Source organism: Bufo bufo, chromosome 7 (assembly GCF_905171765.1).
Source record: "Bufo bufo chromosome 7, aBufBuf1.1, whole genome shotgun sequence".
Taxonomy (NCBI): domain Eukaryota; kingdom Metazoa; phylum Chordata; class Amphibia; order Anura; family Bufonidae; genus Bufo; species Bufo bufo.
In genome coordinates this window covers 233243022-233303969 of record NC_053395.1, presented here as the reverse complement: position 1 = coordinate 233303969, position 60948 = coordinate 233243022, and the positions used below count along the sequence as shown (strand labels likewise).

Below are 60948 nucleotides of genomic sequence, written 5' to 3'. Positions count from 1 at the left end.
CCCCGACCTCGTCCTGCCCAGGACTGTGAGCTCAGACCTGCCCCCCGACCTCGTCCTGCCCCGGACTGTGAGCTCAGACCTGCCCCCCGACCTCGTCCTGCCCCGGACTGTGAGCTCAGACCTGCCCCCCGACCTCGTCCTGCCCCGGACTGTGAGCTCAGACCTGCCCCCCGACCTCGTCCTGCCCCGGACTGTGAGCTCAGACCTGCCCCCCGACCTCGTCCTGCCCCGGACTGTGAGCTCAGACCTGCCCCCCGACCTCGTCCTGCCCCGGACTGTGAGCTCAGACCTGCCCCCCGACCTCGTCCTGCCCCGGACTGTGAGCTCAGACCTGCCCCCCGACCTCGTCCTGCCCCGGACTGTGAGCTCAGACCTGCACCCCGACCTCGTCCTGCCCAAGACTGTGAGCTCAGACCTGCCCCCCGACCTCGTCCTGCCCCAGACTGTGAGCTCAGACCTGCACCCCGACTTCATCCTGCCCCGGACTATGAGCTCAGACCTGCACCCCGACTTCATCCTGCCCCGGACTATGAGCTCAGACCTGACCCCGGACCTCGTCCTGCCCCTGGACTGTGAGCTCAGACCTGCCCCCCGACCTCGTCCTGCCCCGGACTGTGAGCTCAGACCTGCCCCCCGACCTCGTCCTGCCCCGGACTGTGAGCTCAGACCTGCCCCCGACCTCGTCCTGCCCCGGACTGTGAGCTCAGACCTGCCCCCCGACCTCGTCCTGCCCCGGACTGTGAGCTCAGACCTGCCCCCCGACCTCGTCCTGCCCCGGACTGTGAGCTCAGACCTGCCCCCCGACCTCGTCCTGCCCCGGACTGTGAGCTCAGACCTGCCCCCCGACCTCGTCCTGCCCCGGACTGTGAGCTCAGACCTGCCCCCGACCTCGTTCTGCCCCGGACTGTGAGCTCAGACCTGCCCCCCGACCTCGTCCTGCCCCGGACTGTGAGCTCAGACCTGCCCCCCGACCTCGTCCTGCCCCGGACTGTGAGCTCAGACCTGCCCCCCGACCTCGTCCTGCCCCGGACTGTGAGCTCAGACCTGCCCCCCGACCTCGACCTGCCCCCGACTGTGAGCTCAGACCTGCCCCCCGACCTCGTCCTGCCCCCGACTGTGAGCTCAGACCTGCCCCCGACCTCGTCCTTCCCCGGACTGTGAGCTCAGACCTGCCCCCCGACCTTGTCCTGCCCCCCGACCTTGTCCTGCCCCGGACTGTGAGCTCAGACCTGCCCCCCGACCTCGTCCTGCCCCGGACTGTGAGCTCAGACCTGCCCCCGACCTCGTCCTGCCCCGGACTGTGAGCTCAGACCTGCCCCCCGACCTCGTCCTGCCCCGGACTGTGAGCTCAGACCTGACCCCCGACCTTGTCCTGCCCCGGACTGTGAGCTCAGACCTGACCCCGGACTGTGAGCTCAGACCTGCCCCCGACCTCGTCCTGCCCCGGACTGTGAGCTCAGACCTGACCCCGGACTGTGAGCTCAGACCTGCCCCCCGACCTCGTCCTGCCCCGGACTGTGAGCTCAGACCTGACCCCGGACTGTGAGCTCAGACCTGCCCCCGACCTCGTCCTGCCCCGGACTGTGAGCTCAGACCTGACCCCGGACTGTGAGCTCAGACCTGCCCCCGACCTCGTCCTTCCCCGGACTGTGAGCTCAGACCTGCCCCCCGACCTCGTCCTGCCCCCGACTGTGAGCTCAGACCTGCCCCCGACCTCGTCCTTCCCCGGACTGTGAGCTCAGACCTGCCCCCCGACCTTGTCCTGCCCCGGACTGTGAGCTCAGACCTGCCCCCCGACCTCGTCCTGCCCCGGACTGTGAGCTCAGACCTGCCCCCCGACCTCGTCCTGCCCCGGACTGTGAGCTCAGACCTGCCCCCGACCTCGTCCTGCCCCGGACTGTGAGCTCAGACCTGCCCCCCGACCTCGTCCTGCCCCGGACTGTGAGCTCAGACCTGTCCCCCGACCTCGTCCTGCCCCGGACTGTGAGCTCAGACCTGCCCCCGACCTTGTCCTGCACAGCTGCTGTGAAACTACAACTCCCAGCAAGCAAACATGCTTGGCTGTTCTAACTCCCATAGAAGTGAATGGTGCACTCTGGGAGTTGTAGTTTCAGACACCGGAAGTGCTGATCCCTGTGTATTCTAGGAGGGCCTGAGCGCCTGGTATCACCAGAAACAGCCAATACAAGCGCCCGGCCAAGTCACATGATCTGCCCCCCCTCATTGGCAGAGCTACCAGTAAACAACATGGCGCCCTCTTCATTGTGCGTGGGTACGTGCAGCGGCTGGTGCGTGACCCGGAAGTGACGGAAGCCTTCTCGCCCTGCCCGGGAAGGCTGCGGAGGAGACATGGAGACAACGGGGGCGGTTGCTGGGAGCTCGTGACTGAAAGAACGGGAGCCGCCTGCGCCTATAGAGCCGGTCACGTGAGCAGAGCCGCTGCCCTGTGTCATGTGACCTCAAACTGAGCTCACCCGCACGCACCTGGAGACCTATTGCATATATATTCACACCCCTCAGCTGACCCTGCCCCATCCCCCCACACATACAGTGCTGCCCCCCTATAGAGAAAGTTCTCGGAGAGAGAGAGTGCTCCACTGAGACATCAGCATCTGAGAGAGTGCTCCACTGAGACATCAGCATCTGAGAGAGTGCACCACTGAGACATCAGCATCTGAGAGAGTGCTCCACTGAGACATCAGCATCTGAGAGAGTGCTCCACTGAGACATCAGCATCTGAGAGAGAGTGCTCCACTGAGACATCAGCATCTGAGAGAGAGTGCACCACTGAGACATCAGCATCTGAGAGAGAGTGCTTCACAGAGACATCAGCATCTGAGAGAGAGTGCACCACTGAGACATCAGCATCTGGGAGAGTGCTCCACTGAGACATATCAGCATCTGAGAGAGTGCTCCACTGAGACATCAGCTCCTGAGAGAGTGCACCACTGAGACATCAGCATCTGGGAGAGTGCTCCACTGAGACATCAGCATCTGAGAGAGAGTGCACCACTGAGACATCAGCATCTGGGAGAGTGCTCCACTGAGACATCAGCATCTGAGAGAGTGCTCCACTGAGACATCAGCATCTGAGAGAGTGCTCCACTTAGACATCAGCATCTGAGAGAGAGTGCTCCACTTAGACATCAGCATCTGAGAGAGAGTGCACCACTGAGACATCAGCATCTGAGAGAGTGCTCCACAGAGACATCAGCATCTGAGAGAGTGCTCCACAGAGACATCAGCATCTGGGAGAGAGTGCACCACTGAGACATCAGCATCTGGGAGAGAGTGCTTCACAGAGACATCAGCATCTGGGAGAGTGCTCCACTGAGACATCAGCATCTGGGAGAGAGTGCACCACTGAGACATCAGCATCTGGGAGAGAGTGCACCACTGAGACATCAGCATCTGGGAGAGAGTGCACCACTGAGACATCAGCATCTGGGAGAGAGTGCACCACTGAGACATCAGCATCTGGGAGAGAGTGCACCACTGAGACATCAGCATCTGGGAGAGAGTGCACCACTGAGACATCAGCATCTGAGAGAGTGCACCACTGAGACATCAGCATCTGGGAGAGAGTGCACCACTGAGACATCAGCATCTGGGAGAGAGTGCACCACTGAGACATCAGCATCTGGGAGAGAGTGCACCACTGAGACATCAGCATCTGAGAGAGTGCACCACTGAGACATCAGCATCTGAGAGAGTGCTCCACTGAGACATCAGCATCTGAGAGAGTGCTCCACTTAGACATCAGCATCTGAGAGAGAGTGCACCACTGAGACATCAGCATCTGAGAGAGTGCTCCACTGAGACATCTATTAGACCGCACATGTGAGACAAGTGACCTCAGGAGGTGATGGCTCTGGACTCCACCATGCAGGGGGACCCTCCGGCTATGAGAGTCTCTGATAGTGATGGGAAGCTGGATCTGACACCCAGCCCCCACAACCACCGTGTGGTCCCCCGGGGGTTGAGCAGCAAGGTGTGGCAGTACAGGTCAGTGCGCTGCAAGCAGGGGCCGCCCCCAGGACGCATGTATCCCCTTGGGCGGGTCTGTCCGACGGTATGAGTCCGGAGGGGGCGGTCTGTCCGACGGTATGAGTCCGGAGGGGGCGGTCTGTCCGACGGTATGAGTCCGGAGGGGGCGGTCTGTCCGACGGTATGAGTCCGGAGGGGGCGGTCTGTCCGACGGTATGAGTCCGGAGGGGGCGGTCTGTCCGACGGTATGAGTCCGGAGGGGGCGGTCTGTCCGACGGTATGAGTCCGGAGGGGGCGGTCTGTCCGACGGTATGAGTCCGGAGGGGGCGGTCTGTCCGACGGTATGAGTCCGGAGGGGGCGGTCTGTCCGACGGTATGAGTCCGGAGGGGGCGGCCTGTCTGACGGTATGAGTCCGGAGGGGGCGGCCTGTCTGACGGTATGAGTCCGGAGGGGGCGGCCTGTCTGACGGTATGAGTCCGGAGGGGGCGGCCTGTCTGACGGTATGAGTCCGGAGGGGGCGGCCTGTCTGACGGTATGAGTCCGGAGGGGGCGGCCTGTCCGTGGGCGGGAGTCCGGAGGGGGCGGCGTGTCCGTGGGCGGGAGTCCGGAGGGGGCGGCGTGTCCGTGGGCGGGAGGCCGGAGGGGGCGGCGTGTCCGTGGGCGGGAGTCCGGAGGGGGCGGCGTGTCCGTGGGCGGGAGTCCGGAGGGGGCGGCCTGTCCGTGGGCGGGAGTCCGGAGGGGGCGGCGTGTCCGTGGGCGGGAGTCCGGAGGGGGCGGCGTGTCCGTGGGCGGGAGTCCGGAGGGGGCGGCGTGTCCGTGGGCGGGAGTCCGGAGGGGGCGGCGTGTCCGTGGGCGGGAGTCCGGACGGGGCGGCCTGTCCGTGGGCGGGAGTCCGCAGGGGGCGGCCTGTCCGTGGGCGGGAGTCCGCAGGGGGCGGCCTGTCCGTGGGCGGGAGTCCGCAGGGGGCGGTCTGTCCCGCTGCAGTGTGCAGGATGATTATGTCATTTTATGTTTATCTCGGTGACTCCTCATCATTTTTCTAGACCTCTGCTTGCTCTCTGGTCTGGGCCCCTGCCGACCATGTGTCATTTATGATGCTGGGGTCTTCTCATCAGTAGGAGGGGCCTCCCTTGTAGCTCCGCCCCTCTTGTTATTGCCCAGGTCCCGGTTAACACCCATGATTTGAGGAACACAGCGGTCCAGTCACGTGGTCAGTAGTACCGCCATGTGGCCCCCATGGGTACCGCTGCAGGGCCATCACTGGTTAATACTTGACTCCTTGTGATGGGGAAGTGAATGTTGTCGGATGTGGAAAGTTCTGGAAACTTGGTATCAGCGGCTAATAGGCCGAGTTACAGGAGGAGCGTCATGCCGTGTTGTTACAGTGTATCAGCGCAGGTGAAGTGCCTCCTCTGGTGTCCGCGCTGCTGAGGTACATCAGGTTCCCCCACCGTGTCACTGGGGGGCGCTCTGCTCAGGCCGCGCCGCTCGGGGGTACGAGACTAGAGTCTAGACTGCACCTCAACGCAACAACCGCCTGAGCAGCAGATAGAACAACAGGAAGTGCAAACCAGAAAAATCCAGAACAGCTTCCCATAAGTCTGAAATATACCTTTTAATGGTCTCTTCAAACATCAGCCCAGATCCCACCGATCGAGACGACATGTAGTGAAATGCTTCATATCGCAGATCAATATACAGTTTTTATAATCTTCCACTCAGTTTGCTGAAATAGCCCGATGATGTCATTTACTTGAAGATTGCAGGGACTCCTGTGAGAGGGACGCGGTGGTGATATCGCTGGTAGAAATCCCAGGGCAGCATGGGGATGACGGATACAAACCTAGGCGTCCCTTCCTAGACCTCCACCCAGGGGCACCCCTTAATGGTAGGGGTTCCATGTCCTCGTACCTTGTCTCAATGCCCCTATAAGACCCTATTCAGGAAAGGGAGATATAAAGGAGTATTGCTGAGTACATAGAAGCGTCCCACAAGGTTACATAGAAAAGACCATTTCCCGACGCTGCGTTTCCCCAGTCGGTAAAGATCCCGACCGGCTCGTCAGGGGAAGGTTACACTTAGAGGACCTTTCATTACAATAAAACATCTAAACTAAGCATTCAGACCTGGAGCGCGGCACCCGGGGACCCCCTGCACTTACTGTTTTCCCCGGGCGCCGCTCCGTTCTCCGGTATCTTCATATGTTCGGCTGAACTGGGAGGAGCCTGCCGGCGTCTCCTCCTCCCAGGCTGTAGCGCTGGCCAATCGCAGCGCTCAGCTCATAGCCTGGGAGAAAAAACCCTCTCAGGCTGCGATTGGCCAGCGCTACAGCCTAGGAGGAGGAGACGCCGGCAGGCTCCTCCCAGTTCAGCCGAACATATGAAGATACCGGAGCCTATACCGGAGAACGGAGCGGCGCCCGGGGATAACAGTAAGTGCAGGGGGTCCCCGGGCGCCGCGCTCCAGGTCTGAATGCTTAGCTTAGATGTTTTATTGTAATGAAAGGTCCATCTCACAGTGGAGACCATCACTCGGTGCCCCTCAATCAGGACCCTCTGGGAGACTAGAGCCGGGAGGCAGGCTTCTGGGATGTCGGGGGTCTCAATCTGCCCCCCCACAGTCCCAGCTCCTGTCTATATCCTTCTCCTCCACATTATAAATGGTCTATATCAATCGTTCACCTTATCTATGTGATTAATTCACAGTAGTATATGATACACCTACATACAGTTGTAAGAAAAAGTATGTGAACCCTTTGTAATTATCTGGATTTCTGCACAAATTGGTCATAAAATGTGATCTGATCTTCATCTAAGTCACAACAATAGACAATCACAGTCGGCTTAAACTAATAACACACAAAGAGTTAAATGTCACCATGTTTTTATTGAGCACACCATGTAAACATTCACAGTGCAGGTGGAAAAAGTATGTGAACCCTTGGATTTAATAACTGGTTGAACCTCCTTTGGCAGCAATAACTTCCACCAGACGTTTCCTGTAGTTGCAGATCAGACACAACAGTCAGGAGTAATTCTTCACCATTCCTCTTTACAGAACTGTTTCAGTTCAGCAATATTCTTGGGATGTCTGGTGTGAATCGCTTTCTTGAGGTCATGTCTCAGCATCTCCATCTGGTTGAGGTCAGGACTCTGACTGGGCCACTCCAGAAGGCGGATTGTCTTCTGTTTAAGCCATTCTGTTGTTGATTTACTTCTATGCTTTGGGTCGTTGTCCTGTTGCAACACCCATCTTCTGTTGAGCTTCAGCTGGTGGACAGATGGCCTTAAGTTCTCCTGCAAAATGTCTTGATAAACTTGGGAATTCATTTTTCCTTCGATGATAGCAATCCATCCAGGCCCTGACGCAGCAAAGCAGCCCCAAACCATGATGCCCCCACCACCATACTTCACAGTTGGGATGAGGTTTTGAGGTTGGTGTGCTGTGCCTCTTTTTCTCCACACATAGTGTTGTGTGTTTCTTCCAAACAACTCCACTTTGGTGTCATCTGTCCACAGAATATTTTGCCAGTTCTGCTGTGGAACATCCAGGTGCTCTTGTGCAAACTGTAAACGTGCAGCAATGGTTTTTTGGACAGCAGTGGCTTCCTCTGTGGTGTCCTCCCATGAAATCCATTCTTGTTTAGTGTTTTACGTATCGTAGATTCGCTAACAGGGATGTTAGCATATGCCAGAGACTTCTGTAAGTCTTTAGCTGACACTCTAGGATTCTTCTTCCCCTCATTGAGCAGTCTGCGCTGTGCTCTTGCAGTCATCTTTACAGGACGGCCACTCCTAGGGAGAGTAGCAGCAGTGCTGAACTTTCTCCATTTATAGACCATTTGTCTTACCGTGGACTGATGAACAGCAAGGCTTTTGGAGATACTTTTATAACCCTTTCCAGCTTTATGCAAGTCAACAATTCTTAATCGTAGGTCTTCTGAGAGCTCTTTTGTGCGAGGCATCATTCACATCAGGCAATGCTTCTTGTGAAAAGCAAACCCAGAACTGGTGTGTGTTTTTTATAGGGCAGGGCAGCTGTAACCAACACCTCCAATCTCATCTCATTGATTGGACTCCAGTTGGCTGACACCTCACTCCAATTAGCTCTTGGAGATGTCATTAGTCTAGAGGTTCACATACTTTTTCCACCTGCACTGTGAATGTTTACATGGTGTGTTCAATAAAAACATGGTAACATTTAATTCTTTGTGTGTTATTAGGTTAAGCCGACTGTGATTGTCTATTGTTGTGACTTAGATGAAGATCAGATCACATTTTATGACCAATTTGTGCAGAAATCCATCTCCTTCCAAAGGGTTCACATACTTTTTCTTGCAACTGTATAGACATTTGAGGACTAAAAAACGCCGCTCTGGTACGTTATGTCATCATTCAGAGCCGGAAGAGTCTAGACTGCAGCAAACCCTCAGCTGTGTGAGCAGGGCTAAGTGGATTTAAACAACCAGTGTTTCCTTTCACTGACTGCAAGCAGAGATCTTAAAAATGGTGAGGCTGTTAGACGTCTACTAGATATATAATAGACGTCGGCCCTTTAAGTCCGATCCATCCTCACCTCAGCCTGTGTGTTCCGGATAATGAGCAGACAACTGGGCGCTACCATTCCTTTTGGGTTGTAGGAGCGTGTGCATGATGAGGGGTGTCAGGAAGTGTGCGGTGGAGGGTGTCGGGACGTGTGCGGGTTTTAGGGGCGTGTGCATGGTGGGGGGTGTCGGGACGTGTGCGGTGGAGGGTGTCGGGACGTGGGGGGTGTCGGGACGTTAGGTTGTAGGGGTGTGTGCATGGTGAGGGGTGTCGGGAAGTGTGCGGTGGGGGGTGTCGGGACGTGGGGGGTGTCGGGACGTTAGGTTGTAGGGGTGTGTGCATGGTGAGGGGTGAAAGGAAGTGTGCGGTGGAGGGTGTCGGGACGTAGGGTTTTAGGGGCGCGTGCATGATTGGGTGTGTCGGGACATGTGCGGTGGGGGGTGTCGGGACGTAGGGTTTTAGGGGCGCGTGCATGGTTGGGTGTGTCGGGACATGTGCGGTGGGGGGTGTCGGGACGTAGGGTTTTAGAGGCGTGTGCATGGTTGGGGGTGTCGGGACCTTAGGTTGTAGGAGCGTGTGCATGGTGAGGGGTGTCAGGAAGTGTGCGGTGGAGGGTGTCGGGACGTGTGCGGGTTTTAGGGGCGTGTGCATGGTGGGGGGTGTCGGGACGTGTGCGGTGGAGGGTGTCGGGACGTAGGGTTTTAGAGGCATGTGCCTGGTTGGGCGTATAGGGACGTCCGCTGTGGAGGGTGTTAGAATGTGTGCATGGTAGTGAGGGATGTAGGGTTTTACGGGCGTGGGGGGTGTCGGGATGTGTGCGTTGGGGGGTGTCGGGATGTGTGCGTTGTGGGGTGTCGTGACATGTGCGGTGGGGGGTGTCGGGACGTTAGGTTGTAGGGGTGTGTGCATGGTGGGGGGTGTTGCGTTGTAGGGGAGTGTAAACGGTGAGGGGTGTCAGGACGTTAGGTTGTAGCGGCGTGTGCGCGGTGGGGGTGTTGGGATGTAGGGTTTTAGGGGCGTGTGCATGGTGGAGGGGGCTCAGGGCCGTGTCTCATCTGTCCTCTGCTCTTCCCATCAGTGACCACATGGAGAACATCTGCGGCTATCTGATGAAGTACACCAACCTGGTCACCGGCTGGCAGTTCAGGTAATCCCCACAGCCTTGTGGTATCTGTGCGGAGCGCCCCCACAACACGCTGCGCAGGGTGGAGCCTGGAATATTTTTATCCCCTTCACTTAACTCGTGTATCTTACAACATACATGTAATGAGTCCATCCCACCACCGGGGGCGCTCATTCACTGCAGGGTCCTATGAGAACATACATGTAATGAGTCCATCCCACCACCGGGGGCGCTCATTCACTGCAGGGTCCTATGAGAACATACATGTAATGAGTCCATCCCTCCATCAGGGGACGCTCTGTCACTGCAGGGTCCTATGAGAACATACATGTAATGAGTCCATCCCACCACCAGGGGAGCTCTGTCACTGCAGGGTCCTATGAGAACATACATGTAATGAGTCCATCCCTCCACCAGGGGGGCTCTGTCACTGCAGGGTCCTATGAGAACATACATGTAATGAGTCCATCCCTCCACCAGGGGGGCTCTGTCACTGCAGGGTCGTATGAGAACATACATGTAATGAGTCCATCCCTCCATCAGGGGACGCTCTGTCACTGCAGGGTCCTATGAGAACATACATGTAATGAGTCCATCCCTCCACCAGGGGGCGCTCTGTCACTGCAGGGTCCTATGAGAACATACATGTAATGAGTCCATCCCTCCATCAGGGGCGCTCTGTCACTGCAGGGTCCTATGAGAACATACATGTAATGAGTCCATCCCTCCATCAGGGGGCGCTCTGTCACTGCAGGGTCCTATGAGAACATACATGTAATGAGTTCATCCCACCACCAGGGGGCGCTCGGTCACTGCAGGGTCCTATGAGAACCTACATGTAATGAGTCCATCCCACCACCGGGGGCGCTCTGTCACTGCAGGGTCCTATGAGAACATACATGTAATGAGTCCATCCCTCCATCAGGGGCGCTCTGTCACTGCAGGGTCCTATGAGAACATACATGTAATGAGTCCATCCCTCCACCAGGGGCGCTCTGTCACTACAGGGTCCTATGAGAACATACATGTAATGAGTCCATCCCACCACCGGGGGCGCTCTGTCACTGCAGGGTCCTATGAGAACATACATGTAATGAGTCCATCCCTCCATCAGGGGCGCTCTGTCACTGCAGGGTCCTATGAGAACATACATGTAATGAGTGCATCCCTCCATCAGGGGGCGCTCTGTCACTGCAGGGTCCTATGAGAACATACATGTAATGAGTCCATCCCACCACCGGTGGCGCTCTGTCACTGCAGGGTCCTATGAGAACATACATGTAATGAGTCCATCCCTCCATCAGGGGACGCTCTGTCACTGCAGGGTCCTATGAGAACATACATGTAATGAGTCCATCCCTCCATCAGGGGCGCTCTGTCACTGCAGGGTCCTATGAGAACATACATGTAATGAGTCCATCCCTCCATCAGGGGGCGCTCTGTCACTGCAGGGTCCTATGAGAACATACATGTAATGAGTCCATCCCACCACCGGTGGCGCTCTGTCACTGCAGGGTCCTATGAGAACATACATGTAATGAGTCCATCCCTCCATCAGGGGACGCTCTGTCACTGCAGGGTCCTATGAGAACATACATGTAATGAGTCCATCCCTCCATCAGGGGGCGCTCTGTCACTGCAGGGTCCTATGAGAACATACATGTAATGAGTTCATCCCACCACCAGGGGGCGCTCGGTCACTGCAGGGTCCTATGAGAACCTACATGTAATGAGTCCATCCCACCACCGGGGGCGCTCTGTCACTGCAGGGTCCTATGAGAACATACATGTAATGAGTCCATCCCTCCATCAGGGACGCTCTGTCACTGCAGGGTCCTATGAGAACATACATGTAATGAGTCCATCCCACCACCGGGGGCGCTCTGTCACTGCAGGGTCCTATGAGAACATACATGTAATGAGTCCATCCCTCCACCAGGGGCGCTCTGTCACTACAGGGTCCTATGAGAACATACATGTAATGAGTCCATCCCACCACCGGGGGCGCTCTGTCACTGCAGGGTCCTATGAGAACATACATGTAATGAGTCCATCCCACCACCAGGGGCGCTCTGTCACTGCAGGGTCCTATGAGAACATACATGTAATGAGTCCATCCCTCCACCAGGGGCGCTCTGTCACTACAGGGTCCTATGAGAACATACATGTAATGAGTCCATCCCACCACCGGGGGCGCTCTGTCACTGCAGGGTCCTATGAGAACATACATGTAATGAGTCCATCCCTCCACCAGGGGCGCTCTGTCACTACAGGGTCCTATGAGAACATACATGTAATGAGTCCATCCCACCACCGGGGGCGCTCTGTCACTGCAGGGTCCTATGAGAACATACATGTAATGAGTCCATCCCACCACCAGGGGCGCTCTGTCACTGCAGGGTCCTATGAGAACATACATGTAATGAGTCCATCCCTCCACCAGGGGCGCTCTGTCACTACAGGGTCCTATGAGAACATACATGTAATGAGTCCATCCCACCACCGGGGGCGCTCTGTCACTGCAGGGTCCTATGAGAACATACATGTAATGAGTCCATCCCTCCATCAGGGGACGCTCTGTCACTGCAGGGTCCTATGAGAACATACATGTAATGAGTCCATCCCACCATCAGGGGACGCTCTGTCACTACAGGGTCCTATGAGAACATACATGTAATGAGTCCATCCCACCATCAGGGGACGCTCTGTCACTGCAGGGTCCTATGAGAACATACATGTAATGAGTCCATCCCACCACCAGGGGGCGCTCTGTCACTGCAGGGTCCTATGAGAACATACATGTAATGAGTCCATCCCACCACCAGGGGGCGCTCTTTCACGCCACAGGATATTTTTGATGCGTTGATGGTTTTCCGCTTTTCTCAGGTTTTTCGTCCTGAACAATGAGGCGGGGCTCCTGGAATATTTCGTCAATGAGCAGTCAAAGACCCAGAAGCCGCGGGGGACGGTGCAGCTGGCGGGGGCAGTCATCTCCCCCAGCGATGAAGACTCCCACACATTCACAGTCAATGCTGCAAGTGGAGAGCTGTACAAACTGAGAGGTGAGGGGGTAACGGGGCGCGCCCTGGACGTGCCCGGCACACGGGTCGTACTGTGTTGTGCTTGTTAGTAATCTGCTCGTTATGTCTCTCCAGCTTCAGACACTAAGGAGCGCCAGCACTGGGTGAGCCGCCTGCAGATCTGCACCCAGCACCACACGGAAGCCATCGGCAAGGTGAGCGGAGAAGGAAGGAGGGTGCTGAGCTGGTGTCCCAGGGTGGGGGCCGGTGAGCTGGTGTCTCTATGGGGGGGTGAGCGGGTGTCTCCGGGGCAGTGAGCGGGTGTCTCCAGGGCAGTGAGCGGGTTTTCTCCGGGGCAGTGAGCGGGTTTTCTCCGGGGCAGTGAGCGGGTTTTCTCCGGGGCAGTGAGTGGGTGTCTCCGGGGCAGTGAGCGGGTTTTCTTGAGGGCAGTGAGCGGGTTTTCTCCGGGGCAGTGAGTGGGTGTCTCCAGGGCAGTGAGCGGGTTTTCTCCAGGGCAGTGAGCGGGTTTTCTCCGGGGCAGTGAGCGGGTGCCTCCCGGGGGTGGTGTGCCGAGGACGCTGTGGTCACTCCTGCTCTCCTCTGCAGAACAATCCTCCTCTGAAGTCTCGCAGCTTCTCTCTGGCGTCTCAGGGCAGCGGCAGCTCTCCTGGCACCCAGCGGCGCCCCAGCCAAAATGCTGCATCATTCTTCAACATCGGGCATCACCGCGCCGTGCCAACCAGCAGGAAAACCCACATGCTACAGCCCGACCACCTGGGAGAAGTGCGGGAGGTAAGTGGGAAACTTACCACTTTGAGTCGGTCTCCATCTGGGGCTGCGAGCCATGTGGAAACAGTCAGCAGTAGGATAGCTGAGGATCGGGGGTGGTCTGACTGCTGGGACGCTGACGGATCAGACGGTCGGGGCTCCGCTTCATCCGCTAGACGTGTCCCGGCGGCGCAGTGTTCTCGCCCCATCACCAGAGCTCGCTGCACTCATACATGAAACGGATGAGAACGGGACGTGTTCTACAGTCTGCGGAGCGGCCGCGCGGATGTGGACAGCACGCAGATGACATCCGTGATCCGCGTGCGCTCCGCAGTTTTTGCAGACTCATAGAAATGAATGTGATCCGCAGAAAATGTGGTGGGCGTGAGGCCTTGGATGGGAGAGCAGTGCTCAATGCCAGATGGAGGCTGCAGAAGGGATACTTGACATGTGCTACCCCTGATCGGCCTCTGCTCCGGCAGAAGTGTTTTAGAGAACGGGTTGGGAGTTGGCGGCGCGGTTGTGCCGTAGCCTGCACCGGACACCGTCTCCTGGACGTGCGGTCACGATATCTCACCTGCGGATACTTTACAAAGTGCACGGAAAATGTGAAATGTAGAAGTGATGGGAGTGATTAGGCAGGACGTGCTGAGGGATCGCGTTACCAGACGCTTCCCATACTGACCTAGAAATGTACGCGACAGCTCGCAACGTCCCATGGAGACCGCACTGAAATGGGGAAGGCATGTCCTGTCCATGGCTCTGAGTACAGAGGGTGCACGTATATGAAGATCACCCCGAAATATACGGGAGAGGCTCAGTCACCGACTAATGTCATCTCTGCCTCCCCATTCTGCTGGTCATTATTGGAAACAGTCAGCAAGCATGTACTCCCCCCTCCTCCTTAACTGAGCTCCAGTCATAGAGGCAGTTAGCTTTGTGCCCAACTACTACAATACAGACACTACAGTGAAGACACCGAACAAGCAAGGAGACTGGGAGATTTCAGCTCTGAAGCTGTAGAATAGTGAGTGCAGCTCTGGAGTATAATACATCATGTAACTCAGGATCAGTACAGGATAAGTAATGTATGTACACAGTGACTGCACCAGCAGAATAGTGAGTGCAGCTCTGGAGTATAATACAGGATGTAACTCAGGATCACTACAGGATAAGTAATGTATGTACACAGTGACTGCACCAGCAGAATAGTGAGTGCAGCTCTGGAGTATAATACAGGATGTAACTCAGGATCAGTGCAGGATAAGTAATGTATGTACACAGTGACTGCACCAGCAGAATAGTGAGTGCAGCTCTGGAGTATAATACAGGATGTAACTCAGGATCAGTACAGGATAAGTAATGTATGTACACAGTGACTGCACCAGCAGAATAGTGAGTGCAGCTCTGGAGTATAATACAGGATGTAACTCAGGATCAGTACAGGATAAGTAATGTATGTACACAGTGACTGCACCAGCAGAATAGTGAGTGCAGCTCTGGAGTATAATACAGGATGTAACTCAGGATCAGTACAGGTTAAGTAATGTATGTACACAGTGACTGCACCAGCAGAATAGTGAGTGCAGCTCTGGAGTATAATACAGGATGTAACTCAGGATCAGTACAGGATAAGTAATGTATGTACACAGTGACTGCACCAGCAGAATAGTGAGTGCAGCTCTGGAGTATAATACAGGCTATAACTGAGGATCAGTACAGGATAAGTAATGTATGTACACAGTGACTGCACCAGCAGAATAGTGAGTGCAGCTCTGGGGTATAATACAGGCTATAACTGAGGATCAGTACAGGATAAGTAATGTATGTACACAGTGACTGCACCAGCAGAATAGTGAGTGCAGCTCTGGAGTATAATACAGGATGTAACTCAGGATCAGTACAGGATAAGTAATGTATGTACACAGTGACTGCACCAGCAGAATAGTGAGTGCAGCTCTGGAGTATAATACAGGATGTAACTCAGGATCACTACAGGATAAGTAATGTATGTACACAGTGACTGCACCAGCAGAATAGTGAGTGCAGCTCTGGAGTATAATACAGGATGTAACTCAGGATCACTACAGGATAAGTAATGTATGTACACAGTGACTCCACCAGCAGACTAGTGAGTGCAGCTCTGGAGTATAATACAGGATGTAACTCAGGATCAGTACAGGATAAGTAATGTATGTGCACAGTGACTGCACCAGCAGAATAGTGAGTGCAGCTCTGGAGTATAATACAAGATGTAACTCAGGATCAGTACAGGATAAAGTAATGTATGTACACAGTGACTGCACCAGCAGAATAGTGAGTGCAGCTCTGGAGTATAATACAGGATGTAACTCAGGGTCAGTACAGGATAAGTAATGTATGTACACAGTGACTGCACCAGCAGAATAGTGAGTGCAGCTCTGGAGTATAATACAGGATGGAACTCAGGATCAGTACAGGATAAGTAATGTATGTACACAGTGACTGCACCAGCAGAATAGTGAGTGCAGCTCTGGAGTATAATACAGGATGTAACTCAGGATCAGTACAGGATAAGTAATGTATGTACACAGTGACTGCACCAGCAGAATAGTGAGTGCAGCTCTGGAGTATAATACAGGATGTAACTGAGGATCAGTACAGGATAAGTAATGTATGTACACAGTGACTCCATCAGCAGAATAATGAGTGCAGCTCTGGAGTATAATACAGGATGTAACTCAGGATCAGTACAGGATAAGTAATGTATGTACACAGTGACTGCACCAGCAGAATAGTGAGTGCAGCTCTGGAGTATAATACAGGATGTAACTCAGGGTCAGTACAGGATAAGTAATGTATGTACACAGTGACTGCACCAGCAGAATAGTGAGTGCAGCTCTGGAGTATAATACAGGATGTAACTCAGGATCAGTACAGGATAAGTAATGTATGTACACAGAGACTGCACCAGCAGAATAGTGAGTGCAGCTCTGGAGTATAATACAGGATGTAACTCAGGATCACTACAGGATAAGTAATGTATGTACACAGTGACTCCACCAGCAGAATAGTGAGTGCAGCTCTGGAGTATAATACAGGATGTAACTCAGGATCAGTACAGGATAAGTAATGTATGTACACAGTGACTGCACCAGCAGAATAGTGAGTGCAGCTCTGGAGTATAATACAGGATGTAACTGAGGATCAGTACAGGATAAGTAATGTATGTACACAGTGACTCCATCAGCAGAATAATGAGTGCAGCTCTGGAGTATAATACAGGATGTAACTCAGGATCAGTACAGGATAAGTAATGTATGTACACAGTGACTGCACCAGCAGAATAATGAGTGCAGCTCTGGAGTATAATACAGGATGTAACTCAGGATCAGTACAGGATAAGTAATGTATGTACACAGTGACTGCACCAGCAGAATAGTGAGTGCAGCTCTGGAGTATAATACAGGATGTAACTGAGGATCAGTACAGGATAAGTAATGTATGTACACAGTGACTGCACCAGCAGAATAGTGAGTGCAGCTCTGGAGTATAATACAGGATGTAACTCAGGATCAGTACAGGATAAGTAATGTATGTACACAGAGACTGCACCAGCAGAATAGTGAGTGCAGCTCTGGAGTATAATACAGGATGTAACTCAGGATCACTACAGGATAAGTAATGTATGTACACAGTGACTGCACCAGCAGAATAGTGAGTGCAGCTCTGGAGTATAATACAGGATGTAACTCAGGATCAGTGCAGGATAAGTAATGTATGTACACAGTGACTGCACCAGCAGAATAGTGAGTGCAGCTCTGGAGTATAATACAGGATGTAACTCAGGATCAGTACAGGATAAGTAATGTATGTACACAGTGACTGCACCAGCAGAATAGTGAGTGCAGCTCTGGAGTATAATACAGGATGTAACTCAGGATCAGTACAGGATAAGTAATGTATGTACACAGTGACTGCACCAGCAGAATAGTGAGTGCAGCTCTGGAGTATAATACAGGATGTAACTCAGGATCAGTACAGGATAAGTAATGTATGTACACAGTGACTGCACCAGCAGAATAGTGAGTGCAGCTCTGGAGTATAATACAGGATATAACTCAGGATCAGTGCAGGATAAGTAATGTATGTACACAGTGACTGCACCAGCAGAATAGTGAGTGCAGCTCTGGAGTATAATACAGGATGTAACTCAGGATCAGTACAGGATAAGTAATGTATGTACACAGTGACTGCACCAGCAGAATAGTGAGTGCAGCTCTGGAGTATAATACAGGCTATAACTGAGGATCAGTACAGGATAAGTAATGTATGTACACAGTGACTGCACCAGCAGAATAGTGAGTGCAGCTCTGGGGTATAATACAGGCTATAACTGAGGATCAGTACAGGATAAGTAATGTATGTACACAGTGACTGCACCAGCAGAATAGTGAGTGCAGCTCTGGAGTATAATACAGGATGTAACTCAGGATCAGTACAGGATAAGTAATGTATGTACACAGTGACTGCACCAGCAGAATAGTGAGTGCAGCTCTGGAGTATAATACAGGATGTAACTCAGGATCACTACAGGATAAGTAATGTATGTACACAGTGACTGCACCAGCAGAATAGTGAGTGCAGCTCTGGAGTATAATACAGGATGTAACTCAGGATCACTACAGGATAAGTAATGTATGTACACAGTGACTCCACCAGCAGACTAGTGAGTGCAGCTCTGGAGTATAATACAGGATGTAACTCAGGATCAGTACAGGATAAGTAATGTATGTGCACAGTGACTGCACCAGCAGAATAGTGAGTGCAGCTCTGGAGTATAATACAAGATGTAACTCAGGATCAGTACAGGATAAAGTAATGTATGTACACAGTGACTGCACCAGCAGAATAGTGAGTGCAGCTCTGGAGTATAATACAGGATGTAACTCAGGGTCAGTACAGGATAAGTAATGTATGTACACAGTGACTGCACCAGCAGAATAGTGAGTGCAGCTCTGGAGTATAATACAGGATGGAACTCAGGATCAGTACAGGATAAGTAATGTATGTACACAGTGACTGCACCAGCAGAATAGTGAGTGCAGCTCTGGAGTATAATACAGGATGTAACTCAGGATCAGTACAGGATAAGTAATGTATGTACACAGTGACTGCACCAGCAGAATAGTGAGTGCAGCTCTGGAGTATAATACAGGATGTAACTGAGGATCAGTACAGGATAAGTAATGTATGTACACAGTGACTCCATCAGCAGAATAATGAGTGCAGCTCTGGAGTATAATACAGGATGTAACTCAGGATCAGTACAGGATAAGTAATGTATGTACACAGTGACTGCACCAGCAGAATAGTGAGTGCAGCTCTGGAGTATAATACAGGATGTAACTCAGGGTCAGTACAGGATAAGTAATGTATGTACACAGTGACTGCACCAGCAGAATAGTGAGTGCAGCTCTGGAGTATAATACAGGATGTAACTCAGGATCAGTACAGGATAAGTAATGTATGTACACAGAGACTGCACCAGCAGAATAGTGAGTGCAGCTCTGGAGTATAATACAGGATGTAACTCAGGATCACTACAGGATAAGTAATGTATGTACACAGTGACTCCACCAGCAGAATAGTGAGTGCAGCTCTGGAGTATAATACAGGATGTAACTCAGGATCAGTACAGGATAAGTAATGTATGTACACAGTGACTGCACCAGCAGAATAGTGAGTGCAGCTCTGGAGTATAATACAGGATGTAACTGAGGATCAGTACAGGATAAGTAATGTATGTACACAGTGACTCCATCAGCAGAATAATGAGTGCAGCTCTGGAGTATAATACAGGATGTAACTCAGGATCAGTACAGGATAAGTAATGTATGTACACAGTGACTGCACCAGCAGAATAATGAGTGCAGCTCTGGAGTATAATACAGGATGTAACTCAGGATCAGTACAGGATAAGTAATGTATGTACACAGTGACTGCACCAGCAGAATAGTGAGTGCAGCTCTGGAGTATAATACAGGATGTAACTGAGGATCAGTACAGGATAAGTAATGTATGTACACAGTGACTGCACCAGCAGAATAGTGAGTGCAGCTCTGGAGTATAATACAGGATGTAACTCAGGATCAGTACAGGATAAGTAATGTATGTACACAGAGACTGCACCAGCAGAATAGTGAGTGCAGCTCTGGAGTATAATACAGGATGTAACTCAGGATCACTACAGGATAAGTAATGTATGTACACAGTGACTGCACCAGCAGAATAGTGAGTGCAGCTCTGGAGTATAATACAAGATGTAACTCAGGATCAGTACAGGATAAGTAATGTATGTACACAGTGATTGCACCAGCAGAATAGTGAGTGCAGCTCTGGAGTATAATACAAGATGTAACTCAGGATAAGTACAGGATAAAGTAATGTATGTACACAGTGACTGCACCAGCAGAATAGTGAGTGCAGCTCTGGAGTATAATACAAGATGTAACTTAGGATCAGTACAGGATAAGTAATGTATGTACACAGTGACTGCACCAGCAGAATAGTGAGTGCAGCTCTGGAGTATAGGACAGGTATTATAGGTATATACATTGTTTTTCTTCATGTTCTTTGCTGTCGGTGGAGCTGTAACCCCTGAGGTGCTCTCACACTGTGGTCTGGTGTGTGCAGGAGAGATATCAGCAGTCTCTTTCTTCTGTGGCTCCTCTGTAAGAGGCTCTGTCGTCAGGATCAACCCTATTAAACCATACACACTGCCTGGTGGGGCTCATCATGCTGATTAATACTACATCTTTCTTTTATCTGTTTGCTAAACAGCTTCAGAGAAATCTGTGTTTTTATTCATATGCAAATGAGAAGTTTGGGCAGCAATAGGCGGGGCTAAATAGTTTGAGCACTGCATTGTTACACCCCCCGTGTTCTGCACAGTCCCCCCTCCCCTTGATTGACAGGGCTAGACCTGCTGAGGGCAGAGCCCTGTCCAAGAGCTGTGTGCTAGCAATATCATATCACTATGATATTGTTTCTATATTTAATGTGGATAAGTGCAAGATAATGCACCTGGGGCGTAAAAACCCAAGGGCAGAATATAGAATATTTGACACAGTCCTGACCTCAGTATCTGAGGAAAGGGATTTAGGAGTAATTATTTCAGAAGACTTAAAGGTGGGAAGACAATGTAATAGAGCAGCACGAAATGCCAGCAGAATGCTTGGATGTATAGGGAGAGGTATAAGCAGTAGAAAGAGTGAAGTGCTTATGCCGCTGTACAGAACACTGGTGAGACCTCACTTGGAGTATTGTGCTCAGTACTGGAGGCCATATCTCCAGAAGGATATAGATACTCTAGAGAGAGTTCAGAGAAGAGCTACTAAACTGGTACATGGATTGCAGGATAAAACTTACCAGGAAAGGTTAAAGGACCTTAACATGTAGAGCTTGGAAGAAAGAAGAGACAGAGGGGAGATGAGAGAAACTGCTAAATACATAAAGGGAATCAACTCTGTAAAAGAGGAGAGAAGATTTAAAAGAAGAAAAACTGCTACAAGACGACATAGTTTTAAATTAGTGGGGCAAAGGTTTAAAAGTAATATAAGGAAGTATTACTTTACTGAGAGAGTAGTGGATGCATGGAATAGCCTTCCTGCAGAAGTGGTAGCTGCAAATACAGTGAAGGGGTTTAAGCATGCATGGGATAGGCATAAGGCCATCCTTCATATAAGATAGGGCCGGGGGCTATCCATAGGATTCAGTATATTGGGCAGACTAGATGGGCCAAATGGTTCTTATCTGCCGACACATTCTATGTGGATAATGTACTATAGCTTCACCACACTGAGATCTGCTCAGAAGGCTCCTCTACATATCATATCACTATGTACTATAGCTTCACCACACTGACATCTGCTCAGAAGGCTCCTCTACATATCACTGCTTTATTCACAGGCACAGTATATGATCATACAGACACCAGTAATCTGTTAGCTTATAAGTATAGAAAAAACATGCTTCTCTATGTAGTAATGCGGTAGCTTGGTGGTAAGTGCTTGAATCCTGGGAGAGACTTACTTAAACTTTTTTTCTGTTTTATTTTTTTTCCTTTCTCTCATTTAGCCCATAATAAAAGGCTATATTGTAATCCTATAATAACAAGAAGAGGCCTTACTATACTGAGGATAGTGTTTTGAGTTGTTATATATATTTTTTTTTGCTTAGAAACCTGAAACCTATCACTGGTTTATTCCCAGGCCTAATATGTGATTGTAAACCGCAATATTTATTAGCTTTTTAAACCTGAAAACATTACTCTCAATAGAAGGACATAGGGGGTAATTTATTAAACAGAAATATGCCTAAATTAGGTCCTTTGCGCCACTATCTGCGACTTTTCCCCGTTCACACCTGGCTTAAAAATGAGGGTGGGGGAGGGGATGGCCTGGGAGGTCGTCTCATTATCATTTTCTGCGCCCGTTTTAGTTGTATAAAATGGTCTAAATGTAAGACAGCAAGGAAGCTTCTTACATTTAGAAGATGCGCTGAAGTTATGGAGAGGCCGGCGCCTGTACATAACTCCAGCGGATCCACTGCCCGGCATAGGGCTTATTAAGATCGGCGTCTAAAACGCCAGTCTTAATAAATGTGCCCCATAGGCTTTTATAATGGGTTAAATGTGGGAAAAATATCTGAAGAAAAAACCTCAAAGTCTCTCCCAGGATTCAAGGCTGGGACCTCTACATGCAGAACCAAGCACTTGCCACCAAGCTATAGCTTTACCACATGGAGTAGACTGGTATTTCTATGTTTATAAGATAACACGTATGTAGATGAGCTTTCTAAACAGATGTCAGTGTGGTGAAGCTATAGTACATAGCTCATCTGCATATCATATACACTATGTACTATAGCTTCACCACACTGACATCTGTTTAGAAAGCTTATCTACATATCATATACACTTTCTAAACAGATGTCAGTGTGGTGAAGCTATAGTACATAGCTCATCTACATATCATATACACTATGTACTATAGCTTCACCACACTGACATCTGTTTAGAAAGTGTATACGATATGTAGATGTAACACAGCTCTGCAAAACATATGGGGTGTTACATAGCAGTGCTGAACGGGTTCAGCCCCTTCTGGTGCTCCAACATGCTCATTTGCATATAAATAAAACAGCAGATAGCTCCAGACAAAGTGAACGGTGTAGTATTAATCAGCATGATGAGCCCCACGGGGCAAGGTGTCTGTAGGGTTGATCCTGGGGACAGAGTCTCTCTAATTCTTCTGTGTCTGGGGCCACACACTGGTCTCTCCACCTTCTGATGTGTCCTCTCTTCAGATGATGTCGCAGGCGGAGTGTCAGCAGAGGGAGTTGATGCGCGGGATAGAAGGCCTTTCCCCCAGCGGTCAGTTCAGTTCCCTGGACCAGGACCTGCTGATGCTGAAGGCCACGTCTATGGCGACCATGAACTGCCTGAACGACTGCTTCCACATGTTATACCAACAGCACACCGCTCTGCAGAAGAGCAGCTTTCACGCTGGTGAGTGCCCCTCCCCAGAGGATCAGCGGCATCAGTGGTGTTTCTCAGCGGCTCCTCCACCACCCAGCAATCAGACTGTCAATAGGCGCCCCTTATCTCTATACTCGGAATGTATGCTGCAGTGCACATAGACCACCGGTGTCGGAGCCCCTCCCCTGCTGTACAGCCGCCTGGTGATCTGATATTTGCAGCGATCATGAATAGTTAACAGGAGCAGCGGCGCCCCGCACATGAGAATGGGGCATGTAAATAATTTATCCCGGCGCTCACAGCCGCCTGACTGTAACCAGAGCTCAGGTGACAGCAGGTCACAGCCGCAGGGGGAACGCCCCCGACCCCTCACCCTGGTACCGCAGGTAGTCAGGATGACCTGAGCCCTGCTCCATCATCTGCGCCCCCGAGCAGGTGTCACCGCTATATCCCATATAGGAAGCAACATGCCCAAAACACGGATAATGCAGATTATTGGTGAGGGTGTGCGCCGGGTGGAGGTCTCGCCAGTTCTGTGATGCGCTGTTCACACAGGGACCCATCTGCTGCTGTTTTCACTGTTTTCTCCTGACAGCAATGATCGGTCTACAGTCTCCACCTCATAATCCGCTCAGGGCACCCGATCCAAAGACCAGATTGAAAAGCCCATAATTTCATCCATATGGAGCAGCCACATGTCCCCCTCTGCCACAAGTACTGTGCCCCGCTGCTTCTACTGTGCCCGGCTGCTTCCCCTCTGCCCCGAGTACTGTGCTCGGCTGCTTCCCCTCTGCCCGAGTACTGTGCCCGGCTGCTTCCCCTCTGCCCGAGTACTGTGCCCGGCTGCTTCCCCTCTTCCCGAGTACTGTGCCCCGCTGCTTCTACTGTGCCCGGCTGCTTCCCCTCTGCCCCGAGTACTGTGCTCGGCTGCTTCCCCTCTGCCCGAGTACTGTGTTCGGCTGCTTCCCCTCTGCCCGAGTACTGTGCCCGGCTGCTTCCCCTCTGCCCGAGTACTGTGCCCGGCTGCTTCCCCTCTTCCCGAGTACTGTGCCCCGCTGCTTCCCCTCTGCCCCGAGTACTGTGCTCGGCTGCTTCCCCTCTGCCCGAGTACTGTGCTCGGCTGCTTCCCCTCTGCCCGAGTACTGTGCCCGGCTGCTTCCCCTCTGCCCGAGTACTGTGCCCGGCTGCTTCCCCTCTTCCCGAGTACTGTGCCCCGCTGCTTCCCCTCTGCCCCGAGTACTGTGCCCGGCTGCTTCCCCTCTGCCCCGAGTACTGTGCCCGGCTGCTTCACTTTCTGCCCCGAGTACTGTGCCCCTCTGCCACGAGTACTGTGCCCTGCTGCTGCCCCGAGTACTGTGCCCCGAGTACTGTGCCCTGCTGCTTCCCCTCTGCCCGGAGTACTGTGCCTGGCCTCTGCCCCGAGTACTGTGCCCGGCTTCTTCCCCGAGTACTGTGCCCGGCTGCTTCCCTTTCTGCCACGAGTACTGTGCCCCGCTGCTTCCCCTCTGCCCCGAGTACTGTGCCCGGCCTCTGCCCCGAGTACTGTGCCCGGCTGCTTCCCCTCTGCCCCGAGTACTGTGCCCCGCTGCTTCCCCTCTCCCCAGAGTACTGTGCCCCACTGCTTCCCCCTGCCCGGAGTGTTGTACCTAGTGGCGTCCACTGTTTTCTAAGTACTGTGCCCGGCCATTTCCCCTCTGCCCCGAGTACTGTGCCCGGCTGCTTCCCTTTCTGCCCCGAGTACTGTGCCCCTCTGCCACGAGTACTGTGCCCCGCTGCTTCCCCTCTGCCCCGAGTACTGTGCCCCGCTGCCTCCCCTCTGCCCCGAGTACTGTGCCCCGCTGCTTCCCCTCTCCCCAGAGTACTGTGCCCCACTGCTTCCCCCTGCCCGGAGTGTTGTACCTAGTGGCGTCCACTGTTTTCTAAGTACTGTGCCCGGCCATTTCCCCTCTGCCCCGAGTACTGTGCCCGGCCATTTCCCCTCTGCCCCGAGTACTGTGCCCGGCCATTTCCCCTCTGCCCCGAGTACTGTGCCCGGCCATTTCCCCTCTGCCCCGAGTACTGTGCCCGGCCATTTCCCCTCTGCCCCGAGTACTGTGCCCGGCCATTTCCCCTCTGCCCCGAGTACTATGCCTGGTCATTTCCCCTCTGCCCCGAGTACTGTGCCTGGTCATTTCCCCTCTGCCCCGAGTACTGTGCCTGGTCATTTCCCCTCTGCCCCGAGTACTGTGCCTGGTCATTTCCCCTCTGCCCCGAGTACTGTGCCTGGTCATTTCCCCTCTGCCCCGAGTACTGTGCCTGGTCATTTCCCCTCTGCCCCGAGTACTGTGCCTGGTCATTTCCCCTCTGCCCCGAGTACTGTGCCTGGTCATTTCCCCTCTGCCCCGAGTACTGTGCCTGGTCATTTCCCCTCTGCCCCGAGTACTGTGCCTGGTCATTTCCCCTCTGCCCCGAGTACTGTGCCTGGTCATTTCCCCTCTGCCCCGAGTACTGTGCCTGGTCATTTCCCCTCTGCCCCGAGTACTGTGCCTGGTCATTTCCCCTCTGCCCCGAGTACTGTGCCAAGCGACATCCCCTCTGCCCCGTACGGCCGAGTACTGTGCCTGACTGTATCCTCTGTTCTTCTGTGCCCCTCTGCCCCGAGTACTGTGCCCCGCTGCGTCCCCCTGCCCGGAGTATTGTACCTAGTTGCGTCCCCTGTGTTCTAATTACTGTGCCTGGCTGAATCCCCTATGCCCCTAGTACTGTGCCCTGTCGCTCATCCTCTGCCCCTTTGCTCTCTGCCCCACCGCTCTCCCTCTGCTCCGAGTACTGTGCCCCCTGCTTCCCCTCAGCTCCTGTGCCCTGCTGCTTATCCTCTGCCCTGAATACTGTGCCTGGCTGCTGCTCCTCTGCCCCTGTGCTCTGTTTCCCGCTGGTTATCCTCTGCCGTGAGTACTGTGCCCAGCTGTGTCCTAATTACTGTGCCCGGCCATTTTTTCCCTGTGCTCCGCCGCTTATCCTCTGCCCTGTGTACTGTGCCCGACCGCCTCCCCTCTGCCCCTGTGCTTATCCTGTGTACTGTGCCCGGCTGCTGCCCCTGTGCTCCGCCGCTTATCCTCTGCCCTGTGTACTGTGCCCGGCTGCTGCCCCTGTGCTCCCCCGCTTATCCTCTGCCCTGTGTACTGTGCCCGGCAGCTGCCCCTGTGCTCCGCCGCTTATCCTCTGCCCTATGTACTGTGCCCGGCCGCTGCCCCTGTGCTCCGCGCTTATCCTCTGCCCTGTGTACTGTGCCCGGCCGCTGCCCCTGTGCTCCACCGCTTATCCTCTGCCCTGTGTACTGTGCCCGGCCGCTGCCCCTGTGCTCCACCGCTTATCCTCTGCCCTGTGTACTGTGCCCGGCCGCTGCCCCTGTGCTCCACCGCTTATCCTGTGTACTGTGCCCGGCCGCTGCCCCTGTGCTCCACCGCTTATCCTCTGCCCTGTGTACTGTGCCCGGCCGCTGCCCCTGTGCTCCACCGCTTATCCTCTGCCCTGTGTACTGTGCCCGTCCGCTGCCCCTGTGCTCCACCGCTTATCCTCTGCCCTGTGTACTGTGCCCGTCCGCTGCCCCTGTGCTCCACCGCTTATCCTCTGCCCTGTGTACTGTGCCCGGCCGCTGCCCCTGTGCTCCACCGCTTATCCTCTGCCCTGTGTACTGTGCCCGGCCGCTGCCCCTGTGCTCCACCGCTTATCCTCTGCCCTGTGTACTGTGCCCGGCCGCTGCCCCTGTGCTCCACCGCTTATCCTCTGCCCTGTGAACTGTGCCCGGCCGCTGCCCCTGTGCTCCACCGCTTATCCTCTGCCCTGTGTACTGTGCCCGGCCGCTGCCCCTGTGCTCCGCCGCTTATCCTCTGCCCTGTGTACTGTGCCCGGCCGCTGCCCTGTTTGCGGTTTCCGGCAGTGACATTGAGCGCGCTGTCGGGCTCGCTCCTGCGCGGTGTCGCCTTACCCCTCAGTATCAGGTTCTCTCTGGCAGCGTGGCAGTCACAGAGGGCATTGTCGAGCGCTCCCACAGATCTCGCAGAGGCGCTGGGAGAAGCCGCACGTTCTGCGCTCCTCCGGATTATTAGGGCGCTGTTCCCGGCCGCCATGTCACATAAACACCGCGCGCTGTAGGGCGTTCTGCATGGATCATGAGCAGCTCTAAGTACAAAACTCCTTTTCCCACAGGGGCGCCGCTAAACTGGTTGGAACCAAAGAGCCTCCTGTCCGCGCACCTGGAGAATGGAGAGGGCCCCCGCTTCACGGCAGAGGACAGCAAGGGGCCCGACTTACTGATTGAGATGCAGGAGCCGGAGAGCAGCCCGCTGAGCAGGGTAAGCACCAGGGGCGACAGACGTGAGCCCATCCCCCGCGGTCCAACCACTGGCATGTCAGCTGCACTGACGGTTAATGCTTACCAGTGGCCCCCACATATCAAGACATGGGGCCCCTTGTGTCTGAGTGCTCCCCTCAAAGACTGTGGGGAGCTCCCCTCAACATCATGGGGGGCCCCCTTCACCCCCACAGTGTGATGTCACTGATCGGCAGGAACCCCTGTAACACCTGACCTTACAGTCCTTTTGCATTTTTTCACGATGCCGTTGCCATTTTTGTGAATAGTGGAGCGGAGGGGGGCGTGGCCTGTGTGGAGCGGAGGGGGCGTGGCCTGTGTGGAGCGGTAGATGGAAGCTGCCGGGCCGAGCCGGTGTAGAGCTCAGATTCTGCTGCACCGCGGCGTGTGGAGCCGCCAGTCACACAGGGGCAAGTGACTGCAGCATCTGAGGGGTTAAATTTCCAGACTTGTTACCTCCAGTCCCAGCGATGGAGGCGACTACAGCGGTAACATCACCACGCTGGGTGTGTCCTCGGGCAGATCCGCCCCCGAGGTTGTGGACTGCGGCTCATGCCCCTGTGCTCCTCACTGTGTCTTCTGCCCCTCACAGGACCCTGTGGACATAGACCCGGAGGAGGAGGAAGAGGAGGAGGACGCGCGGGAGCTGACGGAGGAGGATCTGGGGGCGGTGGAGGAGCAGCGCAGCGTCATCCTGCACCTCCTGTCACAGCTGAAGCTCGGCATGGACCTCACACGGGTCAGTCTCATTCTGTCCAGACAGCAGAGTTCCTATAGATTCTTGTTCACTCTTCAGCGCTGAATCCCCCAGTTTTCAGTAATCTCTGCTTGCTGTCAATGAATTGAAACATATATGCTTTAAATTCATAGCCTGAAAACTGTCCCTGAACTCGTCCTGCTCAGACAGCTCCCTCCAGTGCTGATCGTCTGTTACAGTGTATCAGTGCAGACAGACCCCTCCAGTGCTGATGGTCTGTTACAATGTGTCAGTGTAGACAGACCCCTCCAGTGCTGATCGTCTGTTACAGTGTATCAGTGTAGACCCCTCCAGTGCTGATCGTCTGTTACAGTGTATCAGTGCAGACAGACCCCTCCAGTGCTGATCGTCTGTTACAGTGTATCAGTGCAGACTCTCTCCAGTGCTGATCGTCTGTTACAGTGTATCAGTGCAGACCCTCTCCAGTGCTGATCGTCTGTTACAGTGTATCAGTGCAGACCCTCTCCAGTGCTGATCGTCTGTTACAGTGTATCAGTGCAGACAGACCCCCTGCAGTGCTGATCGTCTGTTACAGTGTATCAGTGCAGACAGTCTCCTCCAGTGCTGATCGTCTGTTACAGTGTATCAGTGCAGACCCTCTCCAGTGCTGATCGTCTGTTAGTGTATCAGTGCAGGCAGCTCCCCTGCAGTACTGATCGTCTGTTACAGTGTATCAGTGCAGACAGACCCCCTGCAGTGCTGATCGTCTGTTACAATGTGTCAGTATAGACAGACCCCCTGCAGTGCTGATCGTCTGTTACAGTGTATCAGTGTACCCCCCTCCAGTTCTGATAGCTTGTTACAGTGTATCAGTGCAGACAGTCTCCTCCAGTGCTGATCGTCTGTTACAGTGTATCAGTGCAGACAGACCCCTCGAGTGCTGATCGTCTGTTACAGTGTATCAGTGCAGACCCTCTCCAGTGCTGATCGTCTGTTACAGTGTATCAGTGCAGACAGACCCCCTGCAGTGCTGATAGCTTGTTACAGTGTATCAGTGCAGACAGCCCCCTCCAGTGCTGATCGTCTGTTACAGTGTATCAGTGCAGACAGTCTCCTCCAGTGCTGATCATCTGTTACAGTGTATCAGTGCAGACAGACCCCCTCCAGTGCTGATCGTCTGTTACAGTGTATCAGTGCAGACAGACCCCCTGCAGTGCTGATAGCCTGTTACAGTGTATCAGTGCAGACAGACCCCCTCCAGTGCTGATCGTCTGTTACAATGTATCAGTGCAGACAGACCCCCTGCAGTGCTGATAGCCTGTTACAGTGTATCAGTGCAGACAGCTCCCCTGCAGTACTGATCGTCTGTTACAATGTATCAGTGCAGACAGACCCCCTCCAGTGCTGATCGTCTGTTACAGTGTATCAGTGCAGACAGCCCCCTCAAGTGCTGATGGTCTGTTACAGTGTATCAGTGCAGACAGTCTCCTCCAGTTCTGATAGTCTGTTACAGTGTATCAGTGCAGACCCTCTCCAGTACTGATCGTCTGTTACAGTGTATCAGTGCAGACAGACCCCCTCCAGTGCTGATGGTCTGTTACAGTGTATCAGTGCAGACAGTCTCCTCCAGTTCTGATAGTCTGTTACAGTGTATCAGTGCAGACCCTCTCCAGTACTGATCGTCTGTTACAGTGTATCAGTGCAGACAGACCCCCTCCAGTTCTGATAGTCTGTTACAGTGTATCAGTGCAGACCCTCTCCAGTACTGATCGTCTGTTACAGTGTATCAGTGCAGACAGACCCCCTCCAGTGCTGATAGTCTGTTACAATGTATCAGTGCAGACAGTCTCCTCCAGTTCTGATAGTCTGTTACAATGTATCAGTCTCTTCTAGTGCTGCTTGTTAATGTAGGCTGATTTATTTTGCTCCGGTCGCCTCCTCGTTGGTGACTTTGGCGCAGGTGACGCCTTCTCACGGCTGTTGTTTGCAGGTCGTCCTTCCCACCTTCATCCTGGAGAAGCGCTCACTGCTGGAGATGTATGCCGACTTCCTGTCCCACCCTGACCTCTTCCTGTCCATCAGCGGGGGGCTCACCCCGGAGGCTCGCATGCTGAGGTTTGTGGAATATTACCTGACCTCCTTCCACGAAGGACGGAAGGGTGCCCTGGCCAAGAAGCCGTATAACCCCATCATCGGGGAGACCTTCCACTGCTCCTGGAGGGTCCCTAAGGACTGTGTTCAGACCCCCCAATCCTCGGACACTGTGGAAGACTCGCTGGATCAAACACCGCCTCAGGAGGACTCCGCAGACGGGAAGGACTACTACACCGTCAGATTTGTGGCTGAGCAGGTTTCTCACCACCCTCCAGTCTCTGGATTCTACGCGGAGTGTCCAGAGCGCAAAATGTGCGTCAACGCCCACGTGTGGACCAAGAGCAAGTTCATGGGGATGTCCATCGGAGTCACTATGGTGGGAGAAGGTGATTTGACCCTGAACAAGCAGGGGATGTAGGAACGTTTCATCTCTGAAGCTGCAGAATAGTGAGTGCAGCTCCGGAGTATAATACAGGATGTAACTCAGGATCAGTACAGGATAAGTAATGTATGTACACAGTGACTGCACCAGCAGAATAGTGAGTGCAGCTCTGGAGTATAATACAGGATGTAACTGAGGATCAGTACAGGATAAGTAATGTATGTACACAGTGACTGCACCAGCAGAATAGTGAGTGCAGCTCTGGAGTATAATACAGGATGTAACTCGGGATCAGTACAGGATAAGTAATGTATGTACACAGTGACTGCACCAGCAGAATAGTGAGTGCAGCTCTGGAGTATAATACAAGATGTAACTCAGGATCAGTACAGGATAAGTAATGTATGTACACAGTGACTGCACCAGCAGAATAGTGAGTGCAGCTCTGGAGTATAATACAGGATGTAACTCAGGATCAGTACAGGATAAGTAATGTATGTACACAGTGACTGCACCAGCAGAATAGTGAGTGCAGCTCTGGAGTATAATACAGGATGTAACTCAGGATCAGTACAGGATAAGTAATGTATGTACACAGTGACTGCACCAGCAGAATAGTGAGTGCAGCTCTGGGGTATAATACAGGATGTAACTCAGGATCAGTACAGGATAAGTAATGTATGTACACAGTGACTGCACCAGCAGAATAGTGAGTGCAGCTCTAGAGTATAATACAGGATGTAACTCAGGATCAGTACAGGATAAGTAATGTATGTACACAGTGACTGCACCAGCAGAATAGTGAGTGCAGCTCTGGAGTATAATACAGGATGTAACTCAGGATCAGTACAGGATAAGTAATGTATGTACACAGTGACTCCACCAGCAGAATAGTGAGTGCAGCTCTGGAGTATAATACAGGATGTAACTCGGGATCAGTACAGGATAAGTAATGTATGTACACAGTGACTGCACCGGCAGAATAGTGAGTGCAGCTCTGGAGTATAATACAGGATGTAACTCAGGATCAGTACAGGATAAGTAATGTATGTACACAGTGACTGCACCAGCAGAATAGTGAGTGCAGCTCTGGAGGATAATACAGGATGTAACTGAGGATCAGTACAGGATAAGTAATGTATGTACACAGTGACTGCACCAGCAGAATAGTGAGTGCAGCTCTGGAGTATAATACAGGATGTAACTCAGGATCAGTAATGTATGTACACAGTGACTGCACCAGCAGAATAGTGAGTGCAGCTCTGGAGTATAATACAGGATGTAACTCAGGATCAGTACAGGATGAGTAATGTATGTACACAGTGACTGCACCAGCAGAATAGTGAGTGCAGCTCTGGAGTATAATACAGGATGTAACTCAGGATCAGTAATGTATGTACACAGTGACTGCACCAGCAGAATAGTGAGTGCAGCTCTGGAGTATAATACAGGATGTAACTCAGGATCAGTACAGGATGAGTAATGTATGTACACAGTGACTGCACCAGCAGAATAGTGAGTGCAGCTCTGGAGTATAATACAGGATGTAACTCAGGATCAGTAATGTATGTACACAGTGACTGCACCAGCAGAATAGTGAGTGCAGCTCTGGAGTATAATACAGGATGTAACTCAGGATCAGTACAGGATAAGTAATGTATGTACACAGTGACTGCAGCAGCAGAATAGGGAGTGCAGCTCTGGAGTATAATACAGGATGTAACTCAGGATCAGTACAGGATAAGTAATGTATGTGCACAGTGACTGCACCAGCAGAATAGTGAGTGCAGCTCTGGAGTATAATACAGGATGTAACTCAGGATCAGTACAGGATAAGTAATGTATGTACACAGTGACTGCACCAGCAGAACAGTGAGTGCAGCTCTGAAGTATAATACAGGATGTAACTCAGGATCAGTACAGGATAAGTAATGTATGTACACAGTGACTGCACCAGCAGAATAGTGAGTGCAGCTCTGGGGTATAATACAGGATGTAACTCAGGATCAGTACAGGATAAGTAATGTATGTACACAGTGACTGCACCAGCAGAATAGTGAGTGCAGCTCTGGAGTATAATACAGGATGTAACTCAGGATCAGTACTGGATAAGTAATGTATGTACACAGTGACTGCACCAGCAGAATAGTGAGTGCAGCTCTGAAGTATAATACAGGATGTAACTCAGGATCAGTACAGGATAAGTAATGTATGTACACAGTGACTGCACCAGCAGAATAGTGAGTGCAGCTCTGGAGTATAATACAGGATGTAACTCAGGATCAGTACAGGATAAGTAATGTATGTACACAGTGACTGCACCAGCAGAATAGTGAGTGCAGCTCTGGAGTATAATACAGGATGTAACTCAGGATCAGTACAGGATAAGAAATGTATGTACACAGTGACTGCACCAGCAGAATAGTGAGTGCAGCTCTGGAGTATAATACAGGATGTAACTCAGGATCAGTACAGGATAAGTAATGTATGTACACAGTGACTGCACCAGCAGAATAGTGAGTGCAGCTCTGGAGTATAATATAGGGCGTTTATGAAGGCTCATTCTATATGTCTCTGGTACAGTAATGATTAGAGGTGACATATATGTTTAACCCTTGTTGATCAGAAGAGTCTTGTAGAAGTCCTCCATAGATTCGGGGGTCTCTTGTCCTCTGTCCCTCACTCGGCCGATGGATGATGTTTGGGGTGATGATCGTTCCGTTTTACGATGTCCCGAATTCCTGGAGCAGCTCACTCCCTTTCAGGTTTTTGGGGAGCAGTTTCTTTCCTTTTTGGGCTGTTCTCAGTGTTGTCCATTTCTAGGTGTCCTGCACCTCCTGGACTATGATGAGGAGTACACCTTCACGCTGCCCTGCGCCTACGCCCGCTCCATCCTCACCGTACCATGGGTGGAGCTCGGAGGGAAAGTGAACGTGAACTGCTGTAAGACGGGCTATTCTGCAGCCATCACCTTCCACACAAAGCCTTTCTATGGAGGAAAGTTACACAGGTGAGTATCCTGGGATGGGCGAGCACCCCGGAGGTCCTCAGGACTGTGCAATATCATGGAGGTGACTTGTGGGCTTTATTTTTCAGGGTGACTGGTGAGGTGAAGCACAACCCTACAAACTCTGTGGTCTGCAAGATTCAGGGCGAGTGGAACAGCGTCCTGGAGTTCACGTCCAGCAGCGGCGACCCTAGATGTGTGGATCTGACAAAGCTGCCGGTGACCAGGAAGAGAGTGCGGCCGGTGGAGATGCAGGGGCCCTTCGAGTCCCGGTGAGGAGGCTGGCCTAGTCGTCAAGCTCCACCCCCTGCGCAGTGGGGTCCGCCTGTACGTGAGCTCATAACCTTCTTGTTTCTGCTGCTCTAGGAGGCTTTGGTCTCATGTGACAGAAGCCCTGATGGCGAAAGACTTAGAGAAGGCAACGGAGCACAAGAGAGTCCTGGAGGAGCGCCAGCGGGCGGAGGAGAGGCACCGCGCCGAGACCGAGACGGCCTGGAAAACAAAGTACTTCAACAAGGAGGTAAGAAAAGATGCTGCCGTCACATCCAGAGCTGGGTTTGGCGTGTAGCAGGACCCTTCACCATCCTGCAGGTCCTGTGCCCCGCCGTGCTCTGAAGCCCCCTTTAATAGTGTGTTTTTGCGGTCCGCAGGGTGACGGCTGGATCTATAACCACCCTCTGTGGAAGAGCTGGAGCTCCTCGCTCTAAACTGGGTGAATCTGCAGGGATGGAGCACGGACCCCCCTGCGGGGTTGGCACCCCCGTCCTCTACCCCCAGCCTGGACACAGAGACTACTCCTCTGAACTCCTGCCATCTCATCCAGTATTAATCTGCCTCTTTCTTGTCGCTGACTGCTCCCTGAGCCGAGTGGGGGTTCTGCCGGGACCTCTCCCACTCCGCATGCGACCACAATCTGCTTTTGTTTAGGTTTATTTTTGAGAAATGTGGATTAATCCTTTCCCTGCACATGCTGCCTCTGCCCCCCCTGTATGGTTGGATGGGCTGGGGGCTCAGGAGGATGATGGGGGTTGTACAGTACGAGTGGTGCCTTATCTCTCTCTTCTGAATGTCGTCTTCCAAGCCGTGTGTCTGCTCTTGTGGGAGCGGCCCCTCTCTGGTGTTAGGGCCCCGGAGCTTTGGGGGTGGGGGCAGCCCACAAACTGTGTGATGGAAGAAGAGAATAAATTGTGAATTGTCTCCGTCCAGAGTTTCTCCTGAATGCCGCGGCGGTGACGCCCTATGGGGGGCATTCCGTATATTAGACCGGCCAACTGTATTCAGCATGGGAACACGCAAAGAGAGGATTAGAACATGTATGATGCAGAATGTCAGCTGACTCCCTCCCCCCCCCCCCATAGCACTGGTATTTATCGGGGGTTACATCATGTCATGCTCCAGTCACATCCAGAGCTGCCGTCCCTATTCTACTTGCATCATATGCTCCAGTCACATCCAAAGCTGCCGTCACTATTCTGCTTACATCATATCTAATGCTCCAGTCACATCCAGAGCTGCCTTTACTATTGCACTGTGCTGTCAGGGTTATAAAGCAAAAGGCTTTATTTAAAAGAAAGGATCAAAGAATTTTTTTTCAAAGGGAATTGATCCTCGAGGTGGACATATAAAACACCTCAAAAAGAGATCGTTGTTAATTTAATTATGTTGTGCAATCAGTAAATCATGGTACAAGCGTCTATGCAAAAATATAAATGATTTACTATACAGTAACTTAAGATACAATCAAATCTTAATGAATATAAAAGTCAATAATATGCAATAACACAGTGATATGCAGTACCCAAAATTCACCACTAGATGGCACTAATACAAAGACCAACGTATACAACATAAAATGTAATCCGATCCGTCTCCACAATCATCAGATATAAAACTCAATAATGTTACTAATAGATACGAACCTTTGCTCTGCACAAAACTATGACAAATCTCGGATAAGGCTCCATTCACACGTCTGTAATAATGGGTCCGCATCCGTTCCGCAAATTGCAGAACGGGTGCGGACAGCACACAGTGTGCCGTCCGCATTTCCGGAGCGTGCCGCCGATTTAATGGTCCACGGCTCTGGAAAAGAATAGAACATGTCCTATATTTGTCTGCAATTACGGACAAGAATAGGCATTTCTATAGGGGTGCCGGCCAGGTGTGCGGATCCGCAATACACTACGGACGTGTGAATGGACCCTAATCGGATAGGATTGTCACACAACTTATACATTTTCAAGCCTGGTATTGACTATGGAATGAAATTATTCCAAACAAAGAATTTCCTCTGAAATTAATATTTATTCAGTAATATGCATCTTTAGTGAATAGTGACAATATTGATGTAGCACTTTTAACAACTATACATCCGCCATACAACGGGGAGTTTTCTAAATATCAGGCTAATTAATTTATATCAACACTGCATGGATTAAAGTTATACGTTACCCGAGAATGCAGATGTGCAGAGACTAAGGGAAGTCAGCGCCAAAGTCTGTCCTGGTCATTGGGATCTTTCTCCTGGGCTTTCTTTGTTTCTCTGTGTTTTCCTTGTTCCCCCTGTCTTTTTCCTGTTGCTCTTCTTTTTTTCCCCTCGTGTGTGTGTGTGTGTGTGTGTGTGTGTGGGGTTTATGATCACAAACGTATCAGTTAGACACACCTTCCTAGCTTGGAGTTTTCCAAACATTGTCGACTAGGCGTGTACATATGATAATGACTGTGATGTCATTGTATTACCCAAAATGCATTTCTGCTGTTGGTGTAATGTTACTCATTTACCCCTAGGTGACACTATTACCTAAGCTATTAGTATCCATTTACCCCTAGGTGACACTATTACCTAAGCTATTAGTATCATCCTAGTAAGGGTTAAATATCCAAGTTTGACTTTATCTCACATTCTATACACATGACACATGGAACCTTAAATCAGAGCTGAGGGATTAATTTTGACACAAAAACACAGACTTTTGGGCACCATTTAGACTTTTCCCATACTCTCAGATTTATGAACTGATAATAATATAATGAACCTTGTTCTCTCAAAGAGATATCTGTGCCTCCTCTGCTGCTCCAATGGGTGATTGATGGTTAGTTAAAATAACACATCTTTTCCTAGACAGAGACTCATTAACACGGTTTATACTTAAACTGTTTTCATCATACTCTAGGAATGTATGCGTTCCTATCGAGAATTATATATATATGATAACAGATACATAAATGTCCTTAAGGGGCTTCTGTCACCCGCCAAACACCAATTTTCAGTTTTTGACTTAATATATTTGCTAATGTTTACAGATTCGATATATATACCCCTCTTACCTCTAAAAATCGGACTTTAGTGATATGTAAATTTCTTCACTACCAGCAAGTTGGGCGGACTTGCTGGTAGCCGCCGCATCCTCTGTCTGAAAAAACGCCCCCTCCTCCACTTGATTGACAGGGCCAGCGAGCGCTCTCATCCTCCAGCTAGCCCTGCCTGCAGCTCAAATCCCGCGCCTGCGCCGTACCGGTCATCATTCGGCGCTGCTCCTTCCTCAGTGCGCCGATAACGTCAGCCCTACACCCGGAAGAGAAGGAGCAGCCAAGCGAGCGTCCTTCTCTCAGAGCGCCTGCGCCGAATGACGACCGGTACGGCGCAGGCAGGGCCAGCTGGAGGATAAGAGCGCTCGCTGGCCCTGTCAATCAAGTGGAGGAGGGGGCGTTTTTTCAGACAGAGGATGCGGCGGCTACCAGCAAGTAACCGCCCAACTTGCTGGTAGTGAAGAAATTTACATATCACTAAAGTCCGATTTTTAGAGGTAAGAGGGGTATATATATCGAATCTGTAAACATTAGCAAATATATTAAGTCAAAAACTGAAAATTGGTGTTTGGGGGGTGACAGAAGCCCTTTAACCACTTCACATCCGGGCCATTTCCCCCTTCCTGACAGAACAATTTTTTGCAAATCTGACCAGTGTCACTTTATGTAGTAATAACTTTCAAACGCTTTGACTTATCCCGGCCGTTCTGAGATTGTTTTCTCGTCACATATTGTACTTCATATATGTACTACACTGGTAAAATTGAGTCAAAAAATTTAATTTTGAATTATAAAAAAATACCAAATTTACCTAAAATTTTGAAACATTTTTAAATTTCAATTTCTCTACTTCTATAATACATAGTAATACCTCCAAAATAGTTATTACTTTACATTCCCCATATGTCTACTTCATGTTTGGATCATTTTGTGAATGTCTTTGTATTTTTTGGGGGATGTTAGAAAGCTTAGAAGTTTAAAAGCAAATCTTTAAAATTTCCAAAACCCACTTTTTAAGGACCAGTTCAGGTCTAAAGTCACTTTGCGAGGCTTACATAATAGAAACCACCCAAAAATGACCCCATTTTAGAAATTACACCCCTCAAGGTATTCAAAACTGATTTTACAAATGTTGTTAACCCTTTAGGTGTTCCACAAGAATTTATGGAAAATGGAGATTACATTTCAGAATTTAACTTTTTGGGCAGATTTTCCATTTTAATCATTTTTTTCCACTAACAAAGCAAGGGTTAACAGCCAAACAAAACTCGATATTTATTGCCCTGATTCTGTAGTTTACAGAAACACCCCATATGTGGTTGTAAACCGCTGTACGGGCACACGGCAGGGCGCAGAAGGAAAGGAATGCCATACGGTTTTTGGAAGGCAGGTTTTGCTGGACTGGTTTTTTGACACCATGTCCCATTTGAAGCCCCCCTGATGCACCCCTAGAGTAGAAACTCCAATAAAGTGACCCATTTTGGAAAATACACCCCTCAAGGTATTTAAAACAGATTTTACAAACTTTGGTAACCCTTTAGGTGTTCCACAAGAGTTAATGGAATATGGAGATGACATTTCAGAATTTCTATTTTTTGGCAAATTTTCCATTTTGATCCATTTTTTCCCAGTAACAAAGCAAGGGTTAACAACCAAACTCATTATTTATGGCCCTGATTCTGTAGTTTACAGAAACACCCCATATGTGGTTGTAAACCGCTGTACGGGCACACGGCAGGGCGCAGAAGGAAAGGAATGCCATACGGTTTTTGGAAGGCAGATTTTGCTGGACTGGTTTTTTGACACCATGTCCCATTTGAAGCCCCCTGATGCACCCCTAGAGTAGAAACTCCAAAAAAGTGACCCCATTTTTGAAACCACGGGATAAGGTCGCAGTTTTGTTGGTACTATTTTAGGGTACATATGATTTTTAGTTGCTTTATATTACACTTTTTGTGAGGCAAGGTAACAAAAAATAGCTGTTTTGGCACCGTTTTTTTATTTTTTGTTTTTTACAATGTTCATCTGACAGGTTAGATCATGTGCTATTTTTATAGAGCAAGTTGTTACGGACGCGACAATACCAAATATGACAACTTTTTTTGGTTGTTTCAGTTTTACATAAAGCATTTTTGTGGGGAAAAAAAACCTTTTTTTGTGTCTCCACATTCTGAAAGCCATAGTGTTTTTTTGTTATTTTTTTTTGTTTTTTGGCTGACTGTCTTATGTAGGGGCTCATTTTTTTCAGTATGAGATGACTGTTTGATTGGTACTGTTGTGGGGTGCATATGACTTTTTGATCGCTTGGTAATACACTTTTTGTGATGTAAGATCACAAAAAATGGCTTTTTTGACACACTTTTTATATTTTTCTTTTTACGGTGTTCACCTGAGGGGTTAGGTAATGTGATATTTTTATACAGCAGGTTCTTACGGACGTGGCGATACCTAATATCTATATATTTTTATTTATTTCAGTTTTACACAATAATATTTTTGAAACAAAAAATAATAATTTTAGTGTCTCCATAGTCTGAGAGCCTTTTTTTTAAAACTTTTTGGGCGATTGTCTTATGGCTTGTTCACACCGTGTGAAGCCCGTGCTGTGGACCGCAAATTGTGGTCCGTGGCCCAGCCGCATGGGGATCGTGGACCCATTCACTTGAATGGGTCCGCGATCCCTCCGTTCCGCAAAAAGATAGAGCAAGTTCTATATTTTTGCAGTGCTGAGGCACGGAACGGAACCCCAGGAAGCACTCCGTAGTGCACCGTTCCGCATCTCCGGATTTGCAGACCCATTGAAGTGAATGGGTCCGCATCCGTAATGCGGAATGCACACGGAACAGTGCCCGTGTAGTGCAGATCCACAAATGCGGTCCGCAATACGGCAACGGGCAGCACACATTCGTGTGAATCAGCCCTTAGGCAGGGGCTCATTTTTTGTGGGATAAGGTGACTGTTAGATTGGTGCTATTTTGGGGGACATACGCCTTTATGATCGCTTGGTGTTGCACTTTTAGTGATGTAAGGTGACAAAAGTTTTTTTTTTTTAGCACAGATTTTATTTTGTTGACAGTGTTTATCTGAGGGGTTAGGTCATGTGATATTTTTATAGAGCCGGTCGTTACGGACGTGGCAATACCTAATATGTCTACTTTCTTCAATTTATTTAAGTTTTACATAATAATATCATTTTTTAAACAAAAAAAATCATGTTTTAGTGTCTCCATAATCTGAGAGTCAGTTTTTTTTTTTTGTTTTTTTTTGGGCGATTATCTTAGAGTATAATTTTTTTTGCGGGATGAGATGACTGGCACTATTTTGGGGTGCATATAACTTTTTGATCGCTTGCTATTACACTTTTTGGGATGTAAGGTGACAAAAAATTGCTTTTTTGTGGCAGTTTCTATTTTTATTTTTTTTACGGCGTTCACCTGAGGGGTTGGGTCATGTGATATTTTACAGGGAGTGCAGAATTATTAGGCAAGTTGTATTTTTGAGGATTAATTTTATTATTGAACAACAACCATGTTCTTAATGAACCCAAAAAACTCATTAATATCAAAGCTGAATATTTTTGGAAGTAGTTTTTAGTTTGTTTTTAGTTTTAGCTATTTTAGGGGGATATCTGTGTGTGCAGGTGACTATTACTGTGCATAATTATTAGGCAACTTAACAAAAAACAAATATATACCCATTTCAATTATTTATTTTTACCAGTGAAACCAATATAACATCTCAACATTCACAAATATACATTTCTGACATTCAAAAACAAAACAAAAACAAATCAGTGACCAATATAGCCACCTTTCTTTGCAAGGACACTCAAAAGCCTGCCATCCATGGATTCTGTCAGTGTTTTGATCTGTTCACCATCAACATTGCATGCAGCAGCAACCACAGCCTCCCAGACACTGTTCAGAGAGGTGTACTGTTTTCCCTCCTTGTAAATCTCACATTTGATGATGGACCACAGGTTCTCAATGGGGTTCAGATCAGGTGAACAAGGAGGCCATGTCATTAGATTTTCTTCTTTTATACCCTTTCTTACCAGCCACGCTGTGGAGTACTTGGACGCGTGTGATGGAGCATTGTCCTGCATGAAAATCATGTTTTTCTTGAAGGATGCAGACTTCTTCCTGTACCACTGCTTGAAGAAGGTGTCTTCCAGAAACTGGCAGTAGGACTGGGAGTTGAGCTTGACTCCATCCTCAACCCGAAAAGGCCCCACAAGCTCATCTTTGATGATACCAGCCCAAACCAGTACTCCACCTCCACCTTGCTGGCGTCTGAGTCGGACTGGAGCTCTCTGCCCTTTACCAATCCAGCCACGGGCCCATCCATCGGGCCCATCAAGACTCACTCTCATTTCATCAGTCCATAAAACCTTAGAAAAATCTGTCTTGAGATATTTCTTGGCCCAGTCTTGACGTTTCAGCTTGTGTGTCTTGTTCAGTGGTGGTCGTCTTTCAGCCTTTCTTACCTTGGCCATGTCTGTGAGTATTGCACACCTTGTGCTTTTGGGCACTCCAGTGATGTTGCAGCTCTGAAATATGGCCAAACTGGTGGCAAGTGGCATCTTGGCAGCTGCACGCTTGACTTTTCTCAGTTCATGGGCAGTTATTTTGCGCCTTGGTTTTTCCACACGCTTCTTGCGACCCTGTTGACTATTTTGAATGAAACGCTTGATTGTTCGATGATCACGCTTCAGAAGCTTTGCAATTTTAAGAGTGCTGCATCCCTCTGCAAGATATCTCACTATTTTTGACTTTTCTGAGCCTGTCAAGTCCTTCTTTTGACCCATTTTGCCAAAGGAAAGGAAGTTGCCTAATAATTATGCACACCTGATATAGGGTGTTGATGTCATTAGACCACACCCCTTCTCATTACAGAGATGCACATCACCTAATATGCTTAATTGGTAGTAGGCTTTCGAGCCTATACAGCTTGGAGTAAGACAACATGCATAAAGAGGATGATGTGGTCAAAATACTCATTTGCCTAATAATTCTGCACTCCCTGTATACAGCAGGTTCTTAGGGATGCAGCGATACCTAATATGTCTACTTTAAAAAATATATATATATTTTACTTTAACACAATAATATCATTTTTGAAACAAAAAATGATGTTTTAATGTTTCCATGTTCTGAGAGCTCTATTTTTTTTATTTTTTTTTTGAGCGATTTTCTTATGTAGGGGCTAATTTTTTGCGGAATCAGGTGACTGTTTTATTGGTATTATTTTGTGGGACATGCGCCTTTTTGATCACTTGGTGTTGCACTTTTTGTGATGTAAGGTGACAAAAATAGCTGTAGTGACAGGAGGCGCTCACGTTCCTGTTGTCACAGTCTGGCTGTCTCATGAAGAAGCGCTCGGCCACACGGTGTGCGGTCAGATGAGCCTCCGTGTCCTGGTCCGAGCATTCGGTCATCGTGTCACCCAGCGTGTCCATACCCTGACGGGAAGGTCAGTAATGTGCGTACAGGGTCAGTGTGGCCCCTCCCCAAGTGACACCTTATATAATGTGGCCCCTCCCCAGTAACACCTTATATAATGTAGCCCCTCCCCAGTGACACCTCATATAGTGTAACCCCTCCCCTGTGAAGCATTATATAACGTAGCCCCTCCCCTGTGACACCTTATATAATGTAGTCCCTCCCTTGTGACGCCTCATAATGTAGCCCCTCCCCAGTAACACCTTATATAATGTAGCCCCTCCCCAGTAACACCTTATATAATGTAGCCCCTCCCCTGTGACACCTTATATAATGTAATCCCTCCCTAGTGACACCTCATATAATGTAATCCCTCCCCAATGACACCTCATAATATAGCCCCTCCCCAGTGAAGTCTTATATAATGTAGCCCCTCCCCAGTGAAGCCTTATATAATGTAGCCCCTCCCCAGTGAAGCCTTATATAATGTAGCCCCTCCCCAGTGAAGCCTTATATAATGTAGCCCCTCCCCAGTGAAGCCTTATATAATGTAGCCCCTCCCCAGTGAAGCCTTATATAATGTAGCCCCTCCCCAGTGAAGCCTTATATAATGTAGCCCCTCCCCAGTGAAGCCTTATATAATGTAGCCCCTCCCCAGTGACACCTTATATAATGTAGTAAAATGTTAATAGAAGCAGCACTATGCGGTCCTTGGTCGATGTGAAAATACGATGCGACAGCCTCACCGCTGACCCTTGATCCAACAGGCCATATAATAAGCGAAAAATAAGAATGGCACCGGCAGCGTCTCACATCATCCAATCTTTTATTGCGACTTTAAGACAAATACAGCAGCAACGTTTCGGCTGAAGTTCAGCCTTTGTCAAGCCTAATGACATCAACATTATCACACGTATATATACACCCCACATATATATATACACCCTTCACATCACCAATGTTAATCACTGTTCATCTCATGTGTTCATCCGAATAGGTTATTACCTTCCACCTGGTTATAGACATAGTGCGGCGATGTTCGTCATGGCGGCGTTGTCCCATGTGAAGTGCGCAGCCGCACACAATTGCACTTACTTGGTAGGATGTATCAAACCGTGTCCATGGAAACTGACGGCGCTCATTCATGCAGCCAATCGGCTGTCTCCAAAACCACATGACGCACGTCATCACGTGTCATGTCCGCAGACGTCATCAAGACGCGCCCTTGTGCATCCGGTGATCATATCAAGCGAACACTCACGTGCGGCGTCACTGCAGCGCGACCTCATCAGTGCCATGGCAACGGGGACGCATATATAAGAATCATTCCTATAGCTCAAATGAAACAAACTTATTTAGATCCATCGATCAAGTAATCACATGGGACAGTTCCGATTAACATGGGCAAGAGAAATGGCATATTTGGCATAGTCATATAGCCTACAATGCATCCATCAATAATCACATAAAGCAACTCCGATTGTAATGGGTAAAAAGGTATATGATTAAACACATATGATGTATACATCCACCATACACTGTACAGTCGTGGCCAAAAGTTTTGAGAATGACACAAATATTAGTTTTCACAAAGTTTGCTGCTAAACTGCTCTTAGATCTTTGTTTCAGTTGTTTCTGTGATGTAGTGAAATATAATTACACGCACTTCATACGTTTCAAAGGCTTTTATCGACAATTACATGACATTGATGCAAAGAGTCAGTATTTGCAGTGTTGGCCCTTCTTTTTCAGGACCTCTGCAATCCGACTGCGCATGCTCTCAATCACCTTCTGGGCCAATTCCTGACTGATACAACCCATTCTTTCATTCCCTTACGTCCCACCAGCAGCACAGATGGGGTTAACTGCCCCTGTGGACTGGTAGGACCGGCGGAATTTTTAATCCAAGAACCAATAAACGATCTTCAGCTCCCTGAAAGGGAGGAGATCACCCCCCAGCCCACCATGTTTTTTTCTGTCCTTTGGACAGGTGGACTGGCGTATCGCTCCCCTTCAGGGAGCTGAAGAGTGCTTAAGGGGCTCTTTTTTTCCATCGTTAGGAAATTGCCCTTTTATTGCCCTTATTGCCTTTATTTTAGGCGTTATCGCGGATACAGGGTACCGTCGGGGGAGGGGTGTTCCCCCCCCTCTCTTTTTCCGCCTTGATTCGGCGTCTCTGCGGTGTCCCGTCCTCTCCTTGCCGCAGGTGTGCGGCGCCGTGGGCGCCGCCATCTTCCGGAAGTGACGCGCACTAGGTGCGCTACGTCACTTCCGGTTTTTCGTCCGATGCGGTGGGGTTTAGTGTAAATCTCACCGCTCTTTTTGCCCTCCTTATAAACATCCTGAATGTTCAGGATAGCCTGGGGAGACACATAGTGTCAATTTGAGCTTGTTATAGGCTCTATTACTTCTCTGGGCTGGTTCCGATTGAGGCCCCGCCCAAGGGCCGGTCATTCAGTGCTCTGGTTGCACCGCTTTCACAAGCTAGCTCCAGAGTTCCCTGTGCTTTGATATATATTCTAGTGATATTGCTTGGCTTGGGTTTTTTCTTCACAGCTCTAGTTTCTTCAGTGCTGGTGGGCGCCCATATGGTCTCGTTTTCACCTCCACTTGGTGTTTGTTGGTGTTATGACCTGTTTGTTCTTTTTCTTACAGTTATGGCTTCCCCTAAGGATTCTGATCAGCGGAAGTCCGGGGCCAAAAGGAAGCATTTGGCCTGTTACGAGTGTAACACACCTTTAGACGACAACTGCCCTTACTCAAGGTGTGAGAGTTGCCGCACACAGGCATCCACGGAACCCACGATGCAAGAGATGTTTCAGTGGACAAAGACCTACGTGGATGATTCCATTAAGGGAGTGATGCGCCTGCTTAATGAGAGGCTACCAGGATCCTCTCAGACTCCCATGGAAGTGGCTGCACCGGTCGAGAGACCTACTCCCTGTTCAGTGGGGTCTTCTTCTGAGGAAGAAGAATTAACTTCTTGCTTTTTTCCTCCAGAGAAAACGCAGAAGTTGCTGAAATCCATCAGGTCGGGGGACCAGGATGTTGACATGGGGGAGTCCTCCGATCCCGCCGGACGGACACAGCGTGTCTTTAGAGCGGATGAGACCCTCCTCTCTGTGATGCGTACAGAGTGGAGAAAGCCTGAGAAAGGCCCAGTCCTTACCAGGAAATTTAAGCTCATGTACCCGATGGCTAAACCCTTGGTGGAATCGTGGGGTTCCGTTCCCAAGGTGGACATGGCTATAGCCAAGTTGTCCAGGCGCACTCTGGTCCCTGCAGACGATGGGTCTAGTCTGCAGGACCCTCTAGACCGGAGGGCAGAGTGCACCCTTAGAAAGGGTTACGCGGCGGCTGCTGCCTCCGCATCAACATCAATTGCGGCCACTGAAGTAGCCTCCTTTCTACGCTCCAAACTCAGCCAGATCCAGACAGACGTGGACCAGAGCGTTTCTAGAGACGACATCTTGGCAGCCTTCAAATCAGCCAATCTGGCTATGGATTTCTTGGTCGATTCCACCCAGATGCAGCTGAAACTGGCCGCCAAAACAATGGCTCTAGTTTCAGCTGCCCGCAGACCACTTTGGCTGAAGCCATGGATCGCGGACAACGCGTCCAAATTCAATCTTTGTGGGCTCCCCTTCGAGCCGGATAGGCTGTTCGGGTCCAAATTGGACAGGATCATGGAGGGACTCTCCGACAAGAAAGGGAAGAGTCTCCCCCAGCAGCCCTTTCGGGGACGCCCCAGACAGGATAAGAAAGGCGGAGGCCGTTCAGGGCAGCAGGCTAGGCGCAGAGATTGGGGGGGGGCCGTCTCGTAAGTTTTCGAGACGCTCCCGCAAACCCACCAGGGAGGCAAAACCCTCCTGACTATGGGCCTCCTCGAGGCTCTTGGATAAGCCCTGCTGCCCCTGCAGTATCTCCCCTAGACTCTCCCGTACCCCTCCCCCAGATTCCCGTGGGGGGCCGTCTCTCCCATTTCAAAGACCCTTGGGCCCAGTTAATCGCAGACCCCTGGGTTCAGGACATAATTTCTGCCGGGTACCGGGTAGATCTTATCTCCCTCCCCCAGAGAGATTCATCGCCACGCGAAACTTCGGGTCTGCCAAACAAAGGATCCTAGAATCTTATATTTAGGACTATATCTCCAAGGGAGCCCTAGAGGAGGTGCCGGCAGGGGAGAGGGGCCTAGGGATTTATTCTCCAGTGTTCCTGGTTCCCAAAAAGACGGGAGATCTCCGGATGATCATCGACTTGAGATTTCTCAATCGATTTATAAGGAAAACCAGGTTTCGGATGGAAACCATAAGGTCAGTCAGCCATATCCTCAACCCGGGGGACGTCATGGCCACTCTGGACCTCAAGGATACGTATCTTCACATTCCGATCCATTCCGCCTCCCGGAAACTCCTCAGGATCGAGGTCCAGATGTTAGGGGTTCGCAGGCACTTTCAGTTCACTGCGCTTCCCTTTGGAATCTCTTCCGCCCCCCTTATCTTCACCAAGGTGGTGGTGTCGGTGGTGGCAGCTTTGAGACTTCAAGGACTGACTATTATCCCTTATCTGGACGATTGGCTCTTCATAGCCTCTTCAGTTCCGGTTCTTTCCCACCATCTTCAGATCGCAATCTCCTTTCTCCTCCGCCTGGGCTGGATTATCAACTGGCAGAAGTCGAATGTGAGCCCATCGACTTCAATCCATTATTTAGGATTCGTGGTCGACTCTGTGGAGATGTCCCTCCGGTTGACTCTAGAAAGGAGAGCGCAGATTCAGGACCTAGCAAGAGTCCTTTTTGTCCCTCGTCGAGTCTCTATCCGGACTCTCATGAAGATGCTGGGGCTCATGTCAGCGGCTGCGGACGCAGTCCCTTGGGCGTTATGGCACCTCCGTCCTCTTCAGTCGGAGGTCTTACACTTATGGAACGGCAGCCCTGCGGGGCTAGATTCCCTGTGCTCCCTGTCCGGTCAAACCCGAAATTCCCTCAGATGGTGGTTTCAGCTACCAGCAGGGAAGTCTATGACCCAACCAGCTTGGGTCATATTGACTACAGACGCGTCCCTTGTAGGCTGGGGCGCTCACCTGGACGGATCCCCAGTACAGGGATTTTGGTCTCCTCTGGAGCGGCTTCTTTCTTCCAATCTTCACGAGATGCGGGCTATCCGGATAGCCCTCCTTCACTTCGCCCCTCAGATCCGGGGCAAAGCAGTGAAAGTCCAGTCAGACAATATGACTGCGGTTCTCTATATAAACAAGCAGGGAGGCACAAGATCATTGCCCCTTCTGTCAGAGATTGGGGTAATTCTTCGGTGGGCAGAGATGAACCTTTCCCATCTATCTGCCACTCATATTCGAGGCTCCCTCAATATGATAGCGGACCGCTTAAGTCGAGGATTACCGACCATGGAGTGGTCTCTGCATCCGGAGATCTTCAGGCAGTTAGTTCACAGATGGGGTATGCCAGAGGTGGATCTCATGGCAACCAGGTTCAACGCCAAGGTGCTGAGGTTCTGTTCCCTCTACAGGGAAGACAACCCCCTGGCAATAGATGCTCTGTCGATACCGTGGAGGTTCAGGCTGGCTTACATCTTCCCTCCGTTTTCCATGATACCGAGGGTATTGATGAAAATCCGTCAGGATCAGGCCTCGGTAATAGCCATCATACCGTTCTGGCCCAGGAGATCCTGGTTTACCCAGCTCATTCAGATGAGTCGGGGACAATACTGGAGACTCCCCCCGGAGCAGACCCTGGGGTCGTGGGACACTCACCTCTGCCCAGATCTGCACAGGTTCAACCTGACAGCCTGGAGGTTGATCAGTCCCTTCCCAACATAGAAGGGCTTTCCGAGTCGGTCCTGAGAACTTTGTCGCATTCCAGAGCAGAGTCTACAAAGAAGGCCTACTCCAGGATCATGAGAATCTTCGTGTCATGGTGTGATTCCAAACAGGTGGCGTCCGCAGATCCGCCCCTTCCTGCGATACTACAATTCCTTCAAGATGGATTAGATAGAGGTCTTTCTCCAGCTACCTTGAAGGTACAGATTTGTGCCATCTCGGCCTGTCTCAACAGGCCACATTCTCGGGACCCACTCATCAAACGCTTCCTGAAGGGAGCTGAAAGACTAAAGCCTACTATACTGAAACCTATCCCCCAGTGGGATCTTTCAGTAGTGCTCAGGGGGCTAGCATCTCCCCCCTTCGAGCCTTTGGAGGAGGTGGAATTCAAATTTTTGACTTTAAAGATGGTTTTTCTTCTGGCTGTAGCTTCAGCCAAAAGGATCTCTGAATTGCAGGCTTTCTCTGCAATTCACCCGTATATTATCTTCTTACAGGACAGAGTACTCCTGAAGTTTTTACCCTACTTCAGGCCTAAGGTGCCTACCTTCCAAAATATCAACCAGGTAATCTCTTTACCAGTTTTGTTTTCAGCCTCCTCCTCTGATACTCCAGCAAGAGACCCGCTGGATATTTCAAGATGCCTCCAGGTCTATGTGGATAGATCCAGAGAGTTCAGGATAGATGAGAATCTCCTTATCCTGTTTGCCGGTAAGTCTAAAGGCCGTAAAGCGTCTAAAGCTACCATTAGTCGCTGGATCAAGGAGGCCATTAGGTAGGCTTTCGTCTCCCAATCTCTAGATCCTCCGGAGTTTGTGAGGGCCCATTCTACTAGGGCTGTCTCCACCTCTGTTGCGGAGAGAAGACTTCTCCCCTTAGAGTTGATCTGTAAGGCGGCCTCCTGGAGCTCTGAGTCAACCTTCATCTCCCATTATAGGATAGATGCTAGGATGGCAGAGTTTTCGGCTTTTGGGCAGACAGTTCTTAGTTCTGCCAGGCATGAGGACCCTCCCTAGGGGATTCTTGCTATCTCCCCATCTGTGCTGCTGGTAGGACGTAAGGGAATCGTTAATTTCTAACGATAATTTGTTTTCCCTTAGTCCTAACAGCAGCACACAAATATCCCACCCTAAATACATTATGCTTGTTAAAAACACGGTGGGCTGGGGGGTGATCTCCTCCCTTTCAGGGAGCTGAAGATCGTTTATTGGTTCTTGGGCTCATTAAAAATTCCGCCGGTCCTACCAGTCCACAGGGGCAGTTAACCCCATCTGTGCTGCTGTTAGGACTAAGGGAAAACAAATTATCATTAGAAATTAACGATAATCACTTCTTGGAGTTTGTCAGAATTAGTCGGTTTTTGTTTGTCCACCCGCCTCTTGAGGATTGACCACAAGTTCTCAATGGGATTAAGATCTGGGGAGTTTCCAGGCCATGGACCCAAAATGTCAACGTTTTGGTCCCCGAGCCACTTAGTTATCACTTTTGCCTTATGGCGCGGTGCTCCATCGTGCTGGAAAATGCATTGTTCTTCACCAAACTGTTGTTGGATTGTTGGAAGAAGTTGCTGTTGGAGAGTGTTTTGGTGCCATTCTTTATTCATGGCTGTGTTTTGGGGTAAAATTGTGAGTGAGCCCACTCCCTTGGATGAGATGCAACCCTACACATGAATGGTCTCAGGATGCTTTACTGTTGGCATGACACAGGACTGATGGTAGCGCTCACCTTTTCTTCTCCGGACAAGCCTTTTTCCAGATGCCCCAAACAATCGGAAAGAGGCTTCATCAGAGAATATGACTTTGCCCCAGTCCTCAGCAGTCCATTCACCAGACTTTCTGCAGAAGATCAATCTGTCCCTGATGTTTTTTTGGAGAGAAGTGGCTTCTTTGCTGCCCTTCTTGACACCAGGCCATCTTCCAAAAGTCTTCGCCTCACTGTGCGTGCAGATGCGCTCACACCTGCCTGCTGCCATTCCTGAGCAAGCGCTGCACTGGTGGCACTCCGATCCCGCAGCTGAATCCTCTTTAGGAGACGATCCTGGAGCTTGCTGGACTTTCTTGGACGCCCTGAAGACTTCTTAACAAGAATTGAACCTCTTTCCTTGAAGTTCTTGATAATCCTATAAATTGTTGATTGAGGTGCAATCTTAGTAGCCACAATATCCTTGCCTGTGAAGCCATTTTTATGCAACGCAATGATGGCTGCACGCGTTTCTTTGCAGGTCACCATGGTTAACAATGGAAGAACAATGATTTCAAGCATCACCCTCCTTTTAACATGTCAAGTCTGCCATTTTAACCCAATCAGCCTGACATAATGATCTCCAGCCTTGTGCTCGTCAACATTCTCACCTGAGTTAACAAGACGATTACTGAAATGATCTCAGCAGGTCTTTTAATGAAATGCAGTGGAAAGGTTTTTTTGGGATTAAGTTAATTTTCATGGCAAAGAAGGACTATGCAATTCATCTGATCGCTCTTCATAACATTCTGGAGTAGATGCAAATTGCTATTATAAAAACTTAAGCAGCAACTTTTCCAATATTTATATAATTCTCAAAACTTTTGGCAAGACTGTACATACATTATATAAATCCCCTATTCATGGAATAATAACACATCAGTGAATTTAAAGGTAACTGGCTATCCTAAGGAGTAAGGGATGGATCACCCGGGACTATTTTACACATAACAATATAAAAACAAGATGTCCAAATACCTAGGGGACATATTAGCTACCCATCTCAATCAATGGACGTGACGTTAAATTCTAAATTAAGGCCAAATGGTTGAAGGGACCTCACCAGGTGGAAGGTAATAACCTATTAGGATGAACAGTGATTAAAATTGGTGATTTGAAGGGGTGTGTTTTTATGTGGGGTGTATATATATGTGTGATAATGTTGATGTCATTAGGCTTGACAAAGGCTGAACTTCAGCCGAAACGTTGCTGCTGTATTTGTCTTAAGGTCGCAATAAAAGATTGGATGATGTGAGACGCTGGCGGTGCCATTCTTATTTTTTACCTCATATAATGTAGCCCCTCCCCTGTATATAACGTGGCACCTCACCGGGTGTCTCCTCCGGTCGCCCCCATCCATGTAACACGACATCTCTCATTGTGTCTACACACGGCAGCTCATAGTTCTTCACCTCTGTCGGGGCAAAAAGCACAGATTTCTGCGAACTACACTCACCTGAAGAATTATTAGGAACACCTGTTCTATTGCTCATTGATGCAATTCTCTAGTCAACCAATCACATGGCAGTTGCTTCGATGCATTTAGGGTTGTGCTCCTGGTCAAGACAATCTCCTGAACCCCAAACTGAATGTCAGAATGGGAAAGAAAGGTGATTTAAGCCATTTTGAGCGTGGCATGGTTGTTGGTGCCAGACGGGCCGGTCTGAGTATTTCACAATCTGCTCAGTTACTGGGATTTTCACGCACAACCATTTCTAGGGTTTACAAAGAATGGTGTGAAAAGGGAAAAACATCCAGTATGCGGCCGTCCTGTGGGCGAACATGCCTTGTGGATGCTGGAGGTCAGAGGAGAATGGGCCGACTGATTCAAGCTGATAGAAGAGCAACGTTGGCTGAAATAACCACTCGTTACAACCAAGGTCTGCAGCAAAGCATTTGTGAAGCCACAACACGCACAACCTTGAGGCGGATGGGCTACAACAGCAGAAGACCCCACCGGGTACCACTCATCTCCACTACAAATAGGAAGAAGAGGCTACAATTTGCACGAGCTCACCAAAATTGGACTGTTGAAGACTGGAAAAATGTTGCCTGGTCTGATGAGTCTCGATTTCTGTTGAGACATTCGAATGGTAGAGTCCGAATTTGGGGTAAACAGAATGAGAACATGTCTCCATCCTCTGATGGCTACTTCCAGCAGGATAATGCACCATGTCACAAAGCTCCAATCATTTCACATTGGTTTCTTGAACATGACAATGAGTTCACTGGACTAAAATGGCCCCACAGTCACCAGATCTCAACCCAATAGAGCATCTTTGGGATGTGGTGGAACGGGAGCTTCGTGGCCCGGATGTGCATCCCTCAAATCTCCATCAACTGCAAGATGCTATCCTATCAATATGGGCCAACATTTCTAAAGAATCAGCACCTTGTGGAATCAATGCCACGTAGAATTAAGGCAGTTCTGAAGGCAAAAGGGGTCCAACACCATATTAGTATGGGGGCACTAATAATTCTTTAGGTGAGTGTAGATCTCTTAAAGTAACAGTCGCGGCAATTAAAGGAAAGCTCGAGCAACATTCACATTGTGTCGGCACATCTCTCCTCTGTGTCATTCATCTTTATTCTTTTATTTTATTTCTACTCTGGTCGCTACCCGGAGACAGTGGACATGCTGCTGTTGACTGATCTTGTTATCACAAACATCTAATGCCTGCATCGGATATTCATGGGTTAATAAGCCCATAAGATCCATGCCAGTATACTGACACAGAGACACACTGCAAGGACAGCAGGAGCTTGTTGATGGTTTCCATGTACCAAAGACAATGTTTTATTTAAAGGTTGGTCAAATATGGCATTGAAGTGAACGGCCAAACCATCTTTTATAGAGAAGAGGTGGTCACCAGCCAGATCCGTGTGCTGGAGGCACTGGTGCAGTGACCGTTACAGGGTGGAGGTGTCGGTGCAGTGATCGGTACAGGGTGGAGGTGTCGGTGCAGTGATCGGTACAGGGTGGAGGTGTCGGTACAGGGTGGAGGTGTCGGTGCAGTGACCGGTACAGGGTGGAGGTGTCGGTGCAGTGACCGGTACAGGGTGGAGGTGTCGGTGCAGTGATCGGTACAGGGTGGAGGTGTCGGTGCAGTGACCGGTACAGGGTGGAGGTGTCGGTGCAGTGACCGGTACAGGGTGGAGGTGTCGGTGCAGTGACCGGTACAGGGTGGAGGTGTCGGTGCAGTGACCGGTACAGGGTGGAGGTGTCGGTGCAGTGACCGGTACAGGGTGGAGGTGTCGGTGCAGTGATCGGTACAGGGTGGAGGTGTCGGTGCAGTGACCGGTACAGGGTGGAGGTGTCGGTGCAGTGATCGGTACAGGGTGGAGGTGTCGGTGCAGTGACCGGTACAGGGTGGAGGTGTCGGTGCAGTGACTGGTACAGGGTGGAGGTGTCGGTGCAGTGATCGGTACAGGGTGGAGGTGTCGGTGCAGTGACCGGTACAGGGTGGAGGTGTCGGTGCAGTGATCGGTACAGGGTGGAGGTGTCGGTGCAGTGACCGGTACAGGGTGGAGGTGTCGGTGCAGTGATCGGTACAGGGTGGAGGTGTCGGTGCAGTGACCGGTACAGGGTGGAGGTGTCGGTGCAGTGTCTATTGGTTGAGATCGTCTGTTTGGGGCGCAAGGTTCAGCAGAGACATGGGAACTGATCGGACGATATCATCGCGGTGTTTAATCCTATACCGCAACCAACATGGCGGCAGAGGAGGTCGGTGATGTGAGGGGATTAGGTGACAGACAGCACGAGGAGATGGCGGAGCGCCGACACTGGGCAGTGCGCCCTGGACAAGGTGGGAAAACAGGGACCAACCGATCGAGTGCACAAATACGGATCACACAGACCAAGCAGTGGAATGGCGGCTGTTACTGCTACCAGAGCAGGAGAGGTCCAGAACCGATGACGTCATAAAACCGTAAATGCTGTGTCGGCAGATCAGGACGTATAGAATACAGATAAGTGGGTTAGTGAGCTCCGAAACATCCGCACGTAATTCAGAATGATGAAAGCGATGATCGCTCATCTCAGAAAGTGGAGGTAAAGGCTGAATACACACATAGAAAAGAAATAAAGGTCAGAGGTCGTCCTGAGGCGTCCGGATCCCATTGTGGAGATGTTCTGCTGTTCTTAAACCGTGGTAACTGCCCCGTGGTACTGCGCCGCGTGGCGGGATACCCTGTGTTTCGTCTACTTCTTCTTTAGGTTGGACCCAGTTCTTAACCCCTTACTGACCAAGCGCTTGTCTTCCTTTTTTCATCGTCGCGTTCCAAGAGCTATAACTTTTTTTTTTTTTTTCAATCTATATAACTTTATCAGGGCTTGTTTTTTGTGGGACAAGTTGTAGTTTAAATGGCGCCATTGTGGGGTAGACATAACTTTCTGATTAACTTTTATTAACTCTTTCTGGGAGGGAGATGGGAAAAACAGCAATACTGCCACTGCGTTTTTACGTTATAAATTTTATGGGGTTTATTGATTTTTGCGGGACGACTTGTACAAACCGGATTCCCAAAAAGTTGGGACACTATACAAATCGTGAATAAAAACTGAATGCAATGATGTGGAGGTGCCAACTTCTAATATTTTATTCAGAATAGAACATAAATCACGGAACAAAAGTTTAATCTGAGAAAATGTACCATTTTAAGGGAAAAATATGTTGAATCAGAATTTCATGGTGTCAACAAATCCCCAAAAAGTTGGGACAAGGCCATTTTCACCACTGTGTGGCATCTCCCCTTCTTCTTACAACACTCAACAGACGTCTGGGGACCGAGGAGACCAGTTTCTCAAGTTTAGAAATAGGAATGCTCTCCCATTCTTGTCTAATACAGGCCTCTAACTGTTCAATCGTCTTGGGCCTTCTTTGTTGCACCTTCCTCTTTATGATGCGCCAAATGTTCTCTATAGGTGAAAGATCTGGACTGCAGACTGAACATTTCAGTACCCGGATCCTTCTCCTACGCAGCCATGATGTTGTGATTGATGCAGAATGTGGTCTGGCATTATCTTGTTGAGAAATGCAGGGTCTTCCCTGAAAGAGATGAGGTCTGGATGGGAGCAGATGTTGTTCTAGAACCTGAATATATTTCTCTGCATTGATGGTGCCTTTCCAGACATGCAAGCTGCCCATGCCACACGCACTCATGCCACCCCATACCATCAGAGATGCAGGCTTCTGAACTGAGCGCTGAGAACAACTTGGGTTGTCCTTGTCCTCTTTGGTCCGGATGACATGGCGTCCCAGATTTCCAAAAAGACTTCTGACCACAGAACAGTCTTCCATTTTGCCACACTCCATTTTAAATGATCCCTGGCCCAGTGAAGACGCCTGAGCTTGTGGATCTTGCTTAGAAATGGCTTCTTCTTTGCACTGTAGAGTTTCAGCTGGCAGCGGCGGATGGCGCGGTGGATTGTGTTCACTGACAATGGTTTCTGGAAGTATTCCTGAGCCCATTCTGTGATTTCCTTTACAGTAGCATTCCTGTTTGTGGTGCAGGGTCGTTTAAGGGCCCGGAGATCACGGGCATCCAGTATGGTTTTACCGCCTTGACCCTTACGCACAGAGATTGTTCCAGATCCTCTGAATCTTCGGATGATGTTATGCACAGTTGATGATGATAGATGCAAAGTCTTTGCAATGTGTCGCTGGGTGACACCTTTCTGATATTGCTCCACTATCTTTCTGCGCAACATTGTGGGAATTGGTGATCCTCTACCCATCTTGGCTTCTGAGAGACACGGCCACTCTGAGAAGCTCTTTTTATACCCAATCATGTTGCCAATTGACCTAATTACTGTTAATTGGTCTTCCAGCTCTTCGTTATGCTCAAATTTACTTTTTCCAGCCTCTTATTGCTACTTGTCCCAACTTTTTGGGGATTTGTTGACACCGTGAAATTTTGAATCAACTTATTTTTCCTTTAACCACTTAAGGACCACAGGTTTATACCCCCCTAAAGACCAGGCCCTTTTTTACAAATCGGCACTCCACAACTTTAGCGGTTTATTGCTCGGTCATGCAACTTACCACCCAAATGAATTTTACCTCCTTTTCTTCTCACTAATAGAGCTTTCATTTGGTGGTATTTCATTGCTGCTGACATTTTTACTTTTTTTGTTATTAATCGAAATTTAACGATTTTTTTGCAAAAAAATGACATTTTTCACTTTCAGTTGTAAAATTTTGCAAAAAAAACGACATCCATATATAAATTTTGCTCTAAATTTATTGTTCTACATGTCTTTGATAAAAAAAAATGTTTGGGTAAAAAAAAAATGGTTTGGGTAAAAGTTATAGCGTTTACAAACTATGGTACAAAAATGTGAATTTCCGCTTTTTGAAGCAGCTCTGACTTTCTGAGCACCTGCCATGTTTCCTGAGGTTCTACAATGCCCAGACAGTACAAACACCCCACAAATGACCCCATTTCGGAAAGTACACACCCTAAGGTATTCGCTGATGGGCATAGTGAGTTCATAGAACTTTTTATTTTTTGTCACAAGTTAGCGGAAAATTATGATTTTTTTTTTTTCTTACAAAGTCTCATATTCCACTAACTTGTGACAAAAAATAAAAGCTTCCATGAACTCACTATGCCCATCAGCGAATACCTTGGGATGTCTTCTTTCCAAAATGGGGTCACTTGTGGGGTAGTTATACTGCCCTGGCATTCTAGGGGCCCAAATGTGTGGTAAGGAGTTTGAAATCAAATTCTGTAAAAAATGACCAGTGAAATCCGAAAGGTGCTCTTTGGAATGTGGGCCCCTTTGCCCACCTAGGCTGCAAAAAAGTGTCACACATCTGGTATCGCCGTACTCAGGAGAAGTTGGGGAATGTGTTTTGGGGTGTCATTTTACATATACCCATGCTGGGTGAGAGAAATATCTTGGCAAAAGACAACTTTGTATAAAAAAATGGTAAAAGTTGTCTTTTGCCAAGATATTTCTCTCACCCAGCATGGGAATATGTAAAATGACACCCCAAAACACATTCCCCAACTTCTCCTGAATACGGAGATACCACATGTGTGACACTTTTTTGCAGCCTAGGTGGGCAAAGGGGCCCATATTCCAAAAAGCACCTTTCGGATTTCACTGGTCATTTTTTACAGAATTTGATTTCAAACTCCTTACCACACATTTGGGCCCCTAGAATGCCAGGGCAGTATAACTACCCCACAAGTGACCCCATTTTGGAAAGAAGACACCCCAAGGTATTCGCTGATGGGCATAGTGAGTTCATGGAAGTTTTTATTTTTGTCACAAGTTAGTGGAATATGAGACTTTGTAAGAAAAAAAAAATAATAAAATCATCATTTTCCACTAACTTGTGACAAAAAATATAAAATTCTAGGAACTTGCCATGCCCCTCATGGAATACCTTGGGGTGTCTCCTTTCCAAAATGGGGTCACTTGTGGGGTAGTTATACTGCCCCGCCAGGGGCCCTAATGTGTGGTAAGTAGGTAAATGACCTGTGAAATCCGAAAGGTGCTCTTTGGAATATGGGCCCCTTTGCCCACCTAGGCTGCAAAAAAGTGTCACACATCTGGTATCGCCGTACTCAGGAGAAGTTGGGGAATGTGTTTTGGGGTGTCATTTTATATATACCCATGCTGGGTGAGAGAAATATCTTGGCAAAAGACAACTTTTCCCATTTTTTTATACAAAGTTGGCATTTGACCAAGATATTTCTCTCACCCAGCATGGGTATATGTAAAATGACACCCCAAAACACATTCCGCAACTTCTCCTGAGTACGGAGATACCACATGTGTGACACTTTTTTTGCAGCCTAGATGCGCAAAGGTGCCCAAATTCCTTTTATGAGGGCATTTTTAGACATTTGGATACCAGACTTCTTCTCACTCTTTGGGGCCCCTAGAATGCCAGGGCAGTATAAATACCCCACATGTGACCCCATTTTGGAAAGAAGACACCCCAAGGTATTCAATGAGGGGCATGGCGAGTTCATAGAATTTTTTTTTTTTTTGGCACAAGTTAGCGGAAATTTATATTTTTAATTTTTTTCTCACAAAGTCTCCCGTTCCGCTAACTTGGGACAAAAATTTCAATCTTTCATGGACTCAATATGCCCCTCACGGAATACCTGGGGGTGTCTTCTTTCCGAAATGGGGTCACATGTGGGGTATCTATACTGCCCTGGCATTCTAGGGGCCCTAAAGCGTGAGAAGAAGTCTGGAATATAAATGTCTAAAAAATTTTACGCATTTGGATTCCGTGAGGGGTATGGTGAGTTCATGTGAGATTTTATTTTTTGACACAAGTTAGTGGAATATGAGACTTTGTAAGAAAAAAAATAATAATTTCCGCTACCTTGGGCCAAAAAAATGTCTGAATGGAGCCTTACAGGGGGGTGATCAATGACAGGGGGGGTGATCAATGACAGGGGGGTGATCAATGACAGGGGGGGTGATCAATGACAGGGGGGTGATCAATGACAGGGGGGTGATCAATGACAGGGGGGTGATCAATGACAGGGGGGTGATCAATGACAGGGGGGTGATCAATGACAGGGGGAGTGATCAATGACAGGGGGAGTGATCAATGACAGGGGGAGTGATCAATGACAGGGGGGGTGATCAATGACAGGGGGGGTGATCAATGACAGGGGGGGTGATCAATGACAGGGGGGTGATCAATGACAGGGGGGTGATCAATGACAGGGGGGTGATCAGGGAGTCTATATGGGGTGATCACCCCCCTGTCATTGATCACCCCCCTATAAGGCTCCATTCAGATGTCCGTATGTGTTTTGCGGATCCGATCCATGTATCCGTGGATCCGTAAATATCATACGGACATCTGAATGCAGCCTTACAAGGGGGTGATCAATGACAGGGGGGTAATCAGGGAGTCTATATGGGGTGATCAACACAGTCATTGATCACGCCCCTGTAAGGCTCCATTCAGACGTCCGTGTGCGTTTTGCGGATCCGATCCATCTATCAGTGGATCCGTAAAAATCATGCAGACGTCTGAATGGAGCTTTACAGGGGTGTGATCAATGACAGGGGGGTAATCAGGGAGTCTATATGGGGTGATCAACACAGTCATTGATCACGCCCCTGTAAGGCTCCATTCAGACGTCCGTGTGCGTTTTGCGGATCCGATCCATCTATCAGTGGATCCGTAAAAATCATGCGGACGTCTGAATGGAGCTTTACAGGGGTGTGATCAGGGGTGATCAGGGGCTAATAAGGGGTTAATAAGTGACGGGGGGGGGGGTGTAGTGTAGTGGTGCTTGGTGCTACATATTACTGAGCTGCCTGTGTCCTCTGGTGGTCGATCCAAACAAAGGGGACCACCAGAGGACCAGGTAGCAGGTATATTAGACGCTGTTATCAAAACAGCGTCTAATATACCTGTTAGGGGTTAAAAAAATCACATCTCCAGCCTGCCAGCGAACGATCGCCGCTGGCAGGCTGGAGATCCACTCTCTTACCTTCCGTTCCTGTGAGCGCGCGCGCCTGTGTGCGCGCGTTCACAGGAAATCTCGGCTCACGCGAGATGACGCCAATCGGCGTTAGTGTGACCTGGGAGCGCCGCAGAAATGACGCCTTTCGGCGTTAGCGTGGCGGGAAGTGGTTAAAATGATACATTTACTCGGATTAAACGTTTGATCTGTCATCTACGTTCTATTACAAATAAAATATTGACATTTGCCATCTCCACATCATTGCATTCAGTTTTTATTCACAATTTGTTTAGTGTCCCAACTTTTTAGGAATCCGGTTTGTATTTTTCATTGGTATCATTTTGGAGTAAATGGCGCTTTTTGTTCGTTTGTTATTAAGTTTTTAAATTTTTATTTATTTATTTTTCACGGCATTGACCGTAGTCCGGGTTGTTACGGACGCGGCAATAGAAAACATATGGGGGAGATTTTTTTTTTGCTATATTTTTCATTGAAAAGCGTACTTTTTTAATGGAATTTTTATGTATTTAATAAATGTGTTTTTTTTTTACCACTTAATAGTCCCACAAGGAGACTAGAACAGACAGTATTTTGATTGCTTTTAAAATGCTCTGCATTATCCCTATAGTGCATTGGATTTTAATGGCAATGCTATTCTAACATTGACCAGCAGGCTGCACCAGAGAGGCGCTGGAAATTCCTGCAGGCTGGTCAAGGGCCTAAATCAGAGCCAGCCTTCACACACATCGGCACCCCGCAATCACATTTTCGAGGCGCCATTGCCCGCGGCTCGTAAAGAGTTACACAGCCTGGATCAGCACTCCTGCCGGTCCGGGCTGTTAGAGCAGGGCCACAGCTCTCATCGCGGGGCCCATGCAGAAAAAAGCGGCGGCCCAGCCTAAGGCCCCTTAGCGACAGCCGTAAAAACACATATCGGTGGTGACTAAGGGGTTAATGTCTGAATTGTGCAGCCCACATAATGGAGTCTGCAAGGACTTTCCAAAATGTACACTATAGCCTGTAATACACAGACCGATGTGGCAGACCGTCACGGCAATCGCCTGCTCGCTAGCAGAGGGGACCGCCGCCATTACACGCAGCGATCTCCTCCACAGTATAGGGAGCAGTGATCGTTATGCCATCGCTCGTCCTCATACTGTCTAGTGGTTGCTGGCGGCAGATCCCTATCAGTGAATCAAATCTAACGCCCTAATAGGGACCCTCGGGATATGATAATCAATGTACGGTCAATAGACCCGAAAAAATCCCTTTAGGGGTCTCTAACTAATACTAAAAGAATTCTATATTTATACAATATTACAATTGTGATTCTATAAAGCAACACCTTATGTTAAAATGTTCCGAGTACAGTGAGGTGTAATATATATTAGACTCTCATATACATGAAACTTTCCACTGCTCCTTGTTGCTACCGGCGACTTAGGGATTCTGTCCCAATCAGCATTGGCTAAGGACCCCACGAAGCCACGCTAGGGGCGACACATGTCGGGAGGGGTGCTATAGTTTAGTGCTAAGTTTTAGACAGACGACAGTGAGAAGGCAAGAAGGAGCAATAGGAACAGTTCAAAATCAGACAGGAATAGAGAAATGGCAGAAAAGAGGAAAGAGCTAATAGAAGATAGGAGAGATCATCAAATCCAGCCACATTGTTGCAA

At 49.6% G+C, this 60948-nt stretch overlaps 1 protein-coding gene across 2 annotated transcripts; it reads left to right on the top strand.

The window, feature by feature from the left end:
• Positions 1–2288: 2288 nt before the first annotated feature.
• Positions 2289–34691, top strand: OSBPL11 (oxysterol binding protein like 11). 2 transcript variants are annotated; one of them, XM_040439394.1, is made up of 13 exons: positions 2290–4005; positions 9611–9679; positions 12542–12717; positions 12811–12890; positions 13282–13467; positions 22792–22993; positions 27152–27297; positions 27907–28053; positions 30002–30491; positions 33311–33497; positions 33584–33766; positions 33861–34014; positions 34145–34691. In XM_040439394.1, the coding sequence occupies exons 1-13, from the start codon at positions 3866–3868 to the stop codon at positions 34199–34201; spliced, it is 2217 nt and encodes a 738-aa protein (XP_040295328.1). In that variant the 5' UTR covers positions 2290–3865; the 3' UTR covers positions 34202–34691. The 2 variants fall into 2 exon arrangements, with proteins under 2 accessions (XP_040295329.1, XP_040295328.1); XM_040439395.1 differs by lacking the exon at positions 13282–13467 and having other exon boundaries at positions 2289–4005.
• The last annotated feature ends 26257 nt before the right edge of the window (positions 34692–60948 follow it).

Coding starts and splice junctions, on each gene's coding strand:
- OSBPL11 (XM_040439394.1), top strand. CDS start 3,866: ATGGCTCTGGACTCCACCATGCAGGGGGACCCTCCGGCTATGAGAGTC. Junction 27,298..27,906: donor AGAGCAGCCCGCTGAGCAGG/GTAAGCACCAGG, acceptor TGCCCCTCACAG/GACCCTGTGGACATAGACCC. Junction 33,767..33,860: donor CAGGGGCCCTTCGAGTCCCG/GTGAGGAGGCTG, acceptor CTGCTGCTCTAG/GAGGCTTTGGTCTCATGTGA.